The sequence below is a fragment of the Canis lupus genome, chromosome 14, assembly GCF_048164855.1.
Source record: "Canis lupus baileyi chromosome 14, mCanLup2.hap1, whole genome shotgun sequence".
Taxonomy (NCBI): domain Eukaryota; kingdom Metazoa; phylum Chordata; class Mammalia; order Carnivora; family Canidae; genus Canis; species Canis lupus.
In genome coordinates this window covers 50,959,456-51,031,273 of record NC_132851.1, presented here as the reverse complement: position 1 = coordinate 51,031,273, position 71,818 = coordinate 50,959,456, and the positions used below count along the sequence as shown (strand labels likewise).

Sequence of the window (71,818 nt, the reverse complement as noted above, 5' to 3'; positions counted from 1 at the left end):
TATATTTCTGATAGTAGCAAACTTTTAATTAGGTGTAAAAGAGAACTGAATCTTCTACTTACAATTGTATACGTCTAATAATTCAAAGAGCTTTTTGAAAACTAGCTGTTGGTCCCATATGTTTCAAATCTTATTGCTCTTCCATTACTGAGTGCTGAGTACCATGGGACATGTTCATACCACAATTTTGCCCTTGGCCCTGCACTTTGATGTTATGGTGCCAAATGAATTTGACATTGTAGAGTCAGGAGAATTCCTGGAAGCCATTCCTATTCTAGTAGGCCTGGTGATAACCTAACTACACATGGAAGTGACTGCCAACTACAGAAACATGTGCCACTCAGTCCAAACTTCATGTATCCCTGACTCAACTTCTCTTTGGCCAGATACCAAAAATGCCTATTGACACTCATCACTGTTCAGTAGGGAAAGATGGGTGGTGAAAAAGTTGGAGAGGGAAGACATATTACGTTTTCCAATTACTTTTAAAATATCATTATTTCCCAAACTTTACAAAGACATGTGACCATTGGAATACATGTTTAGGACTGCTCAAGGGGGCTTGGATGGAGCATGTACAAGTGAAGTCTCCATTAGCTTCCCCTGGCTAGAGGTTGTGAGCGACCACAAGGAGATCTGTCTTAAAACAAATGCAATATCCTCCCAAGCCAACTATCATTTTGAAGCAGTTTATGATTTACAGAGCTTTCATACCCATTATTATATTTGATCTTCAGGGCAGCCTTTAGGTTGCCAAAACAGATACCAAAATTTTGAGAAGTGAAATTATTTGCTCCAGGCAAGCAAAATTTCCCTGGACTTAAAATTGAGGTCTTCCGACTTCAGAATTCAAGCTTTTCTACTATATCATCCAGAAAAGACTCATAAAAGACATTTTTTGCATGACATATATTAACTGCTTGAAAAAACATATCTGTGGGACAAATGAAAGAAAAGAAAGAAGTCAGGAAGGAGCCAGGAATACTTTAAATGACCAAGGAAAGACAATCCTTCGGTGGAAAGGAAAATGGGCCAGAATCCTACCTTTCCAGCTGGAACATATATTTCCTTACATTTCTTCCAGATGTCAACCTGTTTTCCATACCCCAAAGCCCAATCCAGTGTTACAGGGAATAGGACATAGATGATTACTCCGTAAAAGGGCTCTGGGTTCATATGTTCTCATAAAACAGTTTCTATTTTTCTGGGTTACAGGTGGGGAGTGGGTTGGGTTTTCCTCTCTAGGTGGGGGTGAGGCAGGGCAATGGGGAGCAGATGGGTGAGCCTCAATTAAGGTTAATTGTAGCTTTGATAAATTATGCCTAGATAGATTTTGAGGAATGCATTGTTCGCCAGTTCAAGGCCTATTGCTTAATTTTAGTTAAGTGTGAGGAGGCATGGAAAGAAATCTATACTTTTAATTTAAAGATCAGCTTGCCTGATCTTACTCCAGATGTAGTGAGATCAATGACATGCTCTTGAGCTTCTTCCTACTTTGTCAGGCCTCAGACAGGAGGAGGCTTTTAATGCCGAATTCCAACACCTTAAAAGCAGATGAAGGGATGGAAACATGCAAGTTGATTTAACATGGCCCAGTTCATTCAGGAATCTCATGGGTCTCTGGAATTTCTGACAGCCCAATTTCTACTCTTTAGCAAGAGAGAAGAGATGGGCTTATTTAAAATTGAGACCCAGTAATTTAGAGAATTGAATGATCAGAGTAGGGAGGTCTCACCTAAGGAGGTGAAGTCTGTTCAGAATCATTTCCATCTATGTTTAAACCTTCAAAGGCCTCCTTTTATTCTCCTTTGAATAAAAGCTAAACTCTCTACTGTAGGGTCACCAACAAGACCCATAAGTCCTCTCTTATCTCCTTTACTTCCCATCCTCCTGCCATGCCAGTGGCCCTTCTGATCCTCACACATGGCACCTTCTTTCTGTCTTTTAGCCTTTGCATATGTTGCTCTGGCTTTTCATATATTCCTATTATCTTTCAGGTCTCAGCTTAGATTCTTGGTGGTCTCAGCTTTCTCATGGTGGCCTTCTCCAACCACCTCATCTAAAGTAGCAGCATAACTTCCTTCTCCTACTAACCTAACCACCATCATCTCACTGTTTTCTCCCTTGCACTTCACAGTCTAACATGTTCTTATTTAGTTGTTCCTTACTTATCTGCTTCCTCCCCTGGAGTATAATCTCCATGAGGGCAGAGGACTTATTTCTGTCATTTGTCAGATATCCCCATCTCCTAATACAGTGTCTAGCCCATGAGAGATGCTCCATACATATTTATTGATTAAAGACTGAAAAAATGGTTTCCCTTCACAGCACTAGCTGACCCACTTGTGGAAGGTTCATCTTAGCTTTCAGGGTGGTTTTCAAACTCTAAACACCTTTCTTTGCCTTCTTACCCTAGGTTAAGCCTTTGCTCCATCTAAAGACCAAGTAAAGTCTTGACTTATGTTGCTCTGAGGTCTTAGTCCTGGTATACTGAGCGAGCAAAGGGAGCAGATATTTTTGCAGTGGGTGAAACAACCTGTTTCCCAAGGGTGTGCCTTCTCTCAGGTCGGACAGGATGTGCCCTCAGAGCTTGCCAGGGCATGCTTTTCCAATAATGGAGGCACTGTTCAAGTTCAACAGGCAGGGCAGCAGAAGCATAGCAGCCAGGAGCATCCATGGGAGACAACCAGCAAGCTCAGGAAAGACACACATGGAAAACAAAACTCTTGCATTAGGAGCCTACGTAGGGCTGGAAAGTACTTTGAATGAAATCCAACAGTTTAGAGCCAAGAGAGTTGGAGAAAACAAAAAAACTCCTGTCTACATACGTTTTCCATTGGAGCCCATTCTATCTGTATTTGCACTTCAGGGCCTTGCCAGGAGGACCATGCTTGCTTTGACTATCAAGAGCATTTGGTTCATGGAGAAAAGAGAGACAAAAATGGAATGAAGAAAAAAAATGGAATGAAGATAGCAAGGCCACAGAGGAGGAAAATGGGCTTCTGTGGAAATACTTCCTGATTCTAGAGGATGTTGATTTTTGAAGATGTTGATTTTTGGAGTTTCCCTGAAGTCTCCTCTGGACCCTTTATACCCAGGAGGAGGAATATTACAACAGGGAGAGCCATGGCCTGATGGCCAGTACCCCCGAGTTCTACTACTCCCAAATCTGCCACTCACTTTGCCAAGTGACCTCCGGCAAACCACTTCACCTTGAAACTCAGATTCCTCTTCCATTAAGTGAGAAATTGAAAAAAAATAGTGGCAAAACATAACATAAAATTTACCACTTTAGCTACTTTTAAGGATATATAGTTCAGTGACATTAAATATATTCACACTGTCATGCAACCGTCACCACCATTCATCTCCAGGACATTTCCATCTGTTTCCTAAATTGAAATTATATACCTATTAAACAATAACTTCTCATTCCTCAGCCTCTGATACTCACCATTCTATTTTTTGATTCTATGAATTTGACTATTATAGGCACCTCATTTAAGTGGAATCATACAGTAATTGTCCTTATTTGTCTGGTTCATTTCACTTATAATGTCTTCAGGGTTCATTATTATTGTAGCATGTGTCAGAATTTCCTCCTTTTTAAGTCTGAATAATATTTTTTATGTATACTCCATTTTGTTTATCTATTTATCCACTGATAGACACTTGCATTGCTTCCACCTTTTGGCTATTGTGAATAATGCTGTTGTGAACATGAGTGTGCAAGCATCTGAATCCCTGCCTTCACTTCTTTTGGGTATATACCCAGAAATGAAATTGTTAAATCATATGGTAATTTAATGTTTAATGACTTGAGGAACCACCATACCATTTTCAACAGTGATTTACCATTTTATATTCTGATCAGTAATGTACAAGGGTTCAAATAAGAAATTGAATTTTTATTAATCAGAGAATCCATTCTTCAGAGAAATGCTCCAGGAACACTCTATATGCAAAAGAATTATAGGAGTGTACTCTAGAGCAGTAGGAGTGAGGAACCCAATAACCCCAAAGAAGCATTTCTGTGGAGTGAAATGAAACTCCACAGAAAACTAGAGAAGACATTCTCTGAGGCTTCTTCACATATCAAGCATCTATTAGCCTACGTTCATGTGACAAACTGAGCAGGTATATTTGGCATAGCTGATTTACTTATGCATTACCTGTTCAACAAAGGATTTGAAGGGATTTGCAAAAACCCATACAACGGAAATGGATGAAACACAGTCAAGGATATCAGGGCCGAAAAAGTTGTAAGGGATATCTTTAAGATATATATATATGAGCCTGCACTGCTTCCGCCCACAGGCTCTCTCAATCTGAAAGTTGTAGATGAAGGAATGTTGGAGAAATCCAGGGAGAGACTGCTCTATGGACGTGTGGAATTTCCAGGGGCAAAGCAAAGGAAGATTGTTTATGTTATGCATACCTGCCCCCAAAGTTACATTGCAAGACTCAAAGAATAAAAGGAGCAAGAATCTATTTTTTTTTTTTTGCAAGAATCTATTTTGAGCAGAACAGAAACACGTTGAAGACACAGAGCAAGTGCTTCTAAGAATGCACCCAAGTCATAAACTCCAAGTTTAAATCCTAGCTCTACTGCCTGATAATCCAGGGCAAAATACAAAGCTTCTTTAAGCCTCCATTTTCCCAACTATAAGTGAGTGTGATGCTAGGGATTGCTGTGAGGTTTAAGTGAGACAATGCATGTCAGACACTGAGTCTGGGGCCTGGTCTATAAGCTATCAGGACATGGTAGCTACTGCTACTGGAATTATATTTCAGAGGCACCCATGCCATATCATCGTTGTTCATTTCTCTGTCCCTGGCACTTAGCAGAATGCTGGCTCATAGTAGGTGTTGAATGGGTATTTGTAAACTTGAATTGATGTAATTGTCTTTCCTGTTTGACATGCCCTGTGCCACACTCCCTTTGACAGTGGCAGGTGACAGGGTTGAAAAGCATGAGGTCAGGTTAGTTAAAAGCATTGCTCATGAGGTAACACCCAGAGACTAAATGCTCATGGGCTTTGATGAAATTCAAGCTGTGTAATGTATATGACTGTGACCACCCAGTTCAGGGGCCTCTACTGCTTTTCTTCTTCCTCCCTCTTTAAAGGAATGTGTCTTGCTTATTCCAGCAAAAGATGTAAAACGATAAATTAGATAATAAATTAGGACCAGAGAAGTTCAAACTTCAGTTTAAATATTACTTACTGAATGTTTAACATGTACCTGTTTAAGACTTTCTGCTGGGCACTGTAGGATATTTGAAGTTCAACAAGAAAAGACTTCTCTCAAAGCATGTACTTTTTAATAATTGAGTGGTGTATGGATATGGTAGTATAAGAAAAATGCCATAAAGAAGATCAAATGAAGGCTTTGAGAAATGAAAGAATTACTAATTACTCAGAATTACTAATTACTCAGTTGTAATTAGCTGAATATGTTTCTTGGAAGAGGTGGTCATTTCTGATAGTGTTTGAATTTGTTTCCATGGGAGAGGCGGGGAGGGAAGGTTTCAGAGGCAGGAGGAATGATGGGAGTAGGAGGCATGGGGCAGAGAAGTACAGAGGGCTTGGCAATCAGTGAGTTATCTGTTTTAGATGGATCACACAATATATGTAGAAGAATATGTCTAGAAAAAGGGCTTGGGAGTCTTGAAGGTTTTGAGGAGAGTTTACAGAGAAAGGGGAACAACTGAGATTTTTGAGTAAGGAAGTGGTAAGATCAGATTGGCATTGGGGAAGGCTAAACTGGCAGTGGTACATGAAGTGGATTGAGGTGGAGAAAAAGATAGGAAATGAGGTATGACTTACAGGACAGTTGAAGAGATCAGGGCAGAGGAATGAGGGTATTGGCAGCAGGAACAGATTAGAGGGACCATTGGAGGAGGGATTTTGCGAAGTAGCTACTACAGGACTTAATAGTCCTGTTGTTTTACTTTGAGAGAGATGAAGCATGGCTATGTCTTTCCTGAATCAGCTCTTGTAAGCTTCTGGTGAACAGACTCCAGGCTTGGAAGCAAAGTGTGGACCCGGGGTCTGTTGGTTGGCAGAGTGGGTTGGAGAACTCGAAGCATCTCTCATTCTCCCTGATTCTCCATGTGCTTTAACCCAATTCACAGCCTCAGAGGAAAGAGCTAGATGAGTTAGATATGAGAAGGAAGCTTCTCCACTTGGCAGCCTCATCTGTGACCGTAGGGACATTGCACAATAGTCACGCGTCTCTTGGAATGTGACAAAGACCAGGATTATCAGCTTATGTGTTCCTAGCCTCCTGTCCTCTCTCCCCTCCGCATCCCCCATCACCAAAAGAGAATTTTCTCTTGATTGCTCAGCTTCTCCTTCTCCCCTCCTCACTTAGGAGACTTCTGTCTACACATTCTATGTTTTTCTTATGACACAGAAATAGGGAGAAGAATCAGATGGGACAGTTAGGAGGAAATGAGGTAAATTCCTGGTGTCTTGGCTAATTCCAGGATTACCCTTTGCTCTGTAAAATTCAGGTCATGGGCTAAATAAACAAGATAATAAAGAATGAAGCCAGAAGACCAAGTCAACCCATATAATAAGGATCTAACAGAGAAATAAGGAAAAAGAAAATAAAAAATAGCCTGGGCTGTGTTTCAGAGAACATTTGAAGGGGAGACTTGGCAAATGAAAGGCTCTGAGACACAAAACATGTTGCTGTAGAGTTTCAACAGAATCTTTTAATGATAATTAAATGTTGGAATTTCTGTTTTTGTTGCTCAATGTTTTTAATGTTTTATGTTTTTAATGTTTTGTTTTAATGTCATAACATGCTGAGACTGGACAACATTGCATCCCAGCTTATAGTCAAGTTGTAGAATAGCAGAATGGTTATCAGCAGGAATTCTGAAACCAAACTCTTGAGTCTCAGATCCCATTTCCACCACTTAATAGCTGTGTGACCTTTGGCTAGACACTTCTCTATGACTCAGGTGCTTTGTAAATGAGTTAACAAGAGCATCCACTGTTGTGAAGATTAAACATGTCTATAAAGCTCATATAAAGTTCCTATAAATCCTGACATGTAGTTAATATCATATAAGCATTATTAAAACAGCAACATTTATTTTTTTATTTTTAAAAATATTTTATTTATTTATTCATGAGAGACACACATACACACACACACAGAGAGAGAGAGAGAGAGGCAGGGACACAGGCAGAGGGAGAAGCAGGCTCCATACAGGAGCCCGACATGGGACTCGATCCTGGGACTCCAGGATCATGCCCTGGGCTGAAGGCGGACGCTAAACTGCTGAGCCACCCGGGCTGCCCAAAACAGCAACATTTAAGGTTATAAGATTTTTCTGCTTTAGTTCAATGAAGATGGTGAAGATCACTACCAGAGAATTATTCTCAGCAAAACAGTTTTGGAGGAGAATGGAGGATCTAGATGGTTGTCATAGGCAGATTTCTAAAATGCCCCTCAGTGGAGGCAAACCATAAGAGACTCTAGACTCTTAACAAAAGAGAACAAACTGAGGGTTGAAGGAGTGAGGTGGGGGTGGAGGGACTAAGTGGATGATGGGGATTAAGAAGGGCACTTGTTGTGATGAGCACTGGGTGTTAAATGCAAGTGATGAATCACTAAATTCTACTTCTGAAACCAATGTTATACTATATAAGTACAAATTAAATAAAAATTTTAAAGACAAAAATAAATAAAATGACCCTCAGTGACTCGTATCTCTGAGTATTCACACTCTTGTGTAATCTACTCCCCTTGATTGTGGGCTGGACCTGATGACTTGTCTGTAATTCATAGAATATGGCAACAATGATGGGATGCCACCACGGCGATTAGGTTACAAGAGGCTGTGACTTGAGTCTTGCTAGCCAACTCTCTCCCACTGTTTTTTGATGATGTCAGATGCCTTGTTGGAGAGGCACGTACGGCAAGTAACAGAAAGCCTGTGGCCAACAGCCTGTGAGGAACGGCCAGTAGCCAAGGAGTGAGTTGGAAATGAATCCTGCCTCATTTGAAACTTGACTGTAGCTTTTTGAGAGATCCTGAAGCAAAGATCCCAGCTAGGCCATATCCAGAGTCACAACTTCAGAAACTGAGATAATAAATGTGTGTTGTTTTTTTTTTTAATGTGTATCTTAAACCCTTAAGTTTTAAAGTGATTTGTTAAATAGCAACAGGTAACTAATACAGTAATGTGCCAAAGTAGGAACTTGGGAACTGAGTAAAGGGCAGCAATCTAGCTGTTGGTCAACCGGTGGAAGCTGGGGAGGGCTTGAGGATGGCAGCCATGATAGAAGGAGCATCCCATGGGCAGCACTGGTGAAACCACAGTGCAGGTGTCTGTGCAGAGGAGAGTGACTCAGGCTGAGCCCTCGGGGTTGGGGTAGCTGAGGCTGTCCTAGTGGGAACACGTAGTTCTCATCTTGCATCAGTGACCTCTTCACAGCACTCGAGCATGGAAATGCCTCCTTATGTTTATGAAACTCCTCCATTTGTTTGTTTATTGGTTCATGCAACAACTATGAGCTGGAAACGTCTACGTGGTATGGATACAACTCGAAGAGAAGAAATGGCCCACACACTTTGTAATTTCTTTTAGCTTTATTCTAATCTTTCAAACTGCACTTCTGTCTCCTTCACTGGGGGGATTTCTGATCACGTCGGTGTTCTCCATGGCATTGTCCTGTCTTTTCTTCTTATCTTACTTGTCTCCCTGAATGATTCCAGGCTTTATCACTTGTGTGTTGATGATCCTGAATCTACGTATGTAGCTCAGCACTCCAAGTCCTCAGATTGTACATCCAACTTCATATGCTACTTCTATCCTACAGACACTTCAAGCTCAAAAATGACGAAAATTAAATTTATTTCCTCTACCCCTTCCCTCTCCTGTCCTGTCCAAGCCTTCCTTTTCTCCAACATTTCCTCTTCTAAAAAACAGCACCATCATCCCCACCGACTGAGGATAGGAGTCCTCCAGATTCTTTCTTCCTGGCCTCCCCTTTCTTCCTCCAATCTCACTAAGTCTTATAGATTTTTACCTCCTCAAGAGCCATTTCCTGTTCTCCATCACGTCTCTGATGACCATTTTAAGCTTGTATCTTCTTTCAGTAGATTTGAGGCAATAACTTTTACATTGATTTTCTTGTCTCTGTGCTCACGCCTACTGTTGCATCTTTCACACTAGTGCCAGTATGAGATTTCTAAATGCTGGACTATATAGTTCTGGCCCAAACCCTACAATGATTCCCCATTGCCAACAGCGTGAAGTCCATATTCATTAGCTTGCTGTTTGCAGCCCTTCACAGTCTGACTCTGGCTAGTTCTCACCCTCATCTTCAGCTACTTCTTCACACAAACCCTATGCTTTAGCCATACCATTTGCAGTCTTCCTGACATGCTGTGGCTCACTCTCTTTCACTTGGGAGGCCATCCCCTGATCCTATCTATCAGATGAATTCCACATCATCCTTCAACCATTTCTTTGGCTTCTTCAGGTAGAATTGATGTCCCTTACTATCTTCTGCAATACTTTTATTATGGCTCTTTTCATATCTTATTTGCATTCAATTATTTCATGTCAGTGTTCCCTGCTTGTGAGCTCCTTGAAGGCAGAAACTCTGTGTTTTCATCTTCAACTCCAGTACTTGACTTTTACTAGGCATCTAGCAAAAGTTTGCTAAGTGAATAAGTGAATGAATGAAAAAATGATTCAACTGGCAGTATAGGCCTGAGTCTATAAGTGGGGAGATAAATGGGCCCAGCCACAGGGAGTTCTAGAAGGAGAGCAGAGGAAGTGGAGCTATTCCTATCTATTCTCAGGGCCTGCAGCCCAGGCTGTTCACTCCCTTATACAAATACACCTGCCACAAACCTTCCAATCTAGTGTATTCAGCTCATATGGTATGAATCACATAAAGTCAAAGTTAGCCCCTTGAGTATCTCTTAAGGTGTCTCTTAAGTATGTTGTGCAGATATACCATTTCTCAATCCAGTACATCTGGTTTTCTCTCCAGCACGAGAACAGATCTCTCTTCAATTGAGAACCAAATGAAGAAGCTGGCTTACATTCAAGGGCTTTGTTGAAAGATAAATGATTATTCTACTCATCATGGTTATGCTCCTCACTGAGAGAAATAGGAGAAAATGGAGACTGAACGAGACCAGCTGACCCTCATTCCATATACCTCACTCCCATTTGGGGCTGCATGTACTCAACACACCACTAGCCTCCCTACTTCAGCCACCCAAGTCCCAAGTCCACTTCTGGACTTCAAAGCCCTTGCCTAAGCTGGCCCCTCCTGACCAATGCAGCCATGTGAACTGCTTCTCTCAAGAAGTGCTGTCTCCATTCAAGTGAGGTCAGCATTCTTCCAGATTTCCCTCTGAGATCTTTCCTACCTTCCTACCTTTCCTCAAGCTGTACACTCTGATAGAATGCCTTCTTGTTCCCCTTCCTTTATTCAAATCCCACCAATAGGTTGAAGCCCCACACATTTCAATCTCTCCCAAGTTTTCTCTCTCCTGTTTCTTCTGTTCCTGTTGCCCTTCAGGGTCAGGACTGAGCATTTTAGTCCAGACTTTGACTGTTAGTCTGTGGAAACTTTTCCCATGGCAAGGAGTCTTGCACTAGCAAATATCTGTAGCTCTTTGAGAAATCAAGAGGAGTAGAGAATTGGAAGGACTGACAAAACCCAGTGTTGGTAAGACTATGTAGCAACTGAAACTCTCATACCCTCCTAGTGGGAGTGAAAACTGTTTGGCAATACTTATTAAAGCTAAATATTTACATATTCTTTGACCTAGCAATGCCATTCTTGGGTATACACACCCGAGAGAAAGGAGTGCTCATGTCCACCAAAAGATATGCACAGGCATGTTCATGCCAACTTTATTCTTAATAGCCCAAAATGGAGAACAATTCAAATGTATGTCAACAGTGCTTGGATAATATTCTATAGAATGGAATGTTAAACAGCAATGAAAAAGAATAAACTACTGCTGTACACAACAACACAGAGGACTCTCACAGACACAATATTTGTTTTTAAATGTTATTTTTAGGTGGCCCAATTCTACTTGTATTCTACTTATTTTCATCTTAATAATCTTTTAAGAATTGTGGTTGACACACAATGTTAGATTAGTTTCAGGTGTACAATATAGTGATTTGACAAGTCTATTTGTTATGCTATGCTCACAAGTGTAGCTGCCATGTGTCATCATGCAATGCTATTATAATACCAATGACTGTTCCCTATGCTGTACCTCTCATCTTCATGGCTTATTCATTCCATAACTGGAAGCTTTTATGTCACACTCCTGTTAACCCTTTTGCCCATCCCTCCATGTCCCTCCTCTCTGGCAATTACCCATTTGCCCTCTGTATTTATGTGTCTGTTTCTGCTTCTTGTTTGTTCATTTGTTTTTTAGGTTTCCCCATATAAGCGAAATCATATGGTATTTGTCTTTCTGTTTTATTTCACTTAGCATAATATCCTCCAGGTTCATCCATGTTGTTGCAAATGGAAAGATCTCATTTTTTTTGGCTGAGTAGTATTCCATTTATATTCACAGACATACTGTTGAGTGAAAGAAGCCAAACACAAAAGATTCCACTTGCAAGAAGTTCAAGCACCGGCAAAATAATCTATGGTGTTAGAGGTTGGAATAGCAGTTATCTGTGGGGAGTCATGATGAGGAAATGGCACAAGAAAGACTTTGAGGGTTCTGAAAATAATACTGATTTGGGTGGTGATAATCCAACTGTGTAAAAAGTTATCAAGCTGTATGTTTAAGATTAGTATAGTTCACCTGCTTTGAGTGATATCTCAATAAAGAGGTAAAAAACAAGAAGAGTGTGTCGTTGATATGTTGCTTTTGCTATCCAGCATTTATTTATCCTTTTCTTAAAGTAATTTCACCCTGATTTACCACTGGTTTTCACCATCAGGGGTTGTAGACAAGGCTGATATATAGGTCACATGATCCAGGACTCTTCAATCAGAATTTTCCAAATTCTAGCCACAGTAACTAGTTCAGAGATAGACACGTGATTTTAACCAAACCAGTGATATTAAACTGAGAACTTTTAAAGATTTATTTATTTATTTTAGAGAGAGAACATGCACGAGCAAGAGAGGGAGGGAAAAATCCTAAACAGACTCCCTGCCAAGCACAGAGTTCGCCACAGGACTTAATCTCACGACCTTGATGATCAGGAGATGAGCCAAAACCAAGAGATGCTTGCCTATCTGACCATGCCATCCAGGTGCCCCAAACCCAGAACTTTTTAAACAAATCCTAAGCCTATATGTATATTTCCACAAAGATGAGTTCTATTGAAACATGTCAATAGCCTGTTCTTAGATATAGCTCTTCAGAGGGAGAAGAACACAAAAAAGATTTTCTAGGGCAGCCTGGGTGGCTCAGTGGTTTAGTATACGCCTTTGGCCCAGGGTATGATCCTGGAGGCCCAGGATCAAGTCCCATGTCCGGCTCCCTGCATGGAGCCTGCTTCTCCCTCTGCCTGTGTCTCTGCCTCCCTCTTTCTCTCTCTCTGTCTTTCATGAATAAATAAAATCTTAAAAAAAAAAAGATTTTCTAATCCTCACAGTTCCCATACTGAAGCTGTTGCCTGACATTGAGAAACAACTCCCTACTATGTCCGTCCTTCACTTGCTTGAGGTTGTTGCCTCCCTGGGTAAGTGGATAGGCGTAGAAAGAGTATGGTTTTGGATTTGTCAGATGCCTCCATGAAGATTCAAGGATCACATGACCACAACCTTGCTGCAAGAGACATTGGGCAACATAGAAGTGTTGAAACAAACACATTTGGTGGCCAATGTTACATTGCGTTGGCCACCTCTGAGCTCAGCCATGGCTACTGTTCTCACCGACAGCCTTTCTCCCCTAAGTGTGAAGACTTGTCCTTCAGTATCCTGCCCCAGGGCCTTCTCCAACACCATGAGATCTTCCTTGTTCAGCCCACAGATAAGAATAACCTCAGGTACAGGGGTTACTCATGTCCCTCTTAGTGACTTTCATTCCCTGGGAGATGGAAGCTGGTTGATAAAGGCTCATCTTTAGGTACTTTAAATATAGTGGTAGAAACTTTCTGTATCCTCACCTTGATAACACACTTTCCTCCTTGACATCACCTTCCCTGCTCCCTCACTCCTACTTCAGATGTTCTCTCTTTGGTATGTTACCTATACCAAGTGCTTCTGTCAGACTCTGCTTTGGGAATGAGGCTTGATCAAACTAGGACAAGAGCTCATGGAAAATCTAGGGAGCATTAACTGTTCTCAAACTGCAAGCTACAGAGCTTTGTCAACATAAGGTAAGGAAAGTTTAAAGATGTGAGAACCTATTGCAGAATTGCATGTTAGGCCTCAGGGGTTTACAGAGCCCTTGGGAGAGGCAGGGGTACCACAATATCTTAGCCTCCCTCCTTCATGGATGCATATTAGATTTTACTCGATTCCCATTTATTGTCTTACTGGTTTATGTTAAAGCAGGTTTTTGCTGAGGGGGCAGTCCAGGGCTTAGTTCCTTCACGTAAATGACAGTGGCATGTTATAAATCTGTTGCTTCTCTTTTCTGTTGAGATAATGTGATTGTGTGGGTTTGATTTTTATGTAAGATTATGCTCTCATTACAGCCATAATCTATAGCAAATCTGGTTGACACATATAAAGTTTAATTATTATTACCTAGCTATTATCTAACTTTGGCAAGGCATACCTCAAAGGTAATTCTGATCCTATAAGTATCTAATTGGGTCTAGAAGTTTCTGGGCTTTGCCAAGTAGATTTACAAATTTAGATCACACTAAGTTGGTGGTGGTTAAATAGCTACTTCTTGATAGGAATTTCAGAGTTTCTCTGATTAAAAAGAAAAAGGCAATGATTAGAAATGTATTTAGCTCTTACTCTGTTGCCCCCTCACTCACATTGCTAATCTCTGCAAAGCTCTGGCAAGGTGGTAGTCATAATTTCCTCCTTTATAGCCATGGAAGCAGGAGGCTCACAGAACCCTTGGTCCCAAGGTCATACAGCAAGTACATTGACAGAGCAGAGATTTGAATGTGGATCCAATTGATTCCAGATTTTTTTACTCCTCCTTCTGTATGACATACTGGTATATCTCTAAGTAGGAGAGTCAAAAGGAGAAGGGGAAGGAGTGTCCCACAAATGAATCATAAGACCAGAGCATCTCAGACTTGGAAGGAAGTTTAGAGGCCATCTATCCATACCTGTGGGCAGGACACATGAGTCCCTCCTGCAGAGGTGCAGGCAGGTCAAGAATCAGGGCAAGGAACCTGACAAGGATGTGGGGCTGGGCAGGTGATGGCAGTGGTGGCAATTATAATAAAAGAACACCTTGTGCCTGCTTTCTCTACTGTTTTCTCAGCCCTGAGTTGTGTATCTGTGTATGTGTGCACTTGCACACAATTACACATAATAGAATTTGCCATTTTAACCATGTTATAGTATATAATTTGGTGGCATTCACAATGTTGTACAACCATCACCACTATGTAGTTCCAGAACATTTTTATCTTGCCAAAAGGAACCTCACTTCCTTTGTGAGCTGAAGAAGTCATTTAAGAAGTCACTCTTGGAGCACCTGGGTGTCTCAGTTGGTTAAGCATCTGACTCTTGGTTTCGGCTCAGATCATGATCTCAAGGTTATGAGATAGAATACCAAATCCGGCTCCATGTTTAGTGCAGAGTCTGCTTGAGATTCTGTCTCCCTCTGCCTCTGCCCCTCCCTTGACTTTCATGGACTCTCTTCGTCTCTGAATAAAATCTTAAAAACAAAAAAACAAACCCAGAAGTCATTCTTCATTCCCCTCTTCCCCCAGCCACTGGCAAATTTTTATCTCTGGATTTGCCTATTCTGAACATCTCACAGAAATAGAATCATACAATATGTGGTCTTTCTTGTCTGGTCTTTCCTACTTGGCATATTTTCAAGGTTCATGATGTTGTAGGGTGTATCAGCACTTTATTACTTTTTATATTCACAGCCTTGTCTTTAAAGAAAAAAAAAGATTTATTTATTTATTTCAGAGAGAGAGAGAGAGAGAAAGAACAAGAACAGGTAGAGGGGCAGAGGGCGAGGGGAAGCAGACTCCCCACAGAGTTTGGAGTTCAACACAGGGCTCAATCTCTCAACCCAGAGATCATGACCTGAGCTGAAACCAAGAGTTGGATGCTTAACTGACTAAGCCACCCAGACACCCCATAACCTTGTATTTATACTGCTTTCTTTAACCTGTTTTCATTATAGTTTTAAAGAAATATTAATTAGGTGTCATTTGAAAAGTATCCCCTTTTGAAAATGTGATCAAAGGGTACAATTACTTTCTTGGGACCATGTAGCTACCTTCCTTGTAGATACAGGGCAACCTAGTGTCTTCTTGGTTTCCTGACTTCTTGATAGAAGGAAGCCTTCTCTTTCATTACAAAAGTATATGCAAATGGGTGCCCGGGTGGCTCAGTGGGTTAAGCTTTGGACTCTTGATTTCAGTTCAGGTCATGATCTTAGGGTTGTGGGATAGAGCCATACATCAGGCTCTGTGCTGGGCATGGAGCCTGCTTAGGATTCTCTCTGCCCCTCCCCAATTTGTGCACAAATGTACATTCTCTCTCTCGCTCTCTCTCTCTCAAAAAGAAAAAAAGTACACAAGATGAAAACTATAAAACTGAGAGTTGTGTTAGACTTAAGTGAAAAGACAAAATTTGTTCCTGAATAGGAATATTAAAGATGTTTATTCTTCTGAAATGGATTTATAAGTTAAATGCTTTTCCAATCAGCATCACCATAAAAATTTTTTCTTTGGTAACATAATATTATTTTAAAGTTAATCTGGAAGAGTAAATATTTCAGAATATCAAAGAAAGCTCTGAAAAATGATAATCCTAAAGGGTGTAGGCATTTTTTAAGAGTAAAACTATTTTAAAGTTAGAGTGACTAAAACAGGATACTAATCATTCTGGAATAGGTAGTTCAATGGAACCATCTACAACAAAAACAAACTCAAATGGCCATTCACTTGGTCTAATCTCCTATCCTTCTATGTGTCTTCTTTAGGTATCCCAGTAGGCCTGTTTCCTCAGTTTTATCAAACCTTGAACCCTGACCCCTCCACTTCTTTCTATCTGTGTCTACCTGTTCATCTTGTCTTTCCTTCCTTCTTAACCTAACTTAGAGCTCATGCTTCATCATTTCCACGATTCTTTGCTCGCACTTTCAACTTTCTTGCTCCACTTACCTTTTGTTATACCTCATGGCAGAAACCCACAACAAATCAAAACAAACTTGGATCTAGTGACTGGAAAGAGACACAAAGAGGATATACTAGATTGAATAGTGTCCACAAATTCAAAACCTCACCAGAACCTCAAAAATGTCCTTATTTGGAAATGGGGTCTTTGCATATGTAATTAAACTCCTACCAGGTGAGGATGGGTCCTAACCTCAAAGATGGTGCCCTATAAGAAGGCCATGTGAAGGTGGGGAGGCATAGAGGCACAGGCATACACAGAGGGAAGACGTCCATGTGAAGATGGAGGCAAAGAGTGAAGCAGCTACAAGCCAAGGAGCCCCAAGGAATGCTAGGAACTACCAGAAGCCAGGAAGAGCCAAAGAAGGATTCTCCTGTCTAGAGTAGATACCCTGATTTTAGACTTTTAGCCTCCAAACTGAGAGAATAAGTTTCTGTTGTTTAAAGCCACCATGTTAGGGGATCCCTGGGTGGCTCAGCAGTTGAGCACCTGCCTTTGGCCCAGGGCGTGATCCTGGAGTCCCAGGATCGAGTCCCACGTTGGGCTCCCGGCATGGAGCCTGCTTCTCCCTTCTCCTGTGTCTCTGCCTCTCTATGTCTATCATGAATAAATAAATAAATAAATAAATCTTTAAAAAAATAAATAAAGCCACCCTGTTTATAGTTTTTCTGTTGAAGTAGCCCTAGAAAACTAATATAGGGGGTTCAGAGATGCTGGGTACACAGGTACCTTCAGTAAGTGAATTCATCAAGCTATATATGATGCATGCATCCTTTCCCAAGTATTACACTTCAATTAAAAGTAAAAAATATTTTGGCAACATATACAATTATAGAATGGGGTTGGTTTTTTTTGTTTGTTTGTTTGTTTGTTTGTTTTTTGAGGTGGAGGAGGGGGAGAGGGAGAGAGAGAATCTTAAGCAGGCTCCATACCTAGTGTGGAACCCAATCAAGGGCTCAATCTCATGACCCTGAGATCACCACCTGAAATCAAGAGTCAGATGCTGAGCCAACTGGGCCACTCAGGCACCCCTAGAATCATTATGTTGTACATCTGAAACTAATATATGCCAATTATATCTCAATTTTTAAAAAAAATTTTAAGTAAAAAAAAAAATCAACTTATCAGTCATCACCCTTCCTTATCTGAACCCACACCTGTGCTGTTCAGTGCTACTAGAGAAAAACTCCCAACCTCAGTGAGTAATGCCTATTTCTGTGGGGCTCTTGCTCTGCCTAGTGACGCTTCCTTCCCTATGTCCCTGGGAAGGGCTTTCTTTTGCTCCTCTGGAGCTATTTCAAGGTTCTCTTGTCAAAATTTATTCCATGAGAGCATTTCCTCCTTTGCTTGCATCCAATGACCTTGCCTCCAGCTTCTTTGTGAAAAGACACCATTTGAGGGAGACTGCATGGTGTCCTGCCATTCCCCCAATATACCTTTCACTCTCTTTCCCCCCCATAGTTCAAATGGAAGAGATTTCTCTCTTTTTGTCAAGAAATATTTTGTTCTCTGGATCTTATCTCTTCCAGACTCTAAAAAGATCTCTCTTTCACAATGTTCTCAAATTTATAAATAAATCTATGCTCTTTTTGGCTAACATAAAGATTTTACCAATCCCTTCTCATGCCACTCCCTGGAGATTCTGATATTTTTTCGCTAGCAAGGTGTGCTTTGGTGCCTTTTTAAGAATCCCTCTCTCTTCCCTCTGTGCAAGAAGAACCTGTGGGACACCATTTTGGGTCGTTTGCATCACGTAAGCCTTAAATACAAATTGTGTATTGTTTTAAGAATGTGGCCCGGTAATATATTGAACCTTTGTCCTGGGATTTCCTGTCACTCTTTCCCAGCCAGGCATTTTGTTCTGTTGTCTCAGGGAAACTATGACACAGCAGAATGTGAATAACAAAGGACACTCATTTTTGGCTTTTGAAATTTGGAATTTCAAAATCCCAGGCCTCAGGGCAAACACAATAAATTGGGAAGAATATTTTAAAAAGCCAGGCTATCCTTCTAGACTTAAGATTCTATAGTCTGATGAGTCAGAGGAGAGAGGGGCCAGGGGCACAAAGAAAGCTCAAAGGCCAGTGAGCCACCATGTGTGTGTGGGGGGGGTGTTATGGCCGCTACTCACATGCCCCCTTCAGGGCTGAACACTCATCCCCTCCAGCTTCCAGGAGTCTTGACATCTCACCTGAGTGTCTCCCCAGGGCATGCAAGAGGCTGCCTAGCCCAAGATTATACCCTCTCTCTAGAGACAACTAATAAGAACATTTCTTCTATGTGGAAGAACACAGGTCTAGCCTACTAGCTTCACTTTAGGAGGACTCTGAGGGGCCGTCCAGCTTCAGAGCCCCCTTAGGAACTGGTAGAGGCCTCAGCTGCACCTGTACCCCAGTTCAAGCGTCTCTTTCCTCCATCACAACTGTTGTTCAGAAAGGCTCCCCACCCCCACCAGCTTCCTGAATACAAGTATTCATCTACCTAAAAAGGTTGTTCCAACAGGGCCTAGCTACCTCCTGGGAAGATGAACCTGTAAACTGAAGAAGGGAAGAAACCTGAACATAACCCTAGAGTTCCAGAAGCTTGGCCTAGAACAGGAGAGTAGAGGAGAAATGGTGTGTGGCTTATATAGGCTGAGAAGGCCCAAGCTGGCCTCAGCGTTTCCCATGGGCCTGAACATCTGCCAGATGAGTACAGGATCAATGATATGGCCAGGAGGGTCCCAGTCATACACTGGCAGATAGTGGGCCTGAAGAGCCTCAAGGCTAGGATCTGCATGGACACAGAACTGAAGACCAGATAGGAACAAGGACATCTCAGAAGGTGCCACCATTATGGACAGGAAACACTGGGCACCCAAATGCAGCCCTCAAGGGCTTCATACTATCTACATCCCTCTGAACTTCAAGAAGAGGAAATCAGGCTGGGAATGGACAGAAATCTCAGTCACATAGGCTATGAAATGACATTTATCAAACCTCCATGCAACCTCCAAGCCAATAATCAACACCAAAAATAAGCAATAGATTAGGGGAAATATTCAACAAATCTAAAGACAAAGGTCTACTATTTTTTTTTTTAAGATTTTATTTATTTATTCATGTGACAGAGAGAGAGAGAGAGAGAGAGAGAGAGAGGCAGAGACACAAGCAGAGGGAAAAACAGGCTCCATGCAGGGAGCCTGATGCGGGACTTGATCCTGGGTCTCCAAGATCACACCCCAGGCTGAAGATGGCACTAAACTGCTGGGCCACCGGAGCTGCCCAAGGTCTACTATTTTTAACACAGGAGTCTACACAAATGGACTAGAAAAAGACAAAGGCCCCAAATGGGAAGGGGGAAGGCAGAAATAGGCACCAAATAGTTGTAGTGAAGATCTTGGGTGGTGTGGGTGGAATTATGGGAATTTTTTACATTTCTGTAATGTTTAAGTTATTACAAACTGTAAAAATATAGTTATAATAAAAGCCAATATTTTATTGAATCTTTGTGGTCAGACATCACACTCCGCTATTTGCATAAATTACATCAGTCTATCTCCATTGTCTTTTGAAACATGTTCTATCTTTTCCCTGTGTGAGAAAAATGAGGCACGGGGCCTCACACAGTAAGTGGTAGAGTTAGGATTCATACCCAGAGCCTGACTCTGTAGCCTCCGTCCTGACCAGTATGTTATATTGGCATATATTATATATGCCAAAGCAGCATATTTACGATAGTATGTTTTATATGTATATATGTTTTATATACAAATACATTTATATACAAAACATTATATGCACTGGAGGCATAAACATGTATGTGTTTTAATTTGCAATTAAAATATTTATGAGGACAATTACAGACACTAAAAATGCCAGTGACATAATATTACCTGAAAGGTGACCCATGAAATGTGTGTACACAGTGATATGGAATTTTCTACATACATAACATGCATCTCTAAAGAGGCTATAATCGTGGCATGGATGACAGTGATCTTTTCTCCTTATTTGTCAAAGTACAGAAAGTAAGTACCACAAGCCAAGTGGCTGCACTCATTCACATGCAGTCCACGTGTCCAGACTAGACCAGCTCCCTCTCCTGCCTACATCACCACCCTGGTTCATCCTACCATGCTATCATTGTCAACATCATTGTTTGCTTATCCAACTATGCTATGAATTTATGAGGGAGCTGAAGATCAGAGAGGTGAAGTGTCTTGGCTAATGCTACACAGCTAGGAAGAAGCCAAGCAGGGACTTAAACCAAGCTTCTCTAGGTTTGACACTAGTTTTCCTGATCCCTGTTATAGTGGCTATTACCATTCCATCATTCTACTTTCTTCTCTCTCTAGGAATTGAAAGATATTTGGGTCTTTTATTTTTGGAGAGGGAGCATGGGGAGGCTGGGGTCAGGGGGTGAAAGGAATCCTAAGCAGGCTTTCCACCTACTGCAGAACCCAATGCAAAGCTCGATATCAAGACCCTAAAATCATGGCATAAGCTGAAATCAAGAGTTAGACACAACCAACTGACCCATCCAGATGTCCCTGAAAGCCATTTTTTCTTTTTTTTTTTTTAAGATTTTATTTATTTGTACATGAGAGACAGAAAGACAGAGAGAGAGAGAGAGAGAGAGGCAGAGACACAGGCAGAAGGAGAAGCAGGCTCCCCATGGGGAGCCTAATGCGGGACTCCATCCCAGGACCCCAGGATCACAACCTGAGCCAAAGGCAGATGCTCAACCACTGAGCCACCCAGGTGCCCCTGAAAGTTATTTTTTTCAATATACTTTTTATTTTAGAATAAGTTTGGACCTACAGGAAAGCTGCAAAAGATAGTACAGGTTCTCTATACTCTTCACTCAGGTTGCCTTAATGTTAACATCTTTCATAACCATGGTACATATCAAATTTAAGAAATAACTATTACTACGATTATTAACCAAACTCCAGACTTTATTCATATTTCACCAGTTTTCTCACCAAGATCCTTTTTCTGTTCCAGGATCAAGTCCAAGATACTACAGTTGGTTGAAACTAATTTTTCTTTCATACACTAAAAACCATCAAAACCCACTCTTTAATTCCAGTGGAAAAGACTGCACAAATCTGCCTGTGGTTTCCTAAATGTGCTCAAGGAAATTTTTGCTTTTTCAATGGCCATCCTCAAGAATACACAGTCCAGTCAGCTCTTCCAAGTACAAGGAACAAAGAGTCCCTCAACTTAGCTCAAGGAAGGCTTTGGGGAGAGTCCATGGGAGTTCATGGACAGGAGTCAAAGACTCAAGGATGGGAACTGGAAGAGCCATAAGGAATGGGGTCTGTTATTTCTGGTTTGTCTGAGCTCTCTGTCCCCTCTACTCCCCACCTCCCCTTCTTTGCCTCTTCCTGTACCTCTCTTCTAAACCCACTTTCTCAGCTTAATTGTCCTACAAATACCCACATTAGCCATCTTAGCCCACAATCCTCATAACTCAGCATGTATCACCAACTGTAACCTCACTCTGATTAAATCTCAGCTCGTATATTCCAGCCAACTCCTGATTCTCATGGGTGCTAGTCAGTTAATGAATGGTGGTGAAACTTGGGTCTATCTTCCAACCTAATCAACTTTTTAATACATTTATTACAATGTTCTTTGTTACTGTGGCATAAAAGTCAACTTATGATGCAAGTTATCATTAATCTTTGACAATAGATTTATTAGAATCCATTAAAAAAGACAGAGAACAGGGATCTTCAACATTAAATTTTTAAGTGTTGAGGGTAAACTAGACAAGAATAAAATCTCTAGGGATTTTTAAATATAGCTTTCAGAGACTATCTCAAAGGCTTTTGGACAAACTACATGGAATTCAAACATTTCCCAGAATTTCAGTGGAAACAATTTAGCTAATGCCCTAGAAAAGAAAGTACACAGCTAATTCAAATCTGCTAATTAATCTAATAGAACATACTGGCTCTTGATAGCTTTCCCCTTTGGGAGAGGAAAAAATAACCCTTCTTATAAATCAATGTTTCCTTAAACACAAAGACTGAAATTTACGGCAGTTCTTCAGGGATTTTAGGCTTCAAGGAACCAATGAGAAAGTTCTTACTTGAATGTACATACACATCCTGTTCCACCGTTGACACTTTCCACACTTCCTCTCTCTCTCTCCCTCTCTCCCTCCTTCATTCCTACCTGATTTAGGGCCTACCGTATATCTCTTAGGACTTGATGAAACAGCAGTGAACAATAAGTAATAAAGGGGTTCAGAACATGCCACCTCAAAATAGGCTGCTTTTGAGGTGGCATGTTCATATTATTTTGAGCTTAAATCACTTGTAAAAACAACAGGTACAAGGAAAGCACTCTGACCTTTCCTTTTCTTCCTGAAAAGGAGAGATGAAACTCCCGACATGAAAGCTGTCCTCCTAAGAGGACAAGAACATTTTTATCAAGAAAGATGGGGAGCTGAGGTCAAGGGAAATTTGTATACAATAACTCTTATCTTCTAGTCTCCCCATATATTTTAGTTACTTTTCCACAATTGCCACTCTTTTTTTCAACTTAGTATATAAGCACTTGGGTCTAGATACTTCTTTGGGTCTTTATTTTCCTGTGAAGACTCCTAGGTACATGCAAATATTTATTAAAATGAATGTTGTATGTTCTTCTCCTCTTACTCTGTTAAGACAGTCCCAACCAGAAACTCTAGGAGGATAGAGGAGAAATTTTACCTCCCCTACAGTAGTAAATAAACAAAATAGAATATTATATGTGTAACATGTTGGGGGAAATATAAAGCAAGGGAAGGGCCAGGGAGTGCTGATGAGAGAGACACTGCTACTTTAAATAGAGGGTCAGAGAAGGCTCCTAAGAAAGGGATATTTGAGCATAGCCTGAAGCAGGTGAGGCAGAAAGACTTGAAGATATTTGGGGCAAAAGCAAATGGAAAAGGGTGGGGAGTTTGAGAGCAATAAAGATCAGAACTGGCATTAGTGGGAGATGAGCTGTACAAACTCAGGATCGGATCCTGCCTTTTGTCCAAATGTTTAGATTTTGTGTACCATGGAGTTTTTGGGGGTTTTTTTTTGCATTAGTTTTGATATCTCATTAAAATGTTATTTATCTTGGGCAGCCCCGGTGGCACAGCGGTTTAGCGCCTCCTGCGGCCCAGGGTGTGATCCTGGAGACCCGGGATCGAGTCCCACGTCGGGCTCCCGGCATGGAGCCTGCTTCTCTCTCTCTGTCTCTGAATGAATAAGTAAATAAATCTTTAAAAAAAAATAAAATGTTATTTATCTTGATTACTGATTTTTTTTTTTTTTTAAATTTCAAGGCTGGTGCTTCATGAGCTGCACTCTGGTCCAGGCCCTGGAGTTGATAGAAGGGGTGAGGGGAACCCGGGGGAGAGTAGTAGGAAATGATGTCAGAGAGAAGGGGACGTGGGGATTCTGAGGAACTTGGCTTTTACACTGAGTGGGATGGGAAGTTGCTGCCAAAACAAATTACCACAAATCTAGTGGCTTAAAAACCATAAATTTGTATCTTACAGTTCTATAGATCAGAAGCCCCAAACAGTCTCACCAAGATAAAATCAAGCTATTGGCAGGGCTGCATTCCTTACCCTGGGAGCTCTGGGGGAGAATCTGTTTCCTCGCTCACTGGGTTTGCTAGTGGAATTCAGTTCCATGCAGTTGTACGACTGAGGTCCTGTGTTCCTCATTGTGGGCTTGTGACCCCTTCCTGCATTTCAAAGCCAGTCGTGAGAGGTCAAGTCCACACAACAAATCTCTCCTCACCTTCTGCTCCCTCTTCCATTTTTAAAGATCCATGTTAGTAGATTGGGCCCACCTGGCAATCGGGGACCATCCTCCCACCCATACACTAAGCACACCTGCTAAACCCCTCCTGCCACACAAGATAACATACTCACAGGTTCTGGGGATTAGGATGTGGACATCTTTGAGGAACCATCATTCTGCCCACCACGAGGGCTTTGAGCAATGGAGCGATGATCCCTCCAGCTGCTCGGTTGAAAACAGTTGGGGGACGGGGAGGGGCACAGAGGATCAGAGCAGGAACAGGGAAACTCATAAAGATGCTGAAGCAGCAGTAATTCAGAGGAGAAATACGGTGGCTTTGCCAATGTGATGGCAGGTTTTATGGGTCAACTTGGCTAGCCTACAGTCAGCAGTTACTCAATCAAACACCAATCCGGGTGTTGCTGTGAAGATATTTCGTAGATGTGACTAATGTCCCTGGTGGGTTGACTCTAAGTCAGCAAACTTATCCTAGATTCAGGGGCCTGATTCAATCAGTAAAGAGCTTTCTGAGCAGAACTGAAGGTTCCCCGAGGAGGAACCAAATCTGCCAGTGGACAGCAGCTTCCTCTGATGCCTGGGCATTCCTGCTTGCCTTTCCAGAAGGCCCACTGTATGGCCTTCAGATTCTCCTAACTAGCCCCACAATTAGGTAAGCTGGACTCCTTGCAACGGATCTCTGAATATGCCTCTCCAACTGGCTCTGTTTCTCTTGTGGAACCACATACAGGTATAGATAGACTTACTTTTGTAATTTAGATTGTTATTGGTATAGATACTGTTATAGATACTGAAGGAATTTTGAATGTGGACCCGACAGGATATGCTAGTGGACTGGAAGTAGGATGGGAGAAAGAGAGGATCAGAGAGGATTCCAAACTTTTCTTCCTGAGCAGCTAGAAGGATGGCTCACTTGTCTCCTTCTAAGATAAGGAATCACTCTACCATGAAAGCCACTCGAAGAGCCCATTCAATTCCCCGACCCAAGGCAGCGCCTTTCAGAAAGAGGATGTGCGCGCAGGAATGGGTGGGCGAGCCTGGCCAGCCCTGAGGTAGGCAGGCTCGAATCCAAAGGGGGAAATAGAGAAAAAAGTCACTGCTGTGCTCACTCCACTCATCCAGAAATATTGTGGTTTTCTGTTGCATTTGGGAAGAGCAGGTCTCTTTACTGTTCTCTACTCTGAACCTCACCTCCCCTGCTGGTCTGGGCTCTGTGGGAACCAGTTAGCTAAACCCTGAGCCAAAAACAAGCAAGGAGAGCTGAATAGAGACTTTATGAATAAATGTTGCTCTGTGGGCTTCTTTTTTTCTTGTGAGGGAACAGGGTGTGCTTGAAAGTAAAAAGTGAGTTGGGTTTGTTTGTGTTGTTGTTGTTTTTTTTTAATCTTCCCGGAAGGCACAAAAGAAAAAGATAAAAAGGAAAGAACACCATTTATTTGCCTCTTGGTACTGCTCTGGTTAACACAATGGTTGGGTCCCTGACCCTCTCATTGCTAATCATAACCAAAAAATACCCAAAGCTGGCTCCAAACATGTTTCTGACCAGACATGTCTCTGACCTGGACTTAAGATCTGCACAGCCGAAACATCATGTGAGTCTCTGAAGAGACTGTGCCAACTGTGAAACCACAACTGCCCCACCATCCCCAAGGGTTATGGTGGTGGCAGCCTAGGGTGCCTGAATTAAGCCCTATCCTACCTCTTCCCTGAATTTTTGGAAAGAATCTGTATCTGTTTCTCTCTCTGTCTCTCTCTTTATTCTTCAATCTCTTATCCCCCTGCTCACTCTGAAGAGAAAGCTGGCCAATGTATTAAATCAAATTGGATCATTTCCTCCTAGTAGAATTTTTTAAATACTAGAAATGAAGTTCCTAATGGTCACCAGAGAGAAGTGCTGCTATTTCCAGCACCAGAGTGATAAGAATCGTGCCTGTTAGAATTAAGCACAGCAGGTGCAACAGGGACATTAAATATGGCTAAAATGTGACTGGGATATATTTTTCTCTCATGGAAAAGTTCTGATTCAGGGCTGGTCAGAAGGCTCCAGAGCTAAGGCATAGCTAAAGCATGATCTATTACCTTATAGGGTTGTCATACAAATTAAGGTAATTTATTTGGTGTCTAGCACATTATAAACTCTTTCTTTTGGTTTGATAATGAAAGTAATAATAAATAATATTGACTTTATCTACGTCCAGGCTCTGGAAAAGGGCTCTCTGCCTATCAGCCCATTTAATCTTCACAACAGCTCTATGAGGAAGGGACAGTCATTGTCCTAGTTTTATAGATGGGAACACTGAGAGATTAGCTATCTTGATAAAGATTGCCAAATTAGGTAGTTAGTGCAGAGCTATGATTCAAACTCAACCTGTCTGATTTTTGAGCCCAAAGACCTAACCACCAGGCTATACCACCATCTCCTTACCAAAACCCTTCCACCACCCATCTCCTTCACTCCCCTGGCTATAAGACAGTTACAAGGTACCTGGGAAAATAGAGCATGTACAAACAAAGAGCAAATTTATAATATAAGTCAGTGGGGTCTAGGAGTCAATGAGGGCTATAAGTCAGATAGAGAAGTTCCACTTTCCTGGAGAGGGCATGGAAGTTGTCACAGCAGAGAGAGTAGCCAGGTTGGGTTATGAAGGACATACAGGATTTAGAAGAGTGGAGGAGGGCATGCCAGGCATGAGGAATGGGAGTGGAGAAGGCTTGGAGGTGGGAACGGAAATAGCATGATTAAGGGATAACAAGGAAACAATCTTGGCTAAATCATAGGATTCTTACAGAGGAGTCCTGAGAGAGCAATTTGGAAATGAAGAGTGGAATTAGATTAAGAAGGAATTTGAAGGTCATTCTAAATAGCTGAACTACAGTCAGTGGACATTATTGGGTAGTCACAGGGAATGTGCGTGGCGGCAGGGGCGGGGTTTGAATGGTGAAATCGTGATAGAAGCAGTCTCTTTAGGGATAATGTGGTGATTGTGGGAGGGGTGACTTAGAGACATGGAGCCTGGGACTCCTGTTAAGAGGCTTTTGAAATGATCTAGACATGAGGTAATGAGAATTTGAAATGGAGTGTTAGCACAAGGCATGAATGGAATGGCAGGGATGTGAGAGACACTACTGGTGCAGAATTGAGGGGCTTTGGTGACTAGTCTGGGAGCGAGGGAGCAGGAGGGGTCAGGGTTGCCGGCCAAGCTGGGGTGATGGGAGAACACTTGTTAGTGGAAGTTCGGACTCTTCTAGTCAGAGGGGAACTCCATTTGTCATCCATCCTCTGCAAGGTCTCTGTATCCACTGAGCATCTTCACGTACTTAGCGTTTACCAAAGGTACCTGGACCAGATGGCCATATTCTCTTTCTTCTTTGCTGCCAAGTGTTACTTCCACCAAGGAAGACTCTAAGTCAGAGGGGGAAAGCATAGACTTTGGGTTAAAAGAGATAGGAATTTAAATTTGCTCTATCCAGCATCAGTATGGTAAGCTTAGGTACATTTCTTAATTTCTCTGAGATTCAGTTCTTTTTAAAATTGGGATGACAATACCTACTTGATGGGGTGTTGAGGGGATAAGATAATAGAAAGCATTTAGTATTGTGCTTGACACATGGTAGATACTCAGTAATAACGGCTAATGTGTTGAGCTTACTACGGACACTGTTCTAACTGCTTGACTTACATTCACTGTTCATTCTTCACAACAATCCTATGAGGAGGTACCATTATTATCTCCAACTCTAGGTATGTGGTATGGAGAAGATAGAGAACCCACTAAGGTCACAGGGACAATATGAGGCTGAACCAGGGCTTGAACCCAAGCAATTCAGCTTCAGAATATTTTATTTTTCACCACCACCCTTCCCTTAAAAAAGTATTGTTTATGGGGCACCTAGGGGGCTTAGTGGTTGAGTGTCTGCCTTTGGCTCAAGTCGTGATCCCGGGGTCCTGGGATCGAGTCCTGCCTGCATCAGTCTCCCTGGAGAGATGTCTCTGCCTCTCTCTGTGTGTCTCTCATGAATAAATAAAGTCTTTTTTTTAAAGAGAATTGTTTGCAAACACTTAGTGCAAAGCTATTGTTTGTATTAAAGGGATGCAAGAGTCTCAAAAACATTCCCTCTAAGAGGACTATTAAAATACATAGCGAGACTGGCTAGATTACCAATATGAGAGAATGGCTACTGGTCATAGCTTGGAGTTGGTCTCTTAGGGCCCCTTTGGATGCTGGATCCTGGAGAAGGTGAATGAGGGAGAGGGCCCAGGGGAGGTACAGAGTACAGTGCCTGTGGTAGGTTCTCAGGGGGCAGTGGCTTTAAACAATTTATAGAGATTTCAGTAGCTTAACTTCCAGTATGGCGGTATGAGTGTGTCCCAGCAAAATACCAGAACTGGTTATCTTTTACCAGTGTTCTCTAGTCAACCTATGGACAAAGCACAATGATTTTTAAGGAAATTCCCAGTGTTGAATATTATGTGTTTTATTTATTATTGATACCATGTTTACATTATCTTAAAAAAAAAGATTTAAGGTACCTTGTAGTAAAAAAAAAAAAAAAACTCTTTAAAAATAAATTCATTAAAAATATGTATAAATAATAAATATTGTGAATGTAAAAGTTTTATACCTGAAAACCTAAACTAAGATGAACTGAGAAATGGAATGAGTTTCCTAGTATTGATTATGAAAATTGACCTAAATGCTTAGATCCCTGTGCTTAGAATTCAGGTGTGCAGGACCAGCATGGTATTTTGATATGAAGATGAGGAGCCTCAACTTTTATTCTTGCTTAGAAAGAGCTCTACATCATATGCTATTCCACTGAATATCCTTTAATCTAAGCAAGACGTACCTTACTAGCTATACTTCTGCCAAGAAAAGAGGCAATCACAGCTTTAAAGTGAATGACTGAAGAAAAAAATGTGGGGAAGGGTATGCTTGGTACCTCTGCAGAGGAGCTTGTGATTTGCATTTGCTTTTTACTTTAATGGCCTGGCTAAGAGTAAAATGCTGGTCTGGGTGGAGTCTCGAATGATCTTAAATAAGATAATTTGCATGCCACTAATTTTCCTTCATTCCAAGTATAGGACCAGCCAATGATATGCAATCTTCTCTCATCAGAAGAAAAACCAAGAACTCTACAAACACTAGAGAGCATTATGGCGGCTACCAGTCTTCCTGGGGAGGCAGCCACATAAGATGTCTGGATTCTGTCTGGCAGGACCTTCCTAGAATTTAGGAAAGACCCTAAAGTTTGCTATTCTTGTTTGTTGGCTTCAGACTAAACCAAAGAATTTCAGAGGACTTGTTTCCAGTAGAGTCCCTGATCAAGAAGATTACAGTTTTCTAAGACTGGAAGTAGCAACTTCCAGACCATTTGTAGGATCGATATATGTCCTGATTTTCCCAGATCTCACCACCCAGTGGGTACAGAAGAGATTTATTTATTTTTTTTAAGATTTTTATTTATTTATTCATAGAGACACAGAGAGAGAATGAGAGGCAGAGACACAGGCAGGGGGAGAAGCAGGCTCCATGCAGGGAGCCTGATGTGGGACTCGATCCAGGGTCTCCAGGATCATGCCCCAGGCTGCAGGCGGCACTAAACTGCTGCACCACCAGGGCTGCCCCAGAAGAGATTTAATTGGGATGCCCACCTGCTGCCTAGGGTTTCATATCCCAAAGGTTCTCCTTGTGATTTCTGAGACTCCCCAGGGGGTTTTCCAAGCACTAAGAGCAGGCCTATCTGCTAAGCATTGTCCTTGTTTGCTGGGCATCTGCTAAATCCTGCCTCACCTGCTGATCCTCCAATGATAGCAGAGCAAAGAGGAAAGTGGGAATTTGGCTTCTTGGAAGAGGAGAAAGGGATGAGGTCATGAGAATCTGCCCCTGGTTTACATAAAACAAAGTTTTAGTTCGTGAAATGGCAGACACATGGGTCAAGTCCTCATTTGTTTTACCGTAGCCCTGCACGGGTCACCTTGGTGATTTTTGCTTCAAATTCCTTTACTAAAAATGGCAAGAATCCTCACATCTCACAAAGATGTAGTGGGAACTGGCTATTTAACGATTAGACAGTATTTTGAAAACATCAAATACAAGATAAGTGCTAGGTCAGGAAAGCCAAAGACATGTGGCTTCCCTAATGAGGCAGCGGGATGCGCCTCTCCTTCTTTTTTTTTGCTTTAAACATCCAAAGGAAATACATTTTCAACTGTCTGCACAATATTAAGAGAGAACAATCTCAAATTCCCAAGTCAATAAATTATTCTTTGAACCTCCTTAAATGAACTAAGTTGCTGCATAGGTGAGGCCCAGGATCCACGGAGGACAAAGTCTTGAAAAGTCCTATGCAATTTGAAGTCACATAACTAATGCTTTTAGGATTATAGAGAATTTGGGAAGGAAGGAGACTCCATAACCAACATCTGATGATGATATTTAAAAGTTTTTATTTATTTATTTAATGACATTTCAAGAAAAAACACCTTTAATCCTAAAATCCTCTAATGGCATTAATAGCTTTAATGAAAACCTTTTCTTAAAATTTGAAACTGTTAAGGAGATAGGAGAGAATGTCAAGGGCCATGGAAAGAAGATATAAACTTTGAAAATGTTACTTGCAGTTGTGTTCTACTCTCCCATTTGTACTCTTAAAAACCCTATCAAAAGAAGCTCCTGCCTTCAGCAAATAAGAGACATGTTGCAGGTTGAATTGCCTCCAACCCCCACACTAAATTCACATTTTGAAGTCCTAACCCCAATACCTCATCATGTAACATTATTTGGAAATAAGGTCATTGCTGATATAATTAGTTAAGATGATGTCACAGGGGAGTGTGTTGGGGGGCTAATCCAGGAGGACTGGTGTCCTTATAGAAAGGGGAAATTTGGACAGAGCTACATGCACTGGGGAGAACGCCATGTGAAGATGAAGGCAGAGATGGGGGCGATGCTTCTACAAGACAAGGGACAACAAAGAATCCTAGCAAACTGCCAGAAGCTAAGGGAGAGGCATGGGCCAGTTGTTCTCCTACAGCCTCCAGGAAGAATCGACTGTTATCTGAGACTTCTAGCCTCCAGAACTGGGAGACAATGAATTTCTGTTGTATAAGCCCCTCAGTTTGTGGTACTTTGTTATGGTAGCCCCAGCAAACTAACACAGCACATTACACCCCACCGTTTGACCCTAAAGAATCAGAGGTAATGTGGAGAAGAAGGGGTTGAAGGTAGTTAACACTAGGGTCTTCAGTACATAGTTCACTAATTGAGAGATTTATTGGGTTAATGTTATTTTCTTAAAATATAAACATTTATTTATTTATTTTTATTTTTGTATATTTTTTTATTGGAGTTCAATTTGCCAACATATAGCATAACACTCAGTGCTCATCCTGTCATAAACATTTCTTTTGAAGGCTATAATCATCAGTCATTCAGATCTTACAGCATACTGCATTTTCCAAAGATGGCCACAATATCTCCCATCCCACACTGCTCTTCTGGAACCTTGCCATTTCTCCAGTAAGAATGAAGAATTCTCTACTAACTCCCCCTTGGGTTTGGTGGGTTTGTGACTCACTTGCAACCAATGTGAGAATGTAGAAGTGATGTTACATGACTTCTAAGGTCGTGTCCTAAAAGTTGATGCTTCTGTCTTGGGAGCTGAATTACTTGCACTGGAGCACTTGACTACCATGTTGTGAGGAAGCTCAACCAGCATTATGGAGAGACTGCATGGAGAGGCCTTGAGGCTACGTGAGGGAGATACCCAGTAAGACTGCAGTTTCTCCGGCTCCTCTGCTGTTCTCGCTTCAGCTACTAACTACAACCATATGAGGGGCGCCAGACCAAAATCTACCGCCCCCTCCCAACCGCCCCTGCAGTCTGACCACAAAAACTGAGAGGGATAATAAAATGATTGTGGTTAGTTTAAGCTTTGGAGTGATTTATCATGCAGTAATAGTTAATGGTCATGACTTAACGCATTATTCAGATAATCATATTTCCTGACTCTTGAATTAATTGGTCCAGAATTGAATTTTCTTTAGAAAGGGGTGGGAAACACAGGAGAAAAGATAACTTGGTAACCTGGAAACATCTACCTTGCAGGTTTCCCCAGAGCCTGGTGGGTAGTTTTGTGTGCCACCAAAAGCCAGCAATATTGCCATCCTTGTCATCCTAACACTCATTAATTTAGAATGTAAATATGAAGGAGGCACCATTGGATTTGAAACCATCGATCACACTAATGTTTATATAAATTAGTAAATTCCTGATTGGAGAGTCCTTTTTCTTCCTCTCCTCTTAAATGTGACCTAATTATGCAAAATTGTGCCATCAACTGCTTTGGCCGAGTTCGCTATCACTGGTGCCAGGGTCTTGCATGTTGAATTTCCCAACTTCTGCAAACTTCTATTTTTCAATCAGAATCTGGCACTAATTCTAATGTTTCTGACTTCATTTGTGGTGGGGCTGGGCCGGTGGGGATAGTAAAGACGGTCGTGCTTTCAATCATCTCCAGCCCTTGGCATCTTCCTAATAAGAGCCCTCCTCGTGTCATTAGTGCTGACATAGCTCTGCTCAACACAGAAGGAACATTTTCCTCAGTCACTTCCTTCTGTTCAGAAAAAGCCTGGATCCCTTTGACACCTTCATGTTCCAAATACTCCCTATCAGCTTGCAGCTTGTTTTCTATGGTGTCTTTGATTAAAGCCTTTTTCTAACAGGACATTTGAATAAATAATTCCCTTGCCTCTCTTTTGTTATCAGAGTTCTTGCTTGCTGCTTCTGGTCTCCAAGACAGCCCTCCATCCCTACTGCCAGGGATTAAGACGCCTGTGAAATTCACCCTTGGGCTGCAAAATGCCTTGCAAGGGAATCTTTTGAAAGCATTAACTTCTTTTCCCTTTTCAATCCCGAAACAGTAGTTACTGGGGAATAGTCACTCGGAACATGGCTATTAGTTAAGAATTTCTGCACACAATAACTGAGGGGCAACAAGGAAGCTGAAAAGAAAAGGCTTCATAATCCCTTATTTGTGACTCCTGAGTGGTAGCTGCTAAAAGTGACTTCTGCAAGCAGGCAGCTGCTTCTGCCATTTACACTTAATCAGATAATCACAGGGCTGGGAGAGACGGTAATCCAGCCTTCTGCATAAACCAGGGCCTGCAAGGCTTTCTGGATTGTTCCAGAAACCTCAAGTGTCATGCTCATACCTACACTTGGAAAGGTCAAAACACAGGGAGGAGAGGAGATCTCTTCTCCCTGAAACAGAGGCAGAAAGACATTACTTTTGTCACCTAATCCTCTCTTTTCTTCTTGAACAATTTTTGGGTGGATATCAACCCTACTCCTCAAATATCTTTCACATGAGGCAGTGATCATTATCTTCATTTCACATATGATGAAATTAAGGCACAAAGAGGTTAAATTCCTGGGGCACCTGGGTGGCACAGTCAAGCATCCAACTCTTGATTGATCACTCTGACGGTGATCTCAGGGTCAGGAGATCCAGCCCTGTGTTGAGCTCGGTGCTGAGTCTGCTTAAGACTCTCTTTCCCTGGGGCACCTTAGTGGCTCAGTCGATATGCCTCTGCCCCTGGCTCAGATCATGATCTCAGGGTCCCAGGATTGGGCTCCCAGCTCAGCGAGGGGTCTGCTTCTCCCTCTCCCTCCGCCCCTCCCCCTGCTTGTGCTCTGTCTCTCTCAAATAAATAAATAAATAAAATCTTTTTCTTTTTTTTTAAGGCTTTCTCTCCCTCTTCCCCTCCCCCTTCAAATTAATAAATAAATCTTAAAAAAAAAAAAAAAAAGAAGGTTAGATTACTGGCACTGATGTGAGAAGACTAGGACAGGTTGACCAACTATCCCATTTTGCCCAGGACTGGAGGGTTTTCTAGGATATGAGATTTCCAGTGCTAAACCAGGACAGTTCTGGGAAAACCAAGAAAGTTGGTCACCATAGATCTGAGCCAGGTCCACACTGTCTCCATAGCCTTCTCTCTGAATCCCGGTACCACCCTAAATTCTCTTCAGCCTGAGATTTGGCCTTGGGCAACTACTGGCAGCACCACGAAAAATACAGAGGTCATTTCCCTTTGAGTCAGAGAACAAAGTCAGTGGTGTTGATGTGAAATATTGGGGTTCAGGAACAAACAGTCAAGAAAGGATTCTTGAGATGTCTTCGTGCTAAAAGGTGATTTTATTATAACACAGGGACAGGACCCATGGGCAGAAAGAGCTGCACTGGGGTTGTGAGAAGTGACTGATTATATATGGTTTTCTATCCTCTGGAGGGGAGGGTTGGGTTAGGACCCCAGGAAATGGAGTCTTTAGGTTTCTGGAGGTCTGGCTGTTGGTAAGCTGCTTTTATTATTTTTTTTCTCATAAATCATTAAGACTATTGGAAACTGATGGAGACTCATATCCTGTGTGACTATGATCTCTATCAGTTGACCACTCATTTTTCCTATTCCTTTGTTCTTGGGCAGCCAGGAGTGCCTGAGGAATATCACAAGCATCCCACCTGAGAGCAGGGAGTGGGGTGTTAGCTTATGCTTTGCCCTCAGCTTGCCTTTTGCTCTCTCATCAGTGTCACCTTTGGGAAATCAACTCAGGACACCAGGCGTTCTTGCAGGTCACTCAGAACCCACTGGAAAGACCAGTCCAGGAGCTGCCTCTCCAGAGAGGTGAAAGTCAGATGCAAGACTGTACACCACCATTTATGTAATTCACCACATCAGAAGCCATTTTACAAGAGACCTTAAATCACTGCCCACTGCCCTGCCAGGGCCTCATTACAGAAACCTCAGAGAAGGCTATGGAAGAAGGAGGTTTTTGCTGAAATGTGCAGAGCAGAATTGCACTGAATTAGTTAACAAAATCAGACGAAAGCACATTTTTGCCAAAAGCAGAAATTAAGAACATTAGACATTTTTTTCAGGGCTGAAACAGATATAGTTCCCCTCTCCCTCCTTCCCTCACCTACCCCGCCCAACCCATCTCCCTAATCTCCCCCACATCAGGGTTCTCTCTTTTAAGATGTCTCTCTAGACTGCAGTGAAAAGTCAGGCACTGACCAAACACATGCTTGGAGTATGGTAGCTGGAGCTGAGTTCTGGTTGCTCCCTCTGCTACACCCAAGCACAAGCACACACACGTACCTATGCACACACAGCCAGGTGTTACCCTCTAATTACTGGATCCCAAGAGGTTTGGGGAGGCCCTACCAACAGTAGTAAGTGGAGTGCTTTCGTGTCACAACCTTCGTGCAATTGTACCTGTCCACTGATGCTTCCTCTCATTTCTCTAAGTCCTAAGTGGAGGGAGCCATCCTCCCTTATGGCTGCTGGGGGTCCCTCCTGTCTACCCAGTAGCCTCTGCCTCTCTCCCCTTGGAGGGTAGAAGATTAAAACAGAAAGGACCTCAGAGGGATCATCTTGTTCAACTCCCTCCTCACACAGGCAGGGGCTGAGGCATGAAGAGGGGATGGGAGCTTCTAGAGTCACATGCTGAATCCACCCTGCCACCTCTGAGGTGGAGAGGAGGGGGCTGGAAGGAGAAGGTCTGTAGCTGCTAACCAAAACTTTTCTCTCCCTTCAGCAGATCCACAATTTTCGCCCAAAGTATTTCTAACTTTTTCACCACTGTATCAGATATGCATTTTTGTTGTTTGGTTTGTCTTCAACTTTATGTTTTTGTTATCTTCCCTTTTTCCTTTCTTCTTCCTCTCTGTTTCCAGGTAAAATCACTCACAGAAGTCAAATATCTTAAATAGAGCTTGGGGTGGGTGTACTCATGGGGAGGAGGCCGGACCTGCTCTTCCTCGCCTGCCTGGGGCTCCAGTGAGTCACCCTGAGAAGTGGCCACCAAGGTCATGCTGTGTGGTGATTGATAGCATGGACTGTGCCTGAGTTTGACGCCCAGTCAAGTAAGTTTTCTTTTTCTTTACCCCAGCTCCCCACCCACTGCTTTCTAAAAGCACAGGGTGCATCCCTGAACTGTCATGGGTGTGGGGACTCTCTTTCCTCACCCTGTGTATTAGGGGATGACAATCAGGCTGAGGTGGCCCCAAATGGTGACACCTTCCTGTCACTCATGGAAGAGCCGCCTCTTAGGTGAGGGTCCACCCCCCTTGAGAATGTCACCCTGCAGCTCCTGCTGGCAGCAGTGAGTCCTAATGCTGAGGGCAAGGAGTAGGCATATTTGGGGACATTCGTGGGTGAAGACAGAGGCCCGCTTTCCCTCCCTCTTTCCACAGATGCGTGATGCTCCCCATTACCAAGGGCTTTCCCCTTCCTCTGACCAAAAGCATGAAGGGGTTTCTGGGGAAAATGATGCTTGTGACCTCCCCATTCATTAGACTCTGGCTGAAACAAAAGGGAATGGGAGGAAACTATGACTTTTAAGTCAAAGAGTAAAGGCAACACGGACCACACCAGTTGGAACAGCCCTCCCAGGCCTCTTCTGCAGTGGGCACCGTGGCTGGGCCACAGCATCCTGACTCCTCATCATCCACGGACTCAGGACTCCTCAAGGACAACAGGTGGATTAGGTCAGATGACGGAATCTACACTTGGAAAGAAACACCTGCAGTTCACTGAAAGAATGACCTAATCACTACCGGCTCACAACAAACTACAGAGTGTGGTTCTGTTAGAACTCAGTCCCTCCTCACCAGGGACCTCGTGAAGCCCTCTGGCAGGAGCAGCCAAGGGAAGCATCTCCAGCCTAGGTTAGCTGCCATCCTTTTCTGGTCCATGTTCCCTGTCATTGCGGACCTTTGCTACTTCCTGCGCTGTTTTCCCTCCAGCCCAGCTGGGCCCAGGCAGGGCGCCCTGGGAGTCGGCGTTTCCACACCATCTGCACATGGGATGAGATTCTTGGTCTCTCTGCAGGTTTACACCTTGGGGGCAGAGCTCTCAGCAAGTATGCTTCTACACTCTGGTAACCCTTCTTCCTAATTCGCTTCTGTCCAAGTCAGATTTTGGCCCTGGGGAGGTTTGTATCTCTCATGATCAATTGTCTTAAATGTCTTTGAGAGTTTTCTGTTCCCTAGGGAATGGCTTCTCTCTCCCGCCACCATTGCATGCTCCTCACTCATGAAGTGGCCCTCTGCACTTTGTGATCTCTGGCTTTGAGCCGGAAAGGAATAGCTGCTGCCCACTGTCCAGATATCACTGCCTTCTATGTAGCAAACACTCCTGTTGGCTCTAGCATCCGGGGCTTTAGGGTCACTATTTTGTGCCCACCATGTGTGGGCTTCGCGAAGATGACTAAGGAAAAATGGGCTTCTTGTCGTAGCTATTAGCGTAACTACCATTTATTGAGCATATACTATGTTCCAGGCATTATGCTAAGCAGCTTACATATATTATCTCTAGTCCTGGTGGCAAACCTATTTTATAGATGTGGAAACTGAGTCTGAGAGAAGTTGTATAACTTGTCCTGGCTCACACAGATGGGAAGTGGCAGAGATGGGACTTGAATCCAAGCCTGCATACAGAAGACCAGACTCTTTCCTTTCCACCATTCTTCCAGTCACTCAACAAACATTTACTGAATCACCGACCATCTCCCAGACATGTTCTTTTGACGACATCCTTCATCCTAACTCTCTTGATCTGTGACAATGAAGAGTTCCTCAAGTCCACCACAAGGAAAAAGTCTAGAACAGCAAAGAAAAGGAAAACAAAATTACCTATCTGTGTGTTAATTTGAAGTTTGCTAATCACCAGGAGAAAATAAAAACCAGGTGAGAATTACTGTGTCAACCATGTTTCCAGTTTTCACATCTGAAGCCGTAGCTGGAGCTCCTAGATGCAAACATGGGAATATGGGACTCCACTGAAATATAATAGACAAGAGGAGGAGCAGGAAAATGAGTCTGAAACCCTTATAGACTATTTGGCAACCTTTTTGTGCTTAGTTGCAGTATTAGATTTGATGTTTCTGAGAAATAACAGCACCATCAATCCCAACTGACATAGGAGAAGAGAAGAGGCTGCAAGATTATATGCTATTCCTTGGATATGCAAAAAATCAGTAGTGATGCAGACTTATTATCTAAACCTGCAGACAAAAAAAAAATTCACTGTAGCCAGCTATTTCCCTTATTTGTGGGTTGTTGAAATAGTTTTAATTTTGCTGCGAGTTGAAGTAAGCTTTTTTCATTAAAAAAAAAGTGCATGCAACAGAGAGCTGACAGAGTGAAGCACAATTGTCATGGCCTGGACTGGCACTCAAGCTCTAAAGGGGTTTAGGTTATCAGACTTTAAAGATTTATGTATTTATTTGGGAGATTGAGTGTGCGTGTGCGAGTGGGGGGAGGCTCGAGGGGGGCAGAGGGAATCCCAAGCACACTCCCTGCTGAGCATGGAGCCGGACTTGGGTGGCTCTATTCCAGGACCCTGAGGTCATGACCTCAGCCCAAACCAGGAGTTGGCCACTTAATGGACTGAGCCACCCAGGTGCCCCTAGGTTATCAGACTTTAAAGGATTCCTTAGATTGGTAGAGTTATTGGTAGCACTTTTCTACTTCTGCCCTGTTAACTGAATCCTGATTTTGTGCAGGTATCGGGGAAATTTGTCCGGGAAAGGTAGATCCTTCTCTGGGGCCCATAAAAGGAACCACAGTCAGCCCGATTCATTTCCTCTCTGTAGATGATGGGTTTAGCCAGTGTGGTGGCCATTTGACCCAGTTCTCAGCAAGGGGACATAACTGGAAGTCTGCTAATAGCTTCTGGAAAGACGTGTCTAGCAAACGAAGAGGGACACTAAGAGAAAGCCTATTTCCCTCCCCACCTGTCTTTGCTTTTTTTCATTTAAGGATAGGTTATACCAAGCTACCGCAACAACCTCGCCACCATGAAAAAAGGCAATGCCACCACACTAAAGACTGCAAAATAGAACACAGAAAATGCCTGGCTTCTTGGTAACCTCATTGCATCACCGAGCAACCTGAAACCACATACCTACAGAGTTCTTAAGTGATGTCAAACTGCCCTATGGTCTCTGCCACTTTTAGTTTCATCTCCATGATACACCGGATAATGAGGAATCGCTTACAGCCAACACATTATACAAGAGCAAAAGAAACATGTGTGAACCAAGGTGACGTTACTGATTCCAGACATTTGGTCTGTTGGGTCGCACATCCGTCAAAGGAATTTAGAAACTAAGCAGACAGCACATATCTGTTGAGCACCTGCCATGCGCCAGACGCTGTGCTGGGTGTTGGGGTTATGAGGGTGGGCGAGACTGGCAAGGGCATTGAGGTCATGGAAATCACATTCTAGAAGACAGATGATAAACAAACAAGGACAACCAAAAACATTCTGAAACAACTTTTTAAATATTGATTCAAATCAGTCCTGAGTGTAAACCCAGATGTCATCATCACCATCGTCATTGTCATTGGTAGAAGCATTTGTGCCAGGCTCTGTCGATGTCAAAAAGCGAACAAGACATAGACCCTGCATTCAAGAAATCTGGGGGGTCAGAATCCAGATTTGGCCATAGAACAGTCAAAAGTTAGGCAATGAATTAGGCAACAAAAGAATTCTTCTGGTAACCAGGGTTAGGATAGGCCAGGCCCCCTGTCTCTACTATTCTCCCACACATGTTTTATAACCATTACCCCCTTTTCCAAGAGAGAAAGGAATATTCTTAGCAATTGCTGTTCTTCTTTCACATACGGCTGCTGTTCCCGAGAGAATCAAGTGGGCTCTTTCTTTGTCCAGTGAAGTGAAGAATATAGGCTGTGTAAATCTGGGTGGCACTTACCAGCCTGTGCTGTGGACCCGGCAAATCCCCACAGATACGCCCATAAATGATCTCACCAAGCCCTATCTCCCTTCCTTCATTCTCTCAAAATCATACCACCTAATGTGTTTAGCATGCTGCTATTGACTATGAATTGCCATATCTAGCCATAAAAAAAAAACAGATAAACAGCCACTGACTGGGTCCCCACACCCACACACATACCCTCACCCTCAGACACGTTTCCACTGACAGTCACATGACCCACTGAACACACTCACGCTTGGAGAACATCTTCCCACAGGCTTGCTCACATACTGGCTTTTTATTTGGGCTCTCGTGGGGAATCTTTCAACTCTTAGATAGGAATTTCATTAACAAAGGAAGGGGAGGGGAAGTCGGGATGAAAGTATAGACGCAGAAGAAAGAAATGAAAACATCTTTTTTGAAGGGGACCTAAAATTGTATCATCCTAGCCTAAACCTCCCCTCTAACTGTTCTTTGTTTGTTCGTTCTGTGCCTGAAAAAAAAAAAAAAAAAAAAAAGAACCACAACTTTTCATTGATTGGGCAACTGTCCAGGCTCTTAGCTTGGCATCCAGCCCGCAGAGCTGTGAAATCAACCTCACCAAGCCTATGGTTTAAAATGAGGCTACATCTAACTGGAAACCCATTCAAAATAAGGAACTTGGCACAAGGGTCCAGGGTCCTTTGTTTCTTCCTTCCTCCCAGCGGCACCTCTCATGTAGTCTTGGGGAAGCCTCTTACTTGGTGAAGAAAGAGATCAGGGACAAGAAGGAGGTGCTGAGAAAGTTCCATGAAACTCAGAAGTCACCGCCTGCATATCAAACCCGAATAACCAGGAGAGATGTAACCTGGGCACATGTTCAGCGGTTTCCCTGCTGCCCACACTGCAGGTTTTTCAGGTCCTTGCTTGAGCGTGCATTCACGGGCGTAAATAAGCGTGCCATCAACAGCCTGCGTCAGCCAAGCCAGCTATTTAAGCGGGCTAGCATCAGCAAACTCTGCTTCCCAACCCAGGGTTGCCTTTGCCACCTCCACGTAAGTAGCTTTCAGAGGTTTGCCTTTATTACACAGGAATGAAATTGTATAGAAAGTGGACTGAAAGGCCATCGTTACCGTATTTGCTGTTCTGTGGGGGGGGGGGGGAAGGTAATGGTGAGAGGGACAATGAAAGTTAAGAGCTGGTCCCAAGTGGGGAGCCAGAGAACATTGCTGGGTGCAAGATACCAGAGCCTTGAGAAGGTGCAAGGGGTGGAGGGGGGTTGGGGGCAAGGTGGAGTCTATTTTGGCCTTTTGACCAGCAGGTGAGATGTTTTGCTTGCTCTCTCCTGTCTCTGGAAGACACTTGGAAACTGGTGTTTGTATGACTGTGCCAGATGCCAGAAGCAAAATAAGCAAGTATAACCATTTGGAGGCTGATATTGCTATTATTCATCTCGGTCTAAAATCAGAGTATTATTTTTAAATTTTTTGTGTGTGTATGATATAGGGGAGTAAGAGGAGTTACCTCTGGATTAAGTAGAGGTAGCTCAGCTGTGAATTTGCGGTGCTGTTTTTTTGGTACGCCTGGTTCTTATAATACTTATTTACAACAATGCAAACACCGATCTTGTTTAAGATAAAAAGGAATCCCATGCTCTGGGGTTTTGAGGAAATGCAGGTTTGCGATATTTGAACCACAATGGTATCCAGGTAATCAGGTGGAGTGTAAGTAAGATGCAATAAGAATCATTGAATAAAGAGGCACGACACTCCACATAACTTAGGTGAGAGGGTCTTGAAGAAATGAGGAATGCAAAAGTTCCCGTGGGGCAGCACCTGCCCCTGGAGGGGCCCGTAGTGTCCCTAGTGAAGTAGGGTGAGGCATAACCAAAGCAGGCAGAGAACAAAATCAAGATTCTGAGGAGAGGGGAAGGGAGGGAGAGAGGGGCCAGACAGTAGAGGAGTTACAATTAGGCATCATATAAATGAAATACATGTAGGATTCTAATAGGAATAAAGCAAGAATCTGGTGATTAAGAATCTGGCGAATCAAAAAACAAAATGAAATCTTGCCATTTGCAATGATGTGGATTGAACTAGAGTATTATGCAAAGCAAAATAAGTCAGAGAAAGACAATTATCATATGACCTCACTCATATGAGGAATTTAAGAAACAAAACAGAGGGTCATAAGGAAAGAGAGGAAAAATAAAACAAGATGAACTCAGAGAGGGAGAAAAACCATTAGAGACTCTATCACAGAAAACTGAGGGTCCCTGGGGGGGGGGGGGGACTGGAGTAACTGGGTGATGGGCATTAAGGAGGGCACATGATGTAATGAGCACTGGATGTTACGTAAGACGGGTGAGTCACTGACCTCTGCCTCTGAAACCAAGAATACATTTTATGTTAATTGAATTTAAATAAAAATTTTAAAATGCAAAAGAAAAAAATAGAATCTGGAAAAAGCCAAGGACCTTTCCCAGGTAGTTCCCCCTGCCCCCAACACATGCCTTGACATTCATTTTCTGGAGCCCTAGAACCCCACGGACCCCAAATGAATGCACCTAAGCTAATGCATTATTTTTAAACTGAGCTGAAACCTGCTCACTAGGAATCTGCAGAGAGGTAGTGGGGAGTTGGCCACCAAACGGAAGCTCGCTTTTAAGGTCACAAAGGTCTGATTCCCATCAAGGAAATACTGATAAAGGGGTTTCTCTGGGCAAAGATAAGTTGGGGGCCTAAGGGAAGAGAAAATAAACAAAAGGTGGATTCTGTTCTCAGAGAGCTTGAAATCTGAAGTATAAGGACATAACACGAAGCCAGGTGAAAAATAGAATATATGGTATGATTCCATTGGTATAAAATGATAGAAAATGCAAACTATAGTAACAGCAGATCAGTGGTTGGTTACCTGGGGAAGAGAAGGGGGGAGATGAGGGGTGACAGGATTACCAAGGGGCACGGGAGACTTTTGGGGGTGATGGACATGTTCGCTATTGTGATTGTGGTAACCATTTCTTACCAGATCATACACTTCAAGACATGTGCAGTATGACATGCCAATTATACCTCAACAAACAATACTGTTTTCTGTATAATTAAAGGCATTTCTAAAAACCAGCCTATGCAACATCCTGAAAATAAGAAGTATGTTTGTAAAAAAAAGTTAATTCAGTAAATAAAATGGAGCATCAGACTGTCAGGATTGTGGGGTTTTATGGAACTTGGAAGATTCCAGAGATCATCTAACTCAGCAATTACAGATCTGGAAAACTGTTTTTAAAAATACCTAGGATGGGCCCCAACCCAACCAATTAAATATGGATCCCTGGGTGTGCAGTCCTGGCATTGTGGGTTTTTGTTTTGTTTTGTTTTGTTTTGTTTTTCTCAGCTCCCTGGGTGATTCTAATGTGTGCTGCCAGGGATGAGAACTAATTGAAACCCCAACCTCTCCCTTGACACACGAGGCCAGGGAAGCCCGGAGAGCGGGTGGGTCTGCCCCTGACCATACAACCACCGAGTCCTATGACCCAAGGAAGACAGCAGCAGGATCTTGGAGGAAGAGGAACCCCTGAGACCACAGGGGCCTCAAAACCACACTTCCAGCTCTAGCTAGGATGGGGCATTGGGTGCATTTCAAGCAAATTCATGGAACTCAGACACTCAGTGCAGCCAGAGGGAAGAATTACCCAGAACCTCAAAGGTGCATTATTTAAGGATTGTGCCAATGCGTGAGAAGAGAATGGTGAGAAGGGATGTTGCAAAAAACGAATGCTTCCTTTTGTTCCCTCAAAAATATCTGGGATAAGTCAGAGGATTAGAGTCACTGAGAGATTCGCAGCAGACACTCTGCTGGGGCGGGGAGGGGTGCACTGGGCCAAGATGTTCTTTGGGGAAGTAGCTCGAGTTCTCAGCATTGGAATGAGTCTATTTGGCACCACGGGGGCTTTTCATTGTGATTTCCAGCTCAGCCCCGGGCAGAAGCATGAGTGGGTGAAGTCTGTCTCTGTGGCTACCGCTGTTCTGTCTGTGTGGGTGCAGAGGTGCTCATGGGACCACACACCTCACCCCCTCTGCCTGGGCCACTAGATGTTTCAGGTGGTTTCTCAGCTCCCTTCCAGCCCAAACGCATCTGACTTCCAGGGTCTCCTCCCCTTAGGGCTTTGCCTCTGTCTCTGGAAAACTAATTAAAGTTATGATGTTAATAGACAATAATTGTTTAATGAGTTATGTTCCTCTCCCCTGCCCCCCAGTATATTAAATAGGTTCTAACAAGATAACATATCTGGGAATTCTTTGAAATGTTATTTAAATATATTACCATTAGAGGCTATCAGGGGAATCGAAGTGTTAGGGAAATGTGTGTATAGGCCTTCGTGGTGAGAATTCCAAGCAACTTGCTGGGGGAAAATATACCAAGTTTGGGGGTTTGCAGTAGAATTCCTCAAATCACACTGCACAGGGAATTCCCTACGGACCGTGGGGCTGACAGATGCTTTCTCTGAATTGGTCTACTGTGCCATGCGTTCGTGCTTATTAGCCATGACTACATTTATCTTCCTGAAAAACAGAGCGCCACCGTAAGGACACTACAGTGGAGGTTACACGTCAAGAAACTCTGCTCACAGGGCCTTATAAAGATTACCTAGCTCCTTCTCCCATGTGGAAGGCTGGCACTGGCAGGGCAGCTTGCCTAGCCTGGGTGACAAGGGGCCTCCTTCCTTGGGGACCCAGTCCTGCAGCCTGGGGCAAGGGACCCCCTCAGTTCCTGTGACTCGGGGTCCTCACCAACCCTTTCTTCCATTTGGAAAGCTGAGGTTGCCGCAGCTCTTGGTGGCAGGTGCCCGGTGGCAGTTGTGTGGGGCACGTCCTGCCTCTGAAGAGGGGTGTGGCCAGGTGTGTGATTAACCTCCCTCAAGGGAAGCAAAGTCTGCAGGCAGCTGGAGCCCAGAGCAGCTGGGCAGCCAGAGGGCACAGTCTTCACCGGGGAGCGTGGCATCGAGGACGGGAGGAAGAAGGTGAGCACCATCCTGGCTCCTGGGAGTCGGGGAGACGGAGCCCTACACTCAGGAGGGAAGGATTAGGCAACTGGCTTGGCGGAGGGAAGGGGGGGCAGGCAGCCAACACTGGTTTAGTGCTGCTGTTTGCTTCCTCTTGCCATTCAGAGTTTCACCAAGAGTAATACTTTTTTGAAATATGAGTGGCATGATTGCACAGGGGAGAAAATAGTTTTGTAGACCAGTGACCAAATTTCTGCCTTCTTTGGATGCCTTTTCTTTCTTTTTTTTTTTTTTTTTTTTTTTTAATTCATGAGAGACAGAGAAAGCGAGAGAGAGAGAGGCAGAGACACAGGCAGAGAGAGAAGCAGGCTCCACGCAGGGAGCCCGACGTGGGACTGGATCCTGGGTCTCTAGGATCAGGCCCTGGGCTGAAGGCCGTGCGAGACTGCTGAGCCACCTGGGCTGCCCTGGATGGCTTTTTCTTTAAATAGTTCCCCCTCCCCTTTGTTTTCAAATTCTCTTAGCATGGAGCATGGCATGGTTTAGTTCACTCAGACATTTTTTTTAAGGCTGTGTCATGACCTAACCCAGATTAATTTTTAAGATGTTGTCGATGGCTTCCTCAAACTTTTAAAAAGCCGAGTGAATGGGGCTGGTCAACAGAAGGATGCAAAGATGAAATTGTTGGCAGAAGGATGGCATGTGGCCCACAGTAATTTATAGAGTGCTCACCTGCCCATTTAAAAGCCAGCACCTGGGGATCCCGAGGCAGCCCCTGGACCGCAGCCATCCTGTCTACTCGCCTTGGGCAGGCCGGCGGAGAACTGGCTTGAGGCTGCAAATATGAGGGATTCTCCTGATGCAGGGGGTGTGTGCATCTGCTCTCTTCCTGGCCCTGGCTCCCTTCATCACCCCACCTTCCAATGACCCTGATGTGGATTTGGCATTCCAGGGCTGTTGATTCTGAACACATGTGGGGTTTGGGTGTGTAGATACATGACCAAACAGGTAGAGGTCAGGCTGTCCTTTCTCTTTGCTGGGTAACTCCTTTCATCAATCTTCAAGCAATATGTTAAACACTCTTCCACAGACTCCCGGTGTAGACAAGTCCTGGCAGATGATAGCCCAGCCTAGGGAGCAGAGTATGGGTCTGATGTTCAGGAATCTGGGTCCTATTTTCGGTTCTAATTCAGTTGTAGTGGAATTTTAAAGCAGAGGAAGCCCGAAATATCAGTTGTCCCAGTGGATTGTTAATAGCTGCCTCCCCCCCGCCCCCGCCTTTCGTTTTTTTTTAAATTTTTTTTAATTTTTTTATTTATTTATGATAGGCACACAGTGAGAGAGAGAGAGGCAGAGACACAGGCAGAGGGAGAAGCAGGCTCCATGCACCGGGAGCCCAACGTGGGATTCGATCCCGGGTCTCCAGGATCACGCCCTGGGCCAAAGGCAGGAGCCAAACCGCTGCGCCACCCAGGGATTCCCCCCCGCCTTTCGTTTTTAAAAAATACTTGGCCTGAGCAATAAACTATATGGCCACCTATGAATACAATGCATAAAAGTTTAAGAATAAAGTGAGTTGTCCTGCATCTTAGGATCAGTTGGTAGCTGAGCTGGCTCTGGAACCTAGACCATTCTGGTCTTTCTGCCAAGTCACTCACTCTCTCTGTGACTCAGGGTCCTCGTGGGAAGCAAGTATCTGTACAGCGCAGATGAAGAGCTGATATATTTATATTGGCTTGCCAAACAGAAGTTCAACATGAACACTGGGGGTTCAAGGAAATGTTCGCCACAAGGTCAAATTACTCTATTTGCTTCAGGTTCTAATGTTAGCTTATGGCCATGTTTGGATAATGATAGAAACTCTTCTAAAAGTAGAGAAGTTAATTTTTACCCATCTTCATGTAATTTCTTGTAATTTGCTTCTGGTAGTTTTGATAAAACGTGGCCAAACATGAAAATCCTCCAGATCTTTCAGAACTACTCTGTCCTTTGATGTTAAAAACAAAACCAGACACAATCTAAGGCGACATTGATCCGTTCTAATCTCTTAGTGTGTATGGAAACCAATGGCTGTCATTCTAGCCACTAGACCCAGAGGCCTGGAAGTTTCCTGGAATTCTCAAGGACATGACAGATATGCTTAAATAGTCTAGTCTTCACTGCTGTAGTTTCATTTCCTTCCTGTGTGGTTTCTCCCTAAGAAAGTTATATAAACAATGTCTCTAGCTCTTATGCCCCTCTCTCCTTTCAAATTTCTAGCCTACTAGTCCCCCAGAGTGAAATTTATTTTTAGAAAAAACTCAAAATCAATAACTAGCGCTTGGAAGGATCTGTTCCCTTATTACATATTGTTCATACCCTTCCTGGGGAGTAGAATAGCATCCTTTGGAGATGGCTGGCTTTGGCATGAATGAAGCAGGACTAGAGAAAGGGGGAGGTCATCTCCTTTTTCATTAGCACTATACCTGGTTTGAAGGCAGACACTTAACTGACTGAGGCATCCAGGTTCCCCGCCCACCCAGCCTTTCTGCAACATCCCTCTAATGCTCAGAGGAACGACCTACAGGAGGTTCAGAGTTATCCCCCAAGCTGGACTTTGTGAAGTATCTGTCCTTTTCAATTATTTTGTGATGTTAATAAGAAGGCTGTAGCTGCACATCCTGTGTTTATCCCATTAGTTGAACACCTGTTCATAAAAACAACTGGGTAAAAAAATAAAGCCCGTATAACTGAGTCTCACGGCAACAAGCAGCATGCATGGTTGGACTTTGACATGACTTGGAGCACTACAAAGTACCAGGTGCATGTCATTTTACTCGTTACCTAATTACAGTCATAAAATAAGAATGGTGGTTGGACCATAAAAAATAATAATCGATTCAAGTATATTTGCATAGAGATAACTCCATTCTTCAAAGAGTCTTTTCTAGACATTTCAAAGTGTACAAACAACCTACTTGCATTAGACAGGTTACAACAGCCTACAAACAGACAGCCTAACCATCTACGGATCACGCATGTGCGATACCGTGGAAGTCCCTAACTACTGTTCCTTAGTATGTAATTAGGGCTCAGGCAAAAATATTGTAGAATCCAGTATACACTTAAAAAAAATAATAAATCATGATGGGCACTTCCTCTCCCTCTGCCTGCCACTCCTCCTGCTGTGCTCACTCTCTCGTTCTCTCTCTCTCTAATAAATAAATAATTTTTTAATAAATTATTTTTAAAAAATCATGATGAGGGCAGCCTGGGTGGCTCAGCGGTTTGGCACTGCCTTCAGCCCAGGGTGTGATCCTGGAGACCTGGGATCGAGTCCCACATCGGGCTCCCTGCATGGAGCCTGCTTCTCCCTCTGCCTGTGTCTCTGCTTCTCTCTCTCTCTCTCTGTATGTCTCTCATGAACAAATAAATAAAATACTTTTTAAAAAAATCATGATGAAATGTCCCCAGAATTACAATCAGGCAGCCTTTTTCAGAGTCAGGCACTGGGAAAAAACTCTCCAGAAAAAAACTCTAATTTATTTGAGAAAATGGCTACAGAGCAGTATAACATATCTACCTGACTCTCAGTTATCTATGTGTGGCTTCACTGGATTCGATTTTTTTTTTTATTCGATTTTTTAAATACCAGACTGATCTCTATGATCAGTGTTTAAAAAGATTTTGAGCACCCCTCCTCTTCTAAGAAAGAAATCTATCTTTCCCTACCCTGCACCCTATTGCTCTAATTAATTTAATTAATGTTCTCCTGGTCAAGCAGAATTAGGAAGCTAAATGGGTAACCAAAAATGAATAACTTAAAACATAAAAAGGATATATATAGGGGCGCCTGGGTGGCTCAGTTGGTTAAGCATCTGACTCTTGATGTTGGCTCAGGTCATGATCTCGGTCATAGGATCAAACTCCTCAGTCAGCGGGGAGTCTCCTGAAGATTCTCTCTTCTTCCTCTACTCCCCCCTACCTCTTGCTCTCTAAAATAAATAAATCTTTTTTTTTTTTTTAGTGTATTTATAATCAGCCATTTTACTTACTCATGCCACTTTTCCTCTCTACAAACTGTTTAGACAGTTGGCTTTTCTGTTATTTGCTTCTAGCCTTAGTAATGCAAATTTCTCTTTATGTTTAATGGTTTTCTTTAGAAAATATTGAGATCTGCACCCCCTCCCCCAGCAGAAATCTATTTGTCTGATTTCTTGGTGTATTAGGGCATGAGACATTTTCAAAGAGATTTGATCATTCAATTTACTTCACAAGTCTCACCCCTCCCGGATTATCTGGTTTGAAAAGCCCAGAGCACATGGCTGTGCCGGTGGAAAATTCTAGTACAAGCTGTTTTTTGTTCCTTTGTTTATATTTGATCATAGGACCAAAGTCTGTTTGAGATGTAATGAATATTCACACTTACTAAGCATTAGCACAACCATACTAACAATACCCGAAACAGGCAGAGGCCCAAGCATATTCACCCCATCAGACAAATTCCTATCCTACCTATTCAAAGTGGAATAAAAATGAAAGGTCAGGAAATTTGAAGCTATAGTGTATTCTCTTATCTTTAACCACAAGCTGCAACAATATGATTTCTTAAGAGCAAAAGCAGCCTCCTGTTCGCTACCATGGTTAGGAATATGCGTTTCTGTTCTCCAAGGTTCTAACAGAACTGCATCTTGCTACCTTGCTACTCTGTAACAGCAGTGCAGATACCTGAATTCAACAGGAATATTTTTACTATCCCATACCTAAGTGAGAAATGTAAAGTTTTACAACACGGGGACCAGATGTCCAGGTTCGCCCGGGACACTTCTGATGTATGCTGTTGTCTTGATGTAATTATTCATAGCGTCCCTTTTACACCTATGTGTTCCAGGTTAGATGGCGAATTCTTTGGTCACGTTACTTTAACAGATAGGCTGAATATTAAAAAGCACCTTGGTTCAAAATGTTTCAAGGGCTCTTTAGTCGTCCTTTGAAGTGTTCAGGCACAAAGTGTTCAGCAAACCAGGGACACAGCCTGGAATATGCCACGGTATTCCCTTTCAGCAGGTCAGTGACATTAGTAAACTGTTGTTGAGGAATAGCATGATAATTTAAACCCAGGCCATGCTGATCGTTAGAATTGTAGAGGACAAATGATCTCAGAGGTCATCTGGCCCAGCATCTTCGCTTTTCTAGATGAATAAATCATTACACTTCTGGAAACGTGAATGTCATTGTACAGTTTTCTAAGTTGTTTCCTGAGCCGACTCTCACTGGATCACAATTGAAGTAGGCAAGGAAGGAAGTTTTTAGCCACATTTTACAGAAAAGAGAACTAAGTTTCAAATAAGTTAAAAAAAAAAACAAAAAATCCACACCTGGCCAAGGTCATGAGACTATGAAAGTAGAGGAGCTAAAACTGAAATGCAGCTCTGACTCTTTGCCCAGTGCTCTTTCCAATATATCATACCGGGTTAGTATTTTCATTCATTAGTGAGGATTTAAAATATATCTCCTACGTATAATCCATTAAAGATCTACCACCCTTTCTCTTCCCCACCTGCAGAGCGCTCTGGCCAGCAACTGAACTGTTCTGGCCCGACAGCGCCTCTTGGTGGCTGGCCCAGGAAGTGCAAAACACAAACCCTTTCCTATCCCCTTCTTCCTTGTCCCTTGGGTAGAAGAATGAGGAGGTGAGGACCATGGGAGGTTACCTCTGGCTTTTTCTTTATGTTCATTAATTATGTCTCAAACAGCCTGATTCTTACATCAATGCTTCTCAGCATTCCCCTTCTCCCCCCTCTCCCTCTCTTGATTTCATCTCTGAGACGAATACAGCTCTAATGATTATGCCTTAATAAGACATGGTGAAGTCAGACTTCCTGAAGTGAAAATAAAGTTCCATCACCATGCATCCGTATGTATTCACTTCCCATCCCACAATGTGTCAGGGACTGCTCCTGACTCTTGGGATACATCAGACTTGTGCTATAAACCTCCAGCCTCTTCCAAGTTCCCTGAAACCCCTTCAATATCTGCACCAGAACCCCATTTCTCTGAGCCAAGTTTCAAGTAAAACTCTTTCTTAAGCATTTGCCTTCAAAGTGAAATGATATTAAATTTCCCTAAGATATTTCAACAGGATTATTTTCTACTTTTTTCTTTCTGTAACAAATATGTAGCATTTTAGTTACACTCTATGTGTGGGTTAGCCTCAGGTTCTATCCACAATTCTGTTCTGTCTAGAGAAAACTTTTTCTGAATTCGTAACAGTCACTACAGAGATAGCCTTTTGGAATAGCAATCTGGAGCAATAGGGAGATCTCCCACGAGGAGATGACAAAAATGAGGTTGCTTTCTTTCATTTGCCCATTTATTTCTTTTTTTCTTTTTCTTTTTTTAAAGATTCCATTCATTCACTCATGAGAGACACAGAGACACAGGCAGAGGGAGAAGCAAGCTCCATGCAGGGAGCCCGATGCAGGACTCGATCCCAGGACTCCAAGACCACACCCTAGGCCAAAGGCAGGTGCCAAACCGCTGAGCCACCCAGGGATCCCCTGCCCATTTATTTCTAAGGAGGTTGATGAAATCCTCTACTTATTTCACAGCATGAAGAAGCCCAAGGTTTTATTATTGTCTTTAACCATTTCCTCATATTTCTACATACAAAGCTTCGACTTAGAGCATGACTTGGGCTACCAGTGAAAAGAACTCAGTGTGTACACAAAAAATTTTATTTCCAGGATTAATTAACAATTAATTCACCCCTTCTTCCAACAGCTTTTCCGAGCTTACTATCATCTGTAAGTAGCTATAGAAAGTCTAGACTGCAGAGGGACTCATTTCAACAAGTTTCAGGATATTCCTTAAATCAATAAAACTCTGTAAATCTAGGGATTAAGTAGCAGCCACAATCCCTAATACCAGCTGGTCTGGTTGAAGCCAACATTTCTATTCCATTCTGTCAGATGCTGACACCTTTTCTCATTTGTACACTATATTATTCATATAATGTCATCTTTCAATTATCTCTGTTCCAATTAAAGAAGAGCATGTGGGGGAAAGAAAGCCAGCCTGGCTGGTGGTGCTGGTAGTGTTAACTGAAATCACTAGCTAATCCATTTAGCTAGGTCAGAGCCTTGTCTGGTCACCATGTTTGTTTTGAAACATGTCACAGGGAGGAAGACATTGCTGCCAGACTGGCTCCACCCCACAGGGAGCCAGTGTAGACACAGGACACTGCCTTACTTTTCTCCCAGGAGGCACCACCTGGCTTTACCTCTTCTCTTTCCACAACCACCCATCAAGGCTCTTCTGTCTACACGGCTACTTCATGCAAAGAGGAGATATAGGGTAGTGGCTAAGAAGATGGACGCAGAAGCTAGACTTTCTGGGTTTGAATCTCTTCTCTACCACTCACTTGGTTTGTATTTGGGGAAAGTTTTATACAGCTCCTGGGGAAAGGTATCTAAGTTTCCATATACATCAGTTTCTACAAGTATAAAATGGAGATGAGTGCCTCTACCATAATGCTCCTTCCTCTGACGGTTACATGAGGTAACTCATCCACGACATAGGACTGTGCCAGGCATATAGTAATTGCTCAATAATAATAATAATAATAATAATAATAACGTTGTTATTGTTATAGCAGGGATGAGGTTTCTGTATGCAATTTGATAATAGGAATCAGCTCTGTGCTGTTTTAGGCAGGGAGGACTAAAAGACATTAGAAGGCTGGAAAGTTATTTTTTCCAATGTAATGTTTTGGTTTTGAACTTGGTCAGTCCTGGTTGTTGAAAGAAAACACAGAACAGTATCTTTCCAACTTATGTCCTATATCAAGTCCTGCCAGATGCCATTGGTTAAGTTCAGTTCAGCAGACAAATAATAAGCACCTATTAAGTGCCAGATACTCCTAATGAATGCTGGTGAGATATAAATGTACAAGAGATGACATATTCCCCATAGAAGAGCATATAATTTAGTGGGGAAGACAGGCCCAGGAACAAATGATTTTAAAACAATTTCAATTTGGTCATTTTTCTCATAGGCCAACACAGCCTAGAAAAATCTACTCACCAAGTCATATTTTTTCCTGCTTATTTTTAACTCCTTACTATTCCCTTTCTGCCCTATTAATGCTTCCTTATTAATAAATAAAAAGATAAATTGAAAAGTGCTGGTGAGAAATGAGAAAAAAAATACCAACAACTAAATTCAAATCAATGCACAGTATAGAAGTGCTAATAAGAAAACATGCTAAAGATAGGACATCCTCACCTCCTCCCATCCCCACCTCATTAGTTTTGAGACATTCCATCCAGGGATATGTCTTATGATGAAGGAATACAGACGCATTTGATTTTTTTTTTTAAAGATTTTATTTCAGAGAGAGAGAGAATGAGAGGTTAGGAGGGGCATAGGGAGATAAAGAGAGAAGCAGACTTTCTGCTGAGCAGGAAGCCCAATGTAGGGCTTGATCCCAGGACCCAGAGATCATGACCCGAGCCAAAGGCAGACGCTTGATCAACTGAGCCACCCAGGCACTCCAGCATTTGATTTAAAAAAAAAAAATTTTTTTTTTAAGGAAACTGCAGCCCAGAAAGACCAAAACTTTCAACTGTCCTTACCAGCTTGCCACCCAGGAGCTGCCCTGCTGAATGCCTAGCCCACAGTCATTCAAAGAACTTCCATAAGCAAGCACTTTACAGTTTAGACATACTTCCCTACAATAATGTCATATGAACTTTATAACAAAGCTGTGAGCTAGGTAAAGGTGTGTGTTATATCCCTTCTTCACATGAGAGAACTGGAGGTATTGCAAGTGATGTCTTTTGTGTTTTGGGTTTTTTTAAATGAGGCTCTGCACCCAGCATGGAACCCAATGCAGGGCATCTCATTCTTCCTGCTTTGTTGAATCAATTGTAGCCTGTTCTGGGAGAACAGGTGCATGCCATTGTGAGCTGGCAGGTGGTTCTGCATGTGCCAGGAGCTCTTAAACCAAGTCAAAAACTAAGAGCTCAGATCTTACTGGACAAACTTGAACAAATCTCCCCACTTTATCTGTACCTCTAATAATGGAGTCAGAACAAAACTCGAGAGGGGTGAGTCCGTTAACCCTGTTACCTTGGTGTCAAGTAGACACTAGGCTTTCCCGGGAGGCATGTGGAGGGCTGCAAGAAGTCTGCAGTAGCAGCTAAGGGAACGAGGCTGGAGAGACCACAGCAGGTCAGCAATGCCTGCCCCACACTGGGAAAGACTGGCTGCCACCAGCCCCAGTTCTTCACTAAATTAACAGATAACAACTCCAGTTAGAGCTCAGCAATCCAAATAGGTGATTCAGTGATATCTTAGAATCTCTGATATCAGTAGACCATAAGGAGAATATAGGTTTTTAAAAATATTTTATTATTTATTTTAGAGAGAACGAGCAAATGGGGGAGAAGGGAGAAGCAGAGGGAGAAGGACAAGCAGACTCCATGAACGTGGAGCACCAGGCAGGGCTTGATCTCATGACCCTGAGATCATGACCTGAGCTGAAATCAAGAGTAGGACGCTTAACTGACTGAGCCACCCAAGCGCTCCAAGAAGAATATATTTTTAAAGGTATAAATCAATCTTGTTGCTCAAGATACCACAAACTGCCTGTACTGCTAAAGCCAGAATTCTGGGTTTTCCTCTGATGCTATAAACAAGTTAGTTAACCTTTCTCTAACCACAAAACAGGACTAATTCCATTCTGATTACTATGAAAGGATTATGAAAGAAATCAAAAGAACTAATAGCAACCTGCTTTTGAACTGGAGCTCACACCCCCTGCTCCTGGCATCGCAGTCCAAACACAAGAACACATTATTTGGTTTTACATGTTTATATCCTGTTTTAAACCCACAGCCTAATAGTGTTTTTACACTTCCTGTCTATCCCTACATCCTTTCTTCTTTTACTCAGTCATTTTAAATCCATATCTGTTATTTTTGTTCGGAAACTTTGATACTAACTTTGCAGGGGTGGGGGTGGATAATTAATATGGTTAACATGTTGTTTTAAATTTTTTTTTTTAAGTATAGAATCCAGTCCTCACTTCCAGGAGCTCTGTAAAAGGGAAAATAACATTTTTAGCATAAGACAGACAAAAGATCTAATATAATTGGTTTTCCATACATCTTTTGTATTGTTTTTGGTGACCCATGAAAATAACAAGCTAGCCTAGAGACAGACACTAAACTCAAAAAACCCTCAAATCTCCTGCTGGGCTGAAACAGGGAATGCTTTTATACAGTAAATAGTAAACATATGGAACCTTTTAGCCCCAAGAACTTATGCAAGCTGAACACATAAATAGCTGCAAGAGGTTTAGGTATTACTCATGGATAAAAAAAAAATACATAACAAAAATTAGCAAAAATTAAGAAGTTTGACAGTACTGATGAGGATGTGGAACAAGGAAATGCTATACATTGTAGGAGTATAGTTCAACAACTTTGGGGGAAAAGTTGATATTATTTGTAAAGTTAAAAGCCACATAATCTTGGGGCACCTGGATGATGTAGTTGGTTGAGTGGCCAACTCTTAATTTTGGCTCAGGGTCATGATATTGAGCCCCAAGTAGGGTTCCCTGCTCAGCAGAGAATCTGCTTGAGGTTCTCTGTCCCTCTGCCCCTTCCCCCCCAAGCACTTTCTCTCTATATAAAATAATCTTTTTTTTTAAAGGCCACATATCTTAAGACCTGTTCCGCTTGTGTATACCTAGAGAAACCCTCCTAGATGCACTTCAGAAGGCATATGAAAAAATATTCCAGGAGCAATGTTCATAATAGCAAAAAACTGAAAACCAAATATCTACCAACAGGAAAAGACATAAATAAATTATAGTATATTCACAAAATGGAAACAGCACCGAATATGGATGAACTTCTCTACATGCAGAAATTATGGGTGAATCTTGGAAATTATTGATGAAAAAAGCAATTCATAGAATAATTATATATAATACTACTTTATATAATTCCAAAATATACAAAGCTAAAATAATATGTTCTTTTAGGGATCCATACATATGTGATGGAACTACTTTAATAATCAAAGGAATAGGGGCACCACTGTGCCACCCAGGTGCCCCCAGGGATATCTTTTTAAGAAAAAGTAAATAAACTTCTTAATTTCAAAATAATAAATGCTCATGATAGAATAGGGAGGAAACAAGAAAATATAAAGAAAAAAATTTACATCATCTGTAGTCTCACAATTTAGATATAATCACTGTTAACCTTTTGTTGAATTTTTCTCTAGTTTTTTAAATATGTAAAACTAGAATTGATAATAGCATTTTTTAAAAAAGATTTTGTTTATTTATTCATGAGAGACAGAGAGAGAGAGAGAGAGAGGCAGAGACACACACAGGCAGAGGGAGAAGCAGGCTTCAAGAGGAGCCTGATGTGGGACTCGATCCCGGGCCTGCAGGATCACAACCTGGGCCGAAGGCGGCGCTAAACCACTTAGCCACCCAGGCTGCCCTGATAATAGCATTTAAAAAATATATTTTCCTATTTCTGTTTGGAATCCTGTTTCCCTGAAGATAGTAATGATGTTATGTGTATATGGAGTATTCATAATCTAATGTTCAGTTTTAAGTTCTATTATACAAGTTGTCCATGTAAATGATAACTTAAATTTTAGCAGTTCTCTCACTGAAAACTTTAAGAAATTAGAGGACAGTCATTTGTCCAGTTTGCCAAATCTTTTCCACTATAATTTTTGCCATCTAAATCAATTACAGATAACTGTATGAAGAGGTGGAAGGGATTTTTCTTTTGATGACCTGCTTTCTTACTCTGATGTCAATATAAAAATACATTTTTCAAGATTTTTAAGGGGTTTTAAATTATTTCTAAATTTTTGAAAACAGGGAAATTTCTCTTGAAAATTCATAATTTTTAAAAATATTTTATTTATTTATGTCAGCGAGATAGAACATGACTGGAGGGGATGAGCAGAGGGACAGCAGACTAACCATTGAGGGTGGAGTCTGACTCCATCCCAGGACCCCAAGATCACCACCTGAGTCAAAGTCAGATACTTAACCAATTGAGCCCCCAGGTACCCTGATAATTCATAATTTTAAAGGCAATTTCCCCATTCCTGACCATACATAAAAAAGAGTAATAACATGGTGCCTAAATGTTTTTTTTCTGACATGTATCTGTGTACTTTAAAAACTTTATACCTTAGGGGTGTCTGGGCGCCTCAGTTGAGTAAGCATCCAACTCTTGGTTTCCACTCAGGTAATGATCTCAGGGTTGTGGGATTGAGCCCCACGTCAGCTCAGAGTCTGCTTGGGATTCTCTCTCTCTCTCTCTCCCTCTGCTCCTGTCCTCACTCTCTCTCTCTAAAGTAAATAAGTACAATATTTTCAAAAAGACTTTATTCCTTTAAAACTACCTCAGCCTATCATCTACTCAATTGTCGAGATGATACACAGCATCAAAGGTAGAAGATATTTTAATGAATTTTTATAGGTATAAAGTATAAGATGTTTTAAACATTCATCATTGACTTTAATAATTACAAAATCTTGTAAGAGCTGAGATACATTTTATAACCCTTCCACACTGGATTCCTAAAGTGGTTCTGATAGAGGACTATGGGAGACCCGGACATTTCTTTTTTTTTTTTAATTTTTTTTAAATTTATTTATGAGTCACAGAGAGAGAGAGAGAGGCAGAGACACAGGCAGCGGGAGAAGCAGGCTCCATGCACCGGGAGCCTGACGTGGGATTCGATCCTGGGTCTCCAGGATCACGCCCTGGGCCAAAGGCAGGCACTAAACCGCTGCGCCACCCAGGGATCCCGAGACCCGGACATTTCTACTGGTGATTCTGAGTATCAGTCAGGCACAAGAGCTACTGTTCTAAGCATTAATCAATCAAAAAGAAAAACAAACACATACACAAACTGTTTTTTCTTTGAAAGCAGACCTCATGGGGCATCTGGGTGGCTCAGTGGTTGAATGTCTGCCTTTGGCTCAAGGCATGATCCCAGGGTCCTCAGATCTAGTCCTGCATCAGGCTCCCCACAGGTAGCCTGCTTCTCCCTCTGCCTGTGTCTCTGTGTCTCTCTCTGTGTCTCTCATGAATAAATAAATGAATAAATAAATAAATAAATAAATAAAGTCTTAAAAAAAAAGAAAAGAAAGAAAGAAAGCAGACCTCATGTTAGCCTGGAGAGGCAGATCAATATTCCACTCCTGTTTGTCAATTTCTTTTTTTTTTTTTTTTAAGATTTATTTATTTATTTGATGGAGATAAGGACAGAGGAAGAAAAGGGAGAGAGAATCCCAAGCGGACTCCACACCGAATGTGGAGCCAGATCCCAGGACCCTGAGATCACAACCTGTGGGGAAATCAAGAGTCAGATACTAAACCAACTGAGGCACCCAGATGCCCCCCATTTGTCAATTCTGACAGACACAGACAGCGTGGATGGTGCCCTTTGTGCCCTGTCCGGAGTAGTTAAGTAAGTGGTGAAGAACCTCCACTTCTCTTGGGGATAGGACAGCACATTACTTTTCTCACTTAAGAAAATACAGTGTTTCTGGAGCCCGTTGCTTCCCAGAAGTCCTGGGCTAAAGGAAATTGAGAGATGGCCCTAAAAAATGATTCAACTGCTTTTTTCTCTTTTGGCCAGCTCACCATGTTTATTTGGTTTGATATTAGTGGCTTTACAAAGAGGTCTGATGGTTGGGGGGGCGGGGGGGAGAGAGATAGTAAATGAGAGCTCACAGCAGTCTCTGCAGGTTAGTTTGTAGCACTCTCTGTGAGCTAGTTCATCCAGGTAAATATCTTTAAAATAAATAACCACAGGGTTAGGGGGCAAGGGTAAAACTGTCTAACCAGGTGTAGGGATTCATTTAGAAGAAAAGCCTGCTGTTTTCATTTAACCTCTTGAAAAAGCTTTATGCGTTGTCTTCCCCCACCACAAAAACAAACCACAGGACAAATTGCTCTTTGAATGTTTCATATGACTATAACCTCAGCAACAATAGAACTTGTGCTGAGATTAAAGTTTAAGAAGCTTTAAGATATTTTTAGTTCTTTTCATCTGAAAGTGTTTAGACTACTACCTCGAGAGAGGCTTTTCAACAGCTTCCTTACTGGAAAGAGTTGAGAAGTTTTATAAGGCCAAGGTTATGGGGGTGATTTGGTTTTTAAATTTCCTTTAAAAGAGGGAGAAGGAGAGAAGAAACCAAGCAACAGCTGCAAACACTTGTCAGCCAAAGGGGGCTGAAATAACAGCAACAGTTTTGTGGAGAACAGCAGATAAGTCTCACTATCGAGGTCAGACCTTTTATCTTCATTTCTAGAAATCAGGCTTGTTTGTTTGGTGTACGTTGGAGAAGCAGGTATTTTCAAAAGGCCCTCCCACAAGTCTCCTTAGCAGCCAAACAAGTCCAGTGGCCCTCAGCCAACTAACCCAAGGAGCACTTTCAAGTCAACCGGAAGCTACCCATGAAACCTCATACAGAGTCCTGTAACAGGAAGCCACAAAAATAGAAGAGAAAATGCACCTGATTAAATGTTAGGACAGTAACAGGCTTTGAGTTATATAATAATAGTAAGTATGTAACAAAAAGAGAGAAAGAAGTACATGCCGAACAGACCTTGAATCTGAGTCCAGTTTAGAAATCTATACACTTGGTTAATATTTTTGAGGGACTAAGAGTTCTACAAAGACCCAAAATGTTTCACTGAAAAGAGGCAGCATAACTGTGTCAAAGGAATTAGATGGAACCTTTCCAAGAAATAAAATCAGAGGCAGTAATGTCCCCTCTATATTCTTTTAGGCAAAATGAGCAGGGGTGGGGTGGTTCCAGGAGGCAGCTTTGGCTGGAATTGGGATCCTATGAGGACAGTCAATGCCCATTCAGAAGCTCCTGCCTTTAAACTGCTGCCCTCCTGATTTTTTCTGCCCAACTAAAGTCAGAATGGCCTGCTGGGAAGGGTCTCGCAGAACACAGGACTGAAACTAAAGCTAAGGGTGTTGGTCATTAACTGGGCAATGCTGGTAGAGGAAGTCCTTCTGTGCCTGCTTCTCCTGGGCTGTTCCAGGAGAGGATTGAAAAAAAATCTCCGAGATTCTTTCCAGCTCTGAATTTCTGGGTCAAAGAAAAGGGGAGATGGGTGCCCACAGGAGAGGTGGCATTTCTGACCTGGCTTGAGCCTGTGAGCACTGTAACAGGAGTGACTGGTACAGATTTTGAAATTGGGGAGGGGGGCATATAACTCATCTATAAACAGGGGACTTCAATGGTGGCCTGACAAGGGCCTTGAGCCCAAGACTCTCACACAGTGGAATGCTTTCTTGTCCCACCTGGAAACGTCTCCAAGTGACCCAGAGGGGAGGTAAAGATATTTACCAGGGAGCACAGGAGGCAGGTCCCAGTAGAAAGGGTCGTACCAGCATCAGGTACATTATGCAGGCACATCGGTGGAGTGTGGCTCCTCCCCAGGCACAAACCACTTCAAAACCTACTCAGGATTGTGCTGGATGATTTTGCAATTGTTTGTTTAAACAACAAACCAGCCTGATTCCCACACTTGGAACTTGTCATTTACTGTCAGCAGAGTCAAGTCCTGACCTGTCTGTACCAAATCCTCAGCCAAGATCTTCAAGACTGTAGCTTCCTATGCCTCGGTACATCTTAAATTGTAGGATGGAGAGGGGTGGGGGGGAGGAGAACATCTGATGAACACCTGCCCCCCCCCCCAACTTTTTTTTTGGCCCAGTTCAGAGGCTATTTAGATATGGAGAGGATGCAGCAGGAAGTCATGCTACCCAAAATCTGCCAGAGCGATGTTTGGCTCTGAAGCAAGGAAATGCAAGAGACCCTGGAGCTGGTGACCAAGTGGCTAGGCCCCGACGGCCAGCAGCGCCAGGCCGTGGGGAGCCGCGCTGACTGGAGGCTGTGGATTCCTGGCTTCAGAAAAATGGGGGTGGAGGGGTGGGGCGGAGGGCCAGGGAGGCTGCAGATTGCAGAGTGAGTCAACAAGCCCTCAGGTGGACGTTTCTCCTGATGCTCAGCTCCCGGTCTTAGCGCCTCCAGGAGTAAACGACATCTCCGTGGACCTCTGTCCTCCTCTGTAGACGGGAGAGAGTAAAAGTGCGGCTCCAGTTCCCCAACTTTAAGTAACTTCCGTCCTTCGGGTCGTTTCTTCGAGGGAGGGGCGGGGTGGGGCGTCCTGCCCCCCTCGGCTTAGCCACGTTCGAGGCCGACGGACGCGCACCCGCGAGGTGGGTCCCCAGCCCCGCGACCCGTCGCCACCGCCCGGCGCAGCTCCCTCGCCCGGGGGCGAAGCTCCGGAGGCGACTTTGCAGGAGGGCGCGCCGCCGCCCCGGGGACCGCGGCCGGGAGACCCCGCGGGCAGGTCGGGCCCGAGGACGCGCGGCTCCGCGGAGGGAGCCTTGGGCGCCGGGGCCGGGCCGGGAGGCCGCGCCGCGATCTCCATCCCTGCCCGCCGCCGCCGCCGCCGCGCTCACCCCGCCGCTCCTCTCCCCCGCAGCCGCGCCGCGACTATGTCGGCGGAGACCGCGAGCGGCCCCACCGAGGACCAGGTGGAGATTCTGGAGTACAACTTCAGCAAGGTCAACAAGCACCCGGACCCCACCACGCTGTGCCTCATCGCGGCCGAGGCCGGCCTTTCCGAGGAGGAGACCCAGGTGAAGCCGGCACGCCCCCCGCCCCGACCCCTGCGCGCCCCCCGCCCAGACCCCTGCGCCCCCCCACCCCCGCGCTCTTCTCCACCCCCGACTCCTGTGCGTTCCTCTCCACCCCCATCCCTGAGCGCCCCCCCACCCCTGCGCGCTCCTCCACCCCCGACCCCTGCGCGCTCCCCTCCACCCCATCCCTGCGCGCCTCACCCACCCCTGCGCGCTCCTCCACCCCCGGACCACTGCGCGCTCCCCTCCACCCCATCCCTGTGCAGCCCCCCACCCCTGCGCGCTCCTCCACCCCCGACCCCTGCACGCCCCTCCGCCCCCCACCTCCGACCCCTGCGCGCCCCGCCAGCCCCCGACCCCTGCGCGCTCTCCCCATTCCCCCGACCCCCGCGCTCCCCTCCGCCCCCATCCCTGTGCACCTCCCCACCCCTGCACGCTCCCCCATCCCCCCGACCCCTGCGCGCCCCGGGCCGCCTTGCGCACGCGGGGGCCCCCCCCACCCTCCCCGGATCCGCGGTCGCTCCCGCCCGCACCCCGCGAGCCCGGACGCCGCGGCGCTGACGCCGCGGCGCTGCCCCCGCCGCTCGCCAGCTGCCCGGCTCCGTGCGCCCCGCGTCTGCCCCTCCAGCCCCAGCCCGCGGCGGCCCCCCCGGGAAGCGCGTGGAAACCTCACGGTCACCCTGCCCCCTCCGTGCTTCGCTGCTCTCCCCGTACCTAGCCCGGGAGAAGCGCGCCGTCCTCCCTGCGGCTCCGGGGGCTGCGTCCCTGGGCCACTCTCGCCTCGCCTCGCTTCCTCCTCCTCCTCCTCCTCCTCCTCCTCCTCCTCCTCCTCCTCCTCCTCCTCCGCGCGCGATTTCTCACCCCCCCCCCCCGCGACACCTTCGGAAGAGGAGCCTCGTGCGCCCTCTGAACCCCCGCTGGCAGCTCTGTTCTCGGGCGAGAGTGCCAGGCTGGAAGGGACTCTAGCGATCAGCTATAGTAAATTCAGTCCTCGGTTTGGCAAACGAGGAAACTGAGGCCAAGGAGAGAGTTGCCAGCATAGCAAGGGTCGTCAAGCTTGCTCTTTCCACACTCCGAGCTCCAGTGCCCCTTAGCTGCGGAGCTAAAATTGTGTATAGCCAGGGAGATTTCACAGTTCAAAAAATTCCCGGGCTCTAAGTCTTTTTCTGGAGTTTTCCAAGAAGGTAAGCATCTGACATTTACAACTGAAGGGAGTGGAAGCAGATGTCCCTTTAAGTGCTTTGATTGATTTATCTATTTTTAAAAGCTCCTATTATTCGGAATATTGTTTAGGATAGAGAAGGAAACACTGCCTGTGATTATGAACCTCCAGGTGCAATGTTGCTTCAGCAGGCTTTTTTTTTTTTTTTTTTTAAACCCTTATCTAGAGTTTACTCTGACTTCTATTTTCCCCTTGGTCATGGAAAGACAATTAGTTATGCATGATACTACTACTTGGAACCGCTCTAGCGTCTCTCCCACGGGAGCCTGAAGCACTTCCACACCTCTGGTCTCAGCTCTAAAGCAGGGATTTTCTTATTTTTCCCATTTTATAGACCAGAGCATTAGGCACTTTGACCTCTCCTCACTTTGGACCATACTCAGCTGAGGCTTAAAAGCTTGTCATGGGTGCTCTAAGATATCCCAGAACCAAGACCCTGGATCCCAAGTCTAAAATGATTTTTACTAATTAAGCCAGATGTACTTTGGGGAGTTTGCCCATAGAAAATCTTCTCATTCCTAGGTCAAATAGAAAAAGTCAAGCATATCTGTTTTCAGCAAAGGGAACAGCTGTCTGACTAACCAGAACGAGAATTTAATGGAAGGTGATTTAAAGTAACCGAGGTCCAACGGTTCATGTTTCTTGGAACCCTGCTGAAGCTTTATCACCTAAAATCCCTCACTATGTTTAGGAAAGAGGAGTGATCTCTGAGATAACGACTTGTCTTTTAAAAAAGCTGCTGATTCATTGTAGGCACAGTACCAGGCTGGGGTCTAAGCTCTTCCCAGCCTCTGCTTCTCCTGGGGTAAATCACCCTTACCCTGAAGGCAGAGTAATTATGTTGCTCTTTGTGATGACTGATGCTTGCCCAGTATTGCGCCCTGCACCCTCCAGGTAGTAAATCATTCGTCCCAACAGGGTTGTGCAGTAGGTAGCATCAGTCCAGTTGGACAGATAAGAGAAACCAAGGCACAGAAAAGTTAGATAACTGGCCCAAGGCCGCAACTAGGAAGTAACAGAGCTGAGATTTGAATCGTAGCAGTCTGGGTCACAATCTGGACTCCTGACTCTCTTCATAGGTACAGAGGAAGAATGGAAACAACTAGGGGATGGGGTGGAAGGACTGAAAATTCAACTTCTTTTTTTTTTTTAAGATTTTATTTATTTATTCATGACAGAGAGAGAGAGAGAGAGAGGGGCAAGACACAGGCAGAGGGAGAAGCAGGCTCCCTGCAGGGAGCCTGACGTGGGACTCGATCTCGGGTCTCCAGGATCACACCCCAGGCTGAAGGCGGCGCTAAACCGCTGGGCCACAGGGGCTGCCCTGAAAATTCAACTTCTGTTGTATTTCTTCCTGGGGGAAAAAGAAAAATCCATGTATTACATGACAGTCTTCTCAGCTATGTTCAATCTTTTCTTGAGATTCACCTTATATTAAAGAACTGAAATGAAATCAGGTGAGGAATGGGAAGAAAGAAGGGGCGCCTGATTCTTTTTTGTGATAGAGGTCAATCAGTTTAGACTTCTGACAGCAGGTCCGCCTTTCTCCTCGGGCAGCCTTTCTCCATCGCCCCTCTCCTGCCATCCTCAACTGAACCAAATGGTAGCTGCAACCCTGACATGAGTGGTTGTAGGGGTGAGTCAGCCTCTGAGCAGGGTGCCTGGCTTCCTTTTCCTGCCGTGGGGCCAACACCTTCTTCCTCTCTGGGGCTGCTACAGCTCTGCTTGCCCCTCTGCCTTCCTGTGTAGACCCGCAGGGAAGCACCGGAGACCCCAGAGCTCAGAGGGAGGCAAAAGTTAGCAAGTTCAGGGGAAGTGTCTGTCCTCTGTCACTCCTTACTTGGTTGGGTCCCATTTTCCAACTTCCCATCCTTTCCACCCAAACTCTTTCCCAGCTCCTCCCACCCCCATGTGCACTGGTTGGTAAGAATGGGGTTCTTCTTTAATCTTCTCAAACAACATTCATATATATATACACACACACATATATATGTATTTTAGAGAGGGAGAGGGGCCAAGGGAGAGGCAGAGAGAAAGAGAGAATCTTAACCTTGCTCCATACCCAGTGAGGAGCCTGACATAGGGCTCAACTCTGGGGCTCGATCCCAAGACCCTAAAATCATGATCTGAGCCAAAATCAAGAGTTGGATACTTAACCAACTGAACCATCCAAGTGCACCTCAAACAACATCTGTATTTTTTAAAGTGTCTTCTGGAGATACAATGCCCAATGGTGAACTTTCAGACATAAATAAAATTATTTTAATTGACAGCAGGCTTTGGAGGGACTCCTTAACTCCATGAAGGCCAGGGTCTACAGGGCCAACATATAGACTGTGTCTGGTATCAGCACATCCCCTGTTTCTATTCTTTATCTGTGTTGCCCCTTTCCACAGGAAGAGTTCTCCAGAGCCAAAATACTACTGATTTCTGATGCCTGGTCCCTCACCCCTACCACCACCCATCTCCAGAATTGGAATCATATTCTTCATTTTCCTAGAACAAGTAATGCTTTCATGGAAGAAAAATAGGCACGAGATGCTCCTTTGAGATAATTCGCTAGAGCTGATTCACATTGCTGATACTTTGGCAGAGGCAAGAGGGACCAGAAGTTTGAAACATTCTCTGGGGGCTTGGATGACCTCTTTGTAACTGTCCCACTGTCGGACAATATTCTCTGCTATTAGAGGGACACCTGTAGGTACCAGGAGTGAGGTGAAGGGAGCGCTAAAGTTAATGACATTTTAAGTTGCATTGCTGGGATCCTAGAATGGGTTTTTTTCTCATGACAGTAATAAGATATCTCCTACAATGAAATTAGATAAACCTTACAGAATCCCAACCCCTGTGTCTTTTATTATTTTGAAGTCAGTGTTAGAAGGGGCTGGGAAAGGTCTTCTATCAGTCCCTTGGGAGGCCAGGAAGATCTGGCATTTTCTATTATCACCAATTCAAGCCCAGTGTAGCTGGCGTTGGTTCTTACAGAGGTTTCCAGTATCTTTATCTCCTCTTAATGCCCTGGGACTATTCCCAGAACTCAGTGGTTTTAGTTGTTGGACGCTTTATCAGTGGAATAAAGATCTAAAGGTCTCCCCCTGAAAAGACTAAAATGTTAGTCACTAGAGAAAAGGACAGGAACAATGTTATTTGGCCTCCGCCCCTCCCCATCACAGTGTCTAATTATCATCTGTTCACTCAGAGTAAATAAATCTCCATCAATGGGGTGAGGTAATGAGGGCATTCATTTATAAGCCAGTGAGGGATGAATGTCTTTCCCAGGGGATGACGGAAACAAGGAAGAGAAGAATAAAGCCAGGTGGAAAATTAGTATTGATGTGAGTGAGATGTAAGATTCAGCTCTGGAGGGGAAAAGAAGCAAGCAAGGTGTTTCATGGTTTTTGTTGGACAGCGACTGGTTTGCCAAATTATTATATACATACCTGATCTAAAATATATATCTTTAGGAAAATCGTTCAGTTTTTCTTGAACCTTGTCCCATCCCCCAATACTAGGGTTCACTTTGGTAGGCATTTGGATGCCAACTCTCCAATTCACGAATGTGGTCCTTGCTGAAGTTATTTTTGGTAACTGTACATTAATATTCATTACTAGTATAAAGATACGGGTGGCTCTTCTGAATGAGGCCAGCTCAATCATTTTGTCTTAAATGAATCCTGATAGAAAATGAGACTTTCCTCCTCCAAGTTTTAATTAGTCAGTCTTTAAAACTTTGCCATTTGTTCAGCTCTAGTAACTGGAAATCCTATTGAATCAGACCTTGTAGCCTCAGAACCCCCCACAGAGCTACCTCATTAGGGGAACTGGAACCATGCTGCTCTCACACCAGATTCCAGAGTTAACCAAACACACGCGGGTTATGGAAGAAAATGCACCCTACCTTTAGCGGTAGAACTTTGGTGAAAGCCACCAAAGTTAACATGAGCTAGTGATCTCCAGGAGTAGAATATGGCATCTGGAGAGCAACTGCCCCACATGGGTAGTCTGCTGCCCTTGGCTTTAGGCTACTTTTCTCTGCTCCCACCTCACAGTTCAGGACAACTGATCTTGACAGCCATGTAAGGCATTTCAGTGTGTAAACTCTGTTGTACAGTCAGGGCAAGTTATAAGTATGGTCCCATGCTCTTCAGCCAGCTTAGCACTGGTGCAGAGCCCTAAATGGCCCTGCGGCCCCAACTCCTTTCTGGCTCTACAGGCCTTGATTCCTAGAAGCACTCCTTCTCCTGTGGTTCTCACTCTTTCTTCTGATCATGGGCTAATGCTGAACTACCTTTCAGCACCCGAGATCTCTGCAGAGATGAGATCCTCCCCAGCATGACCCTAGAGTCCACCCTCTTTGTCCTGAGGTTGAGTCTACTCTGGCCATACTAAGTCAGAGCCCTCTGGATGTTTCTTACCACACCATCTCCATCAGCACATCCCAGGTCTGGTGTCCATCTCATAGCTGTGTTCTATTTGCTTCTTTTCTGTCCCCTCATGTGCTTACCTCTGGAATAGGTGAATTATAAAAACCCAGAAGGGACAGTAAAGACCCCCTAAGCTTACCTCTTCATGTACAGTTGAGCTGACTGGCACTATTTTTAAGGGGCTTCCTTGGGTTCCCGTAGCCAATTGATCACCCTAGAGCTTCCTATTGGCAGGGTCCAGGACTACAGAGTCCTGGTGGACACCTACCCAAGCAATATGCCTGTTTATCCCAGTGTGATGTGAAAAATATCATCATGCCCAATGTTTGCCATGATGAGTGAAAGGCTGGGAAACACAGGAGAAAAAAGCCTGAGGTCTGACTTCCCACAGGGCCCTCTGACTCATCCTCTCCCATGAGGATCAGGGCAGGCTGCTTCTGTTTCCTCACTAGTCCCCCTTCAACATTGTTTTTTAAAAATCCTAGCTTCCTCCTGGCCAACCTAATCCACACCCCAGCTGATTCGCCAGCATGGGTTTCCTCCTTGTCTTTTGTTTGCAGGATCCCCCAGCTCTCAGTAGCATAGTAAAAGGCAGACCTATGACACATAAAAGTGTTTTAGCCCTCACAGGGTACCATGTCTAGAAGCATCCCATCCAGGGCCTTCCCTAAATCCCTGGTCTCTTTTGTGAGATGTGAAGATTTGGAGTACACAGAGCTAGAAGGTTCTGAGTAAGCTGGAAGGACAACTCTTTCTTTTCTTATTATTTAGCAGCCCCACAGCAGGAGAGTTTGGGCTAGCCTACTCCATGGATCCCTAAAAAGCAGTACCTTAAGGTTGTTCAGGGCTGGTTTCCACTCATTTTACTTAACAAATACTTACTAAGCACTACTGATGACCAAGGCCCTTGATGAGATCACCACACATTGGCGAGATATAGCAGCCATAGAGGTTTATCTGGGGCATCAAGGAGATCCTTCAATTTCTTTCATTCATTAAACAAACACTGATTAATCCCTGTTAAGCTCTGGTGCTGGGTGGGGGCAAAGGATGCAATCGATGATAATAAGATGAATACAGTCTCCGTTTTCATGGATCTTATATTCTAGAAGGAAATGTAGACTAACAGCAAGTGATTAAACATAGTAATTAGAGATACCAAACATTCTGTGAAGGTAATAAAGTATTAAAATAGAGAATAAGGAGATGGGTAGAGAACCTACTTTAGACTAAGTGGTTAGGGAAGGCTTCATTGAGAATGTCCTATTTAAGCTGAGACCTGAGGATGAAAGGGAGATCATCAGATAAAGAATGAAGGCGGAACATGCTAAGCATAGGAAATAGCATGTGCAAAGGTCCTGGAGCAGAGAAGTTAAGTGTCACAGTGAGAAAAACCATCCCCGTGGACACATTCCTTGCTCTCCTTTCTGGTTGGACCATAGAAAAAGAGGGAATGTTCCAGTTTTCCAATATGTGACAGGTAATTTTGCTATTTCCCTCCTCCAGAAATGGTTTAAGCAGCGTCTGGCTCAGTGGCGGCAGTCGGAAGGCCTCCCCTCAGAGTGCAGATCCGTGACAGACTGAGGAGATGGTGGGCTGGTGCCAGGAGCTTCCCTCCATGAAGACCATGCACCGTTTCTCTCAGCTTAACCATCCTTTTTGTTTTTTCAGCATAGTGCTATGCGTTTCATTGTTAGCTGTCCTGCTATTTAACACGATGTTGTATTTTTTAAATGTATATAACTAGGAAAGAAAATAACTATAGGAAGCTGTATGTAGCTTCTGTGTAAAGCCGTGGCTGGGCTGAAAAGTGGCGGGGCTTGCATTTCCTTTCGGGTCTTGATGATAGATGGTATGAAAATCATCGAAGTATGCTTTTGACCATCATCTCCCCGTACGAGTTTATTTTTACCATCCATTTCAGAGTAGGTAAGGCCTCCGTTGAAAAGATGACATGACCAAGAGGGGGAAGCATTTCCTTCTGGTTCTAATTCCCTAAGTTGTTTTCCTTATGTTGCATTTAATACATGGAGATTGAGAATACAGAGGGATATTTGAGTCATTCAGATTTCATAAAGCAGTTCCTTGGATTATAGCTGCATTAACTTGGAAAGAACCCAGTTAGGCTGGAAGACAGAAACTCCAACGGGCAGAAAATCAAGTAACCGAGGGGGGAAAATAAAATCCACAGGAGTATTGAATTTACCTTACTTAAATGTATTTGTTAAATTTATTTTACTAAACAAAATGAACTGCTTTTTGTCTCTGAAATGATACTCTAAATAAAAACCTCTTTGTTGAAAATGCACAGAGTCCTCTGCAGGTTTGTTTGTTTGTTTGTTTGTTTTTAATTTATTTATGATAGACATAGACATAGCCTATGCAGGGTTTTTTTTTTTTTTTAATTCATTTATGATAGACATGGGGTGGGGGGCAGAGGCAGAGGGATAAGCAGGCGCCATGCCAGGAGCCCAACACAGGACTTGATCCCGGGACTCCAGGATCGCACCCTGGGCCAAAGGCAGGCGCTAAACCACTGAGCCACCCAGGGATCTCCCTCCTCTGTAGGTTTTTAACCGAATAATACACGTATCAGAGAAAAACAGAAGAACTCCAACATAGGAGCAGACTGACAAAATTGCTATCGTTTTTCAAGTCTTTGCTGCTCAAAGTTGAGTTCATTACTCATATTATCAGCATTAGCAGCGAGCTTGCTTCTGAGAATGCAGAAATTCAGACTCCAATCCAGCCCACAGAATCAGAATCGGCATTTTTAACAAGGTCCCCAGGTGATGTATATGCACATGGAAGCGTAAGCAGCACTGTCCTCTCACAGCCCCTACAGGCAATTTGCCTCTATCTTCTATGATAGCATATTAAAGGTCTTTTTTTTTTTTTTAAGATTTTATTTATTTATTCATGAGACACACAGAGAGAAAGAGAGGCAGAGACACAAGCAGAGGGAGAAGTAGGCTCCATGCAGGGAGCCCAACATGGGACTCGATCCCAGGTCTCCAGGATCAGGCCCTGGACTAAAGGTGGCACTAAACCGCTGAGCCACCAGGGCTGCCCCGCATATTAAAGGTCTTAATGTCTTATTTATTAAATGTGTGTTTGATTGGGGCCCCTGGGTGGCTCAGTTGGTTAAGCGTCCGACTCTTGGTTTGGGCACAGGTCATAGTCTCACAGGTTGTCAGATGGAGCCCCGAGTTACGCTCTGCACTCAGTGGGGGGGTCAGCTCGAAAGTTCACTCCCTCTGCCCCTCGCACCCTCAAGAAAATAAATCTTTTTTTTTTTAAGTGTTTCATTGTATGAAACAATAACTATCATAGTGGATTAACCAAAATGGCTTTTTGTTTAATTGCTTGATTATTTTTAATGAGACATCAGCAGGTAAGTGTCTCTCTAATGTCAAGGACCTGTGGTCACTCTGTCTCCTACTTTGCTGTCTTTAGCATGTAGGTTTTGTGCTCATGGCATACAAGGTGGATGGTTGGCCATTAAGTCTGTGTTTCAAGTGAAAGAAAAGGGCAGGGGGGAAATGCCAGCTAAGTCCCTGACCTTTAAAAAAGGTTTCCTGGAGGCCCCCACCTAGCAACTCTCAGCTACATCTCACTGGCCAGAAGCCCATGACTATTCCTAACAACAAGGGAGCCTAGGAAAGTGAACATTTTTAATTGGGCATATTGTTGCCTTGAGCAAAATCAGGGTTCTGTTGGTAAGAAGGGCAGAGGGGCACATAGGGGGCTCAGTTGATTAAGCATCTGCCTTTGGCCCAGGTCTTGATCCCAGGGTCCTGAGATTGAGGCCCACGTTGGGCTCCCAGCTCAGTAGAGAATCTGCTTCTCCCTCTCCATCTGTCCCTTCCCCACCCCAACCTGGCTTGTGCTCTTTCTCTGACATTCTCTGTCTCAAATAAATAAATAAAATTAAAAAAGAAAGAAAGAAAGAGAGAAAGAAAAAGAAAGAAAGAAGGAAAGAAAGAAAGAAAGAAAGAAAGAAAGAAAGAAAGAAAGAAAGAAAGAAAGAAAGAAGAAGAAGAAAAAGAAAGAAAGAAAGAAAGAAAGAAAGAGAAAGAAGAAAGAAAGAAAGAAAGAAAGAAAGAAAGAAAGAAAGAAAGAAAGAAAAAGAAAGAAAGAAAGAAAAAGAAAGAGAGGATGGATATTAGAAAGGCCACTAGCAGTGTCTGCTAACCCAGCCTGGAAAGACACTAGTCTACACTTTTTTTTTTAATTGGCTCCACACCCAGCATGGAGCCCAACCTGGAGCCCAGTATGGAGCCCAACACGGGGCTTGAACTCACAACCCTGAGATCAAGACTGGAGCCGAGATCAAGAGTCTGCACTTAACTGACTGAGCCACCTCGGCGACCCATCACTGGTCTACACTTCTGAACTCTGACCTACAATGCAGACACAATTTTTTTTTTTTAGAGCTTTAAAATAATGGGTCCAGAATAAGAAACACTAACAGTTATTCAGAATACAAATGTTTACAAGATCCTAGTACACACCCTTGGCAAGCTTCCTCTCCCTATACCTTAAAATATTTCTTCTGTAAACAACACATAGTGATCCAGGGTCTGAAAGAATAACCTCATCTGGC

General features: G+C 43.5%; 1 protein-coding gene and 3 long non-coding RNA genes across 6 annotated transcripts; 2 read left to right on the top strand and 2 right to left on the bottom strand.

Moving 5' to 3' along the window:
* Positions 1-21,968: 21,968 nt before the first annotated feature.
* LOC140604120 (uncharacterized) lies at positions 21,969-24,597 on the bottom strand. Its single transcript, XR_012007143.1, has 3 exons — positions 24,210-24,597; positions 23,901-24,019; positions 21,969-23,525 (listed from the first exon to the last, which is right to left on the bottom strand). It is a non-coding gene; the product is annotated as an uncharacterized lncRNA (long non-coding RNA).
* LOC140604119 (uncharacterized) lies at positions 24,483-37,867 on the top strand. The gene is made up of 3 exons (XR_012007142.1): positions 24,483-24,748; positions 35,836-36,024; positions 36,355-37,867. It is a non-coding gene; the product is annotated as an uncharacterized lncRNA (long non-coding RNA).
* Positions 37,399-40,904, bottom strand: LOC140604121 (uncharacterized). The gene is made up of 2 exons (XR_012007144.1): positions 40,083-40,904; positions 37,399-37,761 (listed from the first exon to the last, which is right to left on the bottom strand). It is a non-coding gene; the product is annotated as an uncharacterized lncRNA (long non-coding RNA).
* HOPX (HOP homeobox) lies at positions 40,065-69,520 on the top strand. Of its 3 annotated transcripts, none has more exons than XM_072775173.1 (3): positions 40,065-40,918; positions 61,410-61,566; positions 68,719-69,520. In XM_072775173.1, exons 2-3 carry the CDS (start codon positions 61,423-61,425, stop codon positions 68,794-68,796), a joined length of 222 nt encoding a protein of 73 aa, XP_072631274.1. In that variant the 5' UTR covers positions 40,065-40,918; positions 61,410-61,422; the 3' UTR covers positions 68,797-69,520. The 3 variants fall into 3 exon arrangements, with proteins under 3 accessions (XP_072631274.1, XP_072631275.1, XP_072631276.1); XM_072775174.1 differs by lacking the exon at positions 40,065-40,918 and adding an exon at positions 44,726-44,883; XM_072775175.1 differs by lacking the exon at positions 40,065-40,918 and adding an exon at positions 60,896-61,140.
* The last annotated feature ends 2,298 nt before the right edge of the window (positions 69,521-71,818 follow it).

Bases quoted from the DNA above. Each gene is read 5' to 3' on its own strand.
- HOPX (XM_072775173.1), top strand. From the start codon at position 61,423: ATGTCGGCGGAGACCGCGAGCGGCCCCACCGAGGACCAGGTGGAGATT. The intron at 61,567-68,718 runs GTGAAGCCGGCA...TCCCTCCTCCAG, and splicing joins TTTCCGAGGAGGAGACCCAG to AAATGGTTTAAGCAGCGTCT.